The 72,089-nt window shown below is 39.6% G+C and overlaps 1 protein-coding gene across 2 annotated transcripts; it reads right to left on the reverse strand.

The window, feature by feature from the left end:
* Positions 1 to 22,408: 22,408 nt before the first annotated feature.
* On the reverse strand, positions 22,409 to 59,198 carry BTC (betacellulin). 2 transcript variants are annotated; one of them, XM_024754132.1, is made up of 6 exons: positions 59,135 to 59,198; positions 36,940 to 37,038; positions 30,274 to 30,391; positions 26,072 to 26,218; positions 24,194 to 24,304; positions 22,409 to 22,758 (listed from the first exon to the last, which is right to left on the reverse strand). In XM_024754132.1, the coding sequence occupies exons 1-5, from the start codon at positions 59,196 to 59,198 to the stop codon at positions 24,196 to 24,198; spliced, it is 537 nt and encodes a 178-aa protein (XP_024609900.1). In that variant the 3' UTR covers positions 22,409 to 22,758; positions 24,194 to 24,195. The 2 variants fall into 2 exon arrangements, with proteins under 2 accessions (XP_024609900.1, XP_024609901.1); XM_024754133.1 differs by lacking the exon at positions 59,135 to 59,198 and adding an exon at positions 43,655 to 43,715.
* Between the last annotated feature and the right edge of the window lie 12,891 nt (positions 59,199 to 72,089).

The following is a 72,089-nucleotide window of genomic DNA, read 5'->3' on the forward strand; positions in this document are numbered from 1 at the left end:
GCTCTTCCTCCAGTGAACCATCTTGACCTCAAGAAGCTTAAAAACTAGTAGAAAAAGATACGTACAGAAGGAACTACAAAGCAAGGGAGGCACTAGCGCCTCAGGGAAGGAAGGGAACACCATGTCCTAACAACCTCTCACACTGGCAACCCATGACACTTCCTGAGCACCCAAAAATGTGGAATGATAAGCCATTTTTCCAAAAAATAGGAACAGTGAAGCTTATTTTCACTCCTCTTTCCTGCCTGTTTCATATTCTTTCTTCCCGTACCAGCTACCGAGAATCTTTATGCTGCTACAAGCCTTCCTTGCAGAGGTACCCTATGTCCACATTCCCATCAAATTATGTGTGTCCAGTAACCTTGTTCCTCAGGTTCTTACTGCCTGGAAGACTTTAAAAAGTCAATTTGAGCCCAAGTGTTAAAGGGGTAGTGAGTTGCTTCTTCTCTAATAATAATAGCTAACATTTATTAAACATTTACTATGTACCAGGTACTATTTTAAGTTCTTTATATGTAATTCACTTAAGCTTCACTGCACTCCCATGAGGAAGGTACTGTTAGTAAGGAGACTGAGGCTCAGAAAGTTTCAGCAACTTACCTAAACGCACAGCAAATAAATGGTCAGTTATGAACCCAGGTAGTCTGATTCCTGAGCTTCTAGACCTCGAGCTCTTAACCACCACATTGCACAACTTTCAGCATTTTATCTGTCACCTTTGGAAAATAAGAGTTTTGAATGTTAACTGGTGCAATCACAGGAGTTAAAGATGCTTTGGCAGAACCATCAGGAAAGAGAATGTGGTGTAAAAAAGTCCCCATGTCAGACCCTGTAGCCAAGAACATATTGATTGTGTGTCAGATAAGCCCACTGTCCTCTTCATGAGGCTAAATGAAGACTCTGAAGGGAATGAAAGATAGCTTCTCTCATCTCAAGGGCTTACTACCTGAAAGACATCTGCAACATTTCTGTCTGTTCTGTGATGGTCTGGTCATTCTTTCAGGAATGAGTGGACTCCTATAAATAGGAAGAGAATCCATCTGGGTACTAAGCTATAGGATGGCAGTATTTCCCTAAGTGAGAAGTGTTGTGATCACCTCCTCTTCATTCCACCGGTGAGGGAAGTATCACCTCCCTAGGATTACGGGGATGGTTGGAAACACAACATCTAAGACTGGAGAGAAGAGATCACAGCAGTTTACTAGTCATATATTGTCAGCCTGGTGGAGGAGGATGAAGCTCGCCACTCTGGAGTGTTTCACTCGGGGACAGAAGGAACAAGCAGGGCTTGTGCAAGGCAGGCTCTGCGGTAGCAAGAGGGTAAGGTGACCCCTGGTTCCTACAGAAAATGTGATTGGCTTGTTTTAATAATCCTACAGGCACTGAAGCCTGCCAGTGAGGCATAAGCAGGCCCTGTGCCTGGCCACTGTAATTAGGAGGTCTGTTTGGCCAGTGGACTTCCTCCAGAGGAGGGGGCGGGGCTTGTGGTTAGACCATTCAATGCCCTCCCAGTTTCAGATGTCAAAGCAGCACAAACATGAAGTCTCAGTTTCAGACCTTAGACCAGGTCTGAAAGGGAAGGGAGTCACAGCAGGTAGTAAGGAAGGTTTGGGTCATTCAGATAATCACATTGAATCAGCTGGTAAGAAAGTTACTCCCTTTTCAGGTCTCATTCAATCTGCAGATTTTGTCAACAAGGAAGTCTGGGGTTAGTGCCAATGTACGTTTACCACCCCTGTAACACGTGCTAATCTCCCTTTCTAACAATAATGAGGCAAGCACCATACTGGTTCCTTGGGCAGCTAACACTGCCTGGCCAGGATTTAGAAATGTTTTCTTTTCATTGCATTAATATTTGTTGTTTACCTTCCACTTCTAGTAGGTGATACTGATTTTTCAATGATGTGATAGAGGTGCCTTTTAAAATAAATATAAATTTAAAATGCAAGTGTTAAAGAAGTATTGAATAAATGATACTATAGACAATAGTACAGATAGAAGTAGAATTATTAAACAAACAAATTATTAACATTTAGGAAATACTTCTGTGAGGCTTGTGAGTTTCCTGGTCCATCCACTCTGGGCACAGTGCTAATGACCCTAATATTTTTTTAAATTTTAAAAATTGAAGTAAAATGTCATGTTAGTTTCCAGTATACAACAAAGTGATTCAGTTATATATATATATTTTTTCATATTCTTTTCTATTATGGCTTATTACAAGATATTGAATATGTGCCCTGAGCTAAACAGGAGGACCTTGCTGTTTATCTATTTATATGTAGTAGTTTGTATCTGCTAATCCCAAACTCCTAATTTATCCTTCCCCCCCACTTTCCCCTTTGGTAACCATAAGTTTGTTTTCTACGTCTGTGAGTCTGTTTCTTTTGTAAATAATTTCATTTGTATCATATTTTAGATTCCACATATAATTGATATCATATGGTATTTGTCTTTGTCTGACTTACTACACTTAATATGATAATCTCTAGGTTCATTCATGTTGCTGCAAAGGCCATTATTTCATCCTTTTTTATGACTGAGTAATATTTCATCATGTATACATATCACATCTTCTTCATCCATTCATCTGTTGGTGGACATTTAGGTTGCTTCCATGTCTTGGATATTGTAAATAGTGCTGCAATGAATATTGGGGTGCATGGATCTTTTTGGATAATGGTTTTCTCCAGATACATGCCCAGGAGTGGGATTGCTGGATCCTATCGTAGCTCTATTTTTAGTTTTTTAAGGAACCTCCTTACTCTTCTCCATAGTGGCTCCAATTTACATTCCCACCAACAGTGTAGGAGGGTTCCTTTTTCTCCATACCCTCACCAGCATTGTTATTTGTAGACTTTTTAATGATGGCCATTTTGATCGGTGTGAGGTGATACTTCATTATAGTTTTGATTTTCATTTCTCTAATAATTTGTTATGTTGAGCATCTTTCATGAGTCTATTGGCCATCTGTATGTAATGACCCTTAATATTAACTGAATCCATCAATGATGGGTAGCAACACTATGTGAGGGAGCTATTTTTAATTCCAGACACTCAAAGACTAAAAACCACACAAAAGAAGTTTACTTGAAAAGGCTAGCACACCTACTATGTGATTAATTACAGCAAATAAACACATACGTGCATGCATGTGCGTGCACGCACACACACACACACACACACACACACACTTTTTCTATCTCCCTCTCACAACATGCAGAAGTAGTTCAAGTACATCCCAGAATAGAAATAAAGACTAATTTGGAGTAACAGAGGTCAAGTCTCTGTCCTGGTTCTAATCCTGTTGTCCTTAAGGCTACACTTTTTACTTCTTTGTCATGTGTTTTATGTACGCTTTTCTTTGTTTCTGAAATGCTACAGCACGGTACACAGAAAAGAAATAGAACCTTGCAGCTAGACAGACCTGGGTTCAAATTCTGGCTCTGCTAACCACTTGCCAGGTGACGTGGGCAAATAACCTCTCTGCACCTGAGCTCCTCATCTATAAAGATTATTTGAAGATATGCTAGAACTAATTCTTGACAAGGGCCTAGCAGGGGGTCTGGCAGCACAGTGAGTCCCTGAGAGCTGGCAAATGCAACCAATTGCTCAAAGTTTGGGCTTTAAAGTATATTGCTTCTCTGCCTGGACTTTACATGACAGCAAGTGTTTCACTTCCTGTATTTCTCTTATTTGCTGCTGCAGAAACATGACATCCAAGGGCCCTGTAGAAAGGCATCTCCTCCTTTGTCAATGCTTCCTAGCAAAATGCCTCCTAGAAAAATGGCTGTTCAAATTACAGTGGCAATGAGAGGAGTCCTGTCAACCAACCTGGCTATAGATAAGGAAAAGTCTCTCTCCTGAGCTTTTATCCAGGATGAGAAAAGTGCCCAGAGCTAGAAGTTTCTGAAGGGTCCACAAAAAGTTTGAGACTGGGGAAAATATATTGGTACCAACACACAGAAATAAAAAGCTCACTAAATCAAAATTTAGTTGAATAGCTACAAAATGTAATACTGTACATTAATGGGCTGAATGGCGGCCTCCAAAATATCAGATCCTAGTCTCTAGAAGTCTATAAATATTAGCGTATTTAGAAAAAGGATCTTTGCTGATATGATTAAATTAAGGATTTTGAGATGAGGAGATAATCCTGGGTTATCTGGGTGGGACTTAAATATCATCACTAGTGTCCTTAGAGAGATAGAAGAGTATACAACTAGAGATAGAAGAGTATACACCTAGAGATAGAAGAGTATACTCCTAGGGATAGAAGAGTATACACCAGAGATAGAAAGGTATACAATTAGAGATAGAAGAGTCTACACCTAGTGATAGAAGAGAATACACCTAGAGATAGAAGAGTATACACCTAGAGATAGAAGGGTGTACACCTATAGATAGAAGTGTATACTCCTAGAGAAAGAAGAGTATACACCTAGGGATAGAAGAGTACAAACCTAGAGTTTAAGGGTATACTTCTAGAGATAGAAGAGTATACTGCTGGGGATTCCCTGGTGGTGCAGTGGTTGAGAGTCTGCCTGCCGATGCAGGGGACACAGATTTGTGCCCCGGTCTGGGAAGATGCCACAGGCCGCTGAGCAGCTGGGCCCATGAGCCATGGCCGCTGAGCCTGCGTGTCTGGAGCCTGTTCTCCACAACGGGAGAGGCCACAGCAGTGAGAGGTCCGGGTACTGCCAAAAAAAACAAAAAGAAAAAGAAAAAAAACAAACAAAAAAGAAGAGTATACTCCTAGAGATAGAAGAGTATACAAATACATATAGAAGAGTATACACCTAGAGATAGAAGAGTATACTCCTAGAGATAGAAGAGTATACACCTAGAGATAGAAGAGTATACACCTAGAGATAGAAGAGTATACACACAGAGAGAGAAGAGTATACGCCTAGAGATAGAAGGGTATACACCTAGAGATAGAAGAGTATACACCTAGAGATAGAAGAGTATACACCTAGAGATAGAAGAGTATACACACAGAGAGAGAAGAGTATACGCCTAGAGATAGAAGGGTATACACCTAGAGATAGAAGAGTATACACCTAGAGATAGAATAGTATACTCCTAGATATATGAGTATACACGTAGAGATAGAAGAGTATACACCTAGAGATAGAAGAGTATACTCCTAGATATAGAAGAGTATACACCTAGTGATAGAAGAGGATACACCTAGAGATAGAAGAGTATACACCTAGAGATAGAAGAGTATACTCCTAGAGATAGAAGAGTATACACATAGAGAGAGAAGAGTATACTCCTAGAGATAGAAGGGTATACACATAGAGATAGAAGAGTATACTCCTAGAGATAGAAGAGTATACTCCTAGAGATAGAAGAGTATACTCCTAGGGATAGAAGAGTATACTCATAGAGATAGAAGAGTATACACCTAGAGATAGAAGAGTATTCTCATAGGTATATGAGTATACACTAGAGATAGGAGAGTATACTCATAGAGATAGAAGAGTATACTCCTAGAGATAGAAGAGTATACACCTAGAGATAGAAGTGTATACTCATAGAGATAGAAGAGTATACTTCTAGAGTTAGAAGAGTATACACCTAGAGATAGAGGAGTATACACCTAGAGATAGAAGAGTGTACACCTATAGATAGCAGAGTATACTTCTAGAGAAGAAACCAAAGTGAAAATTGGGACAACGATTAGAGTAATACAGCCACAAGCCAAGGAATGCTGGCAGCCTAGAGAAGCTGGACGAGTCCAGGAACGGATTCTTCCCTAGAGTTTCCAAAGTGAGCATGACCCTGCCAACACCTTGATTTTAACCCAGTGAAACACATTTTGGACTTTTGACGTTAGCAACTGTGAGATAATATATTTCTATTATATTAAGCCATCCAGTTTGCTAAGGCAGCTCTAGGAAACTCATATATATGCCAACTTGTCGTACACACCTCATTCTCTTATAAATAATAATAAAGTTTATATCATAAGACCATAAATTCTTAACAGTACTCAACTTTATAAAAATCCTTTTGAGAATTTTATAGCCCAGAACAATATGGCATTTGCAAAGTGGGTATATTTTAATATATTTTGTATGGTGAAGAACGGAGTCTCCTGGGGCTTCCCTGGTGGCGCAGTATTTGAGAGTCCGCCTGCCGGTGCAGGGGACACGGGTTCGTGCCCCGGTCCAGGAGGATCCCACATGCCATGGAGCGGCTGGGCCCGGGGGCCATGGCCGCTGGGCCTGTGCATCCGGAGCCTGTGCTCCGCGACGGGAGAGGACACAACAGTGAGAGGCCCGCGTACTGCAAAAAAAAAAAAAAGAATGGAGTCTCGAAAAATAAGAGTTCCTAAGAATGTGATCATCTGAAAATGCTCCTGGGTTTGTGGATCCTGAGTTGCTCCCTAATTACTCAGAGACACTCCAGTGGCATCTTCCAGGATAAGTAACCGGGATTAAAGTCTAATTTACTCTTCCTCCCTCTCAAATATGTAAATAGTGAGATCAAGCACATGACTAGAGAAAAAATAAAAGTACTTTTGATGAGAATAACTTTTTTGCCGAGGCCTACTGGGTTTTTTGTGTGTGTGTGGGTTTTGTTTTTGTTTTTATTTTGTTTTTTGCCACTCCGCGTGGCTTGTGGAATCTTAGTTCCATGACCAGGGATTGAACCTGGGCCCTCGGCAGTGAGAGCACAGAGTCCTAACCACTAGACCACCAGGGAATTACCAAGCCTAATATTAATTAGTATTTTTATAAAGACAGTCCAAGTCAGGTCCAGGTCATTCACATTGGAACAGTCCCGGCTTTGTCCAAGTCAGGTCCAGGTCATTAACATTGGAACAGTCCTGGCTTTGTCTGTAACACAGAATGTGTGCTTGCTTTCTGCAAGTTGTTGTTCTCTGAGAAATCTTGGCGATTGGAAGACTTAATGATTTCCCTGAAATAATTAGTAAACAAAATGAAATAACTGAACGCAGTAATGCTGGGCAGAACATCCTGCATGAGTAGTCTGTGATCTTGGGTTCACTTGGCTGTTTGGGCTCAGCACAGACTCACCTGCCTAAACACTGTCCTCGTCTGTAAACCAAGGGGCTGGCAACCTGACCTCTAAAGATACCTTTATCCTTCTTAAAGTCCGATTCTACTGCATCAGAAAAATGTCAAAATCAGTTTGACATCACCTCTGGCTGGTGATAATGGATGATTTTTCCCTGTCTTACACTTTTTTGTGCATCTTGAAATTTTCGACGATGAGCAATCTTCCCCTTCAAAATCAGAAAACCGTAAGAATAAAGGGGGTGACTTAAATTGCGCTCAATTTGTACTTATGTTCTAAAACGGAAATCTGGGCCCTGGTTTCTTCACTTCGGTGCTTACTTACCATCAAAGCCACCTCCTTTGCCTTGAGTGAGTCCCAGACCTGATCCAAGAGTCACTGGTGAAGAGCTTGACGGCACAAACTGAGTTCCCCTAACTCTGCAAGACTCCTCTCTGGAATCATTAGGTCTGCGAAGGGCATTTACATTATGGCTTATTAATGTCTCCATCACAGTGAAACCGAGCAAGCCAGCACTGCAAGACAGCTTCTAATATAACCTGCCATTTATACAGCAGCATCTTTTTTAGCTGAGATTAATTTAATTCTTAGTCTCTTTTGACTTGCGAGATGGCCCAAGGAAACTTGTTTTGACTCAGGATGAATTCTAAATAACTATAAATCTTTATTATCCTTACCAAGCCCTTGCATGTGGTCTCCTATTCAGGCAGAGACTAGGTTTGGAAGCTTACCTATGGAGAAATGGCATTTACCTTTATAAAGAGTTTCAGTTTTATCATCACAAGCACCATTAGGTTCACCCCTGAATATAATTAAGGTGAGGCTCACACAGTTGATAATTCAAAATCCACAGACTCAGCTCTGTGTCCTTTCTATTTCTTGTGAAACACAACCTAGCTAGTCGTGAAACACACCCCCCCTAAACATCTTCAAAAGCTGTCACAGGGCTTCCCTGGTGGCGCAGTGTTTGAGAGTCTGCCTGCCGATGCAAGGAACGCGGGTTTGTACCCCGGTCCGGGAAGATCCCACATGCCGCGGAGCAGCTGGGTCCGTGAGCCATGGCCGCTGAGCCTGCGCGTCCGGAGCCTGTGCTCTGCAACGGGAGAGGCCACAACAGTGAGAGGCCCGCGTACCGCAAAAAAAAAAAAAAAAAAAAAGCTGTCACAGATCATTGTCTTAAAAAGTACTCTGAAAAGTATTGTTGCCATGGGGATAGATTCCTATCATATCTGTCTTTTCAACTAAAGCCTAACTGGAATATTTTTAGCCGTGGAGAGCAAAGTCTGTTTATTAAAAGTTGTTAATAATTTGTGCAAACAAGTTTCTGTGGGTTTAAAGCAACTGTGAATCACACATATCCATGTTGGCTAGAATTTTTTTTCACATCTGAGCTTCTAGATCTTTTCACTACGTGAGTTACTTCCTTGCAGAGCTAATTACTAAAGGAAGCAAGACAGCGAGAGAAGAGAGAGTCAAGCCAAGTGAGAAAAAAAAGGAAAAAAAAAAAGACAGGTTAAGCACTTTTCTTGGGATCAGAGAAATTTCAATCCCTGTTTTTTTCCTCTTCTCTGAGAAAAACTAATTTCACTGACTTAGAGAGATGCTTAAGAAGAGAACTGGGTTTCTCAGCAAATCATGACTGGTACCCAGTCCTGCAGCTACAAAGGGGAACTTGGACCAGCTCGGTGGTTTCCATGATGCACCTGGAAGGGTTTGGAGGGCTCTGAGCACAGGCCTTAGGGGCAACCTGGGGTCTCCACCCCCCAGGTTTTATTTGTTATATGCATTAACCCACAAAAGATTTTGCTAGAAAGAAGTAGGATTTGGGGCAGGGCGTTATTGTTTAAGAAGAATTGAAAAACGGGACTGGTTAATGGTGACTCTAATAATAAGGTGTATTGTATTGATGTATTGCCCCATCAATACTTTGTATCAACATTCATCACTTCTAGTCCTCCCAACAGCTTTGCCGGGAAGACTATATTATTTCCTTCCTATAGAGGAGATCAACGACCACACACACAGTCCCTCTCCCTTCTCATCTTTTAGTCAAAATGTCACAAGCCATAGGTAAGTGAATTACAAGGAAGCCACTTCCATGGCCAGCACATCTACTCTCCCACATAGTTTCAATATTTTTCTCAATCCAAACTTCTTACGTATTTGCTGCTTCTCTCTCTCAGGAAACTTAGGATACAGAGAAACAGTCCCTAGATGAACTCCCCTCACTAAAGGTAAATCAGTGACCTGAGACAAACCCTGCATACACAGACTCTCCTATTTACTCAACATTCGTGCTTTCCAAAAAGCCTCCTGCAGAGCAGGAACTGGAGATACAGCAGCAATCAAAACCGAGGCAAGCCCTGTTCTCACGGGGTTTCTGATCTGTGCCCCTGGAGTACTAGCCCCAGTCTTTTCAACATCACATCAAGAGCCTTAATGCTGACTTCCAAGAGCAAAAATGGTCACTTCCAAAGGTCTCCACCATGCTCTCCTCAGCAGGCCCTTTTGTTCTCCTTGCAAAGGGTTGCAACTATTGTGACACTTATTGAGCCATTGTTTGTGTGCTTCAGTCACCAAACAGCCTTGCCCTCCAAAACAGAGTTCAGAAGCAAAACGGAGTTTTGAAGTCATTGGATTTGTCAAATCTTGGGAAGGGGACATATGAACCGTGACAGTGACAACATTTCCATCTCCCAGCCGCTTCTCTCACTTCCTGTCTGCCGCACTTCTCTTACCAACGCTCCCTGGAAAACTCCTTCCTCAGTTCAAAACTTCCCAACTCATCCCACTTCTCCTGTCCTATGTCCGCTGGATTCTTTATCACAAAAGCCCAAACTACCAGCTTAGCAAGGCAAGAACCTCCCCGGAGACAGGAGAGACAGGCAAGAGAGAGAGAAAGGTCAGGCACATCCATGAATTAATCACGTCACCACACCATGATTGTACAGAAGATTCCTGCCCATCTGCCCTAGTGGGACACATTCTGGAGAGAAGCATTTCCATCAGTCTCATCTATATTTTTTTCCTCCTGGGTAATAGACAGACAGATAGATATATAGATATCTATATCTATATCTATATGACATGTATGGATATAATATATATAGATATTTATCTATCTATATATTCCAGGAGGAGAAATATATGTTTATATTTAATATATTTTATCAAATATGTTAATAATAATAATAATATAATTATCTAGTTATATTTAAATACCCAAAATGTTTTTCTATATATCTACATCTAGGTCTATATTGCTCTGTATCTCTATATCTAGATCTCTCTCTCTCTATATATATAAATATAGATATATAAAAATTTATAAAATATGTAGAAATAGATATATAATATAGAAAGAGAGAGGAATATGTATCTATAAACATAGATATATGAAGAATCTGCTTCCAAACGTTATTCAAAGATCACTCCTTACACACACACACACACAGACACACAGCTCCGGTAAACCACCATGACATGAGATACCACCTCTTGAGATGCCATCTCTTTTCCAGCTTAAAGACATCATCTGCAGTGCTGAGCACTTCATTTATGAAATGGCCTCCGGTAGATCATAAAAAACAGTTAAAACGTGAATGGCCTGAAAACTCTTCCCCAGTTCTAACAACAAAGAACTCTGAAAGCCACGTCAAAGTTCCAGGATGGAAAGAAATTATTTTTTAAGATAAATTAATTCACTCTGGGCCCTATTTGTCAGAGGTGGTCCAGATATGACAGATCCATAGCTGTGGCACCTTTAAACCTGGAAGGGTTATTAACAATATTGAAACCAGTCCCCTCAACTTACAGATAAGGAAATGGAAGACAAGAGAAGTAAAGTGCCTTCCTCAAGGTCACACTACTAGTAAGGGGAAAGCCAAGACTCAAATCTAGTCCAGTGATCTTTAAACAACCATAAAATGCTACCTCGCAGCTCCAGGCTCATCTAGAATTAGTGTCACCTTTAGTGACAAGGTGGTCTTTCTTTGGCTAGTTGGTTGCATTTTATGAAGCATCCTAGAAAGGATATGAATAGTGTCTCATTTGGCATAATAGGCAATATTGCCTAAATTAATTGAACAAAGGTTTTCCCCAGTAACATGCCTATCATGAGACCTTGCCCACCCCCTTCACTTTCCACGTCTGGATCCTTCTATATCTAGGTGCCTGTATCATAGTAGAAGCCAACTTTACTGATTGTACTCAGATTCAGCTTGGCTAAGCCAAGAGCTGTCAGTTTTAATATTGGGAGGGAGGTCCAAGAGGGAGGGGATATATATATATACATACAGCTGATTCACTTCGTTGTACAGCAGAAACTAATCCAATATTGTAGAGCAATTATACTCCAACAACAAAAATTGTTTTTAATTTAAAAAAAATTTTTTAAATAAATAAACGTAGCTTAAGCAACAGACCTTCAAATGGGAAACATGTTATTGTATAGCATCTACTTTTGTAACTCACAAAAGCTATAATCCTGAAGTTCGAATGCAATTGTACCTTGATGTAAAAAATTGAAAACAGAAAGATTAGTCCAAAATTGTCTATTTCACTAAAATTTACTTAAACCAATTACTTTCAATTGTGTCTGTCTCAATGGAACATAGGAAAACAATTTTTAGACCTAGCTCCACCACCCATAATCGTGTGAATTGGGACAATCCAATCCTCTATGGTCCCACTTTCTTTTCTGTACATGAAGGGAAAAGAAGACTAGAGTTGATGATCTCTCAGTTCCCTTCTAGCCCTAAAATGCTATGTCTTGAGGTCCTCAACCCTCCATACTCTGCAGGCGGAAAAAAGTGAGACTTCGTATGTACTCAAACGCTTAAATGTAAAACCTAACTCTGAGCATACATCCTGAGGATATGAGTGTTTGTCCTATGATAAATGTGTTGTAAATTCCTGAAATCTATACCCCTCTTATCACAAACAGTAGGTAAGTTATATGTGTTCAAATAGTATAAGCCACCAGAAAAGAAGAAATAACGTGTGTAGTGGAACAGCTACCTGCCCTCAGGAAAGAGCATGGCAAACACTCTTCCTCCACTGCTAGGCTCGCTGATTCTCAAGGAAAAGCCCTCAGAGGCTCCATCAGCATCTCTGAAGTTCTCGTTAACATGCAGAATCCTTACATCCCCCGTCCTTCACCTAAAAATCAAAATGGTGGCTGTAGTGGGGAACAGGGGTGGTTGTGTTAGCTCAAGTTGCCATAATAAAATACCACATACCAGGTGGCTTAAACAACAGAAATCTATTTTCTCACAGTTCTGAAGGCTGGGAAGTCCAGGATCAAAGCACCAGCCAATTTGGTTTCTGGTGAGAGAGAGCTCTCTTCCCAGCTTGCAGATGGTTGCCTTCTCACTGTGTCCTCTCATGACCTTTCCTTGATTTGTGCATGTAGACAGAGATCTCTCTCTCTTTTCCTCTTCTTATAAAACTACCAATCCTATCAGACTAGGAACGCATCTTATGACTGCATTTATCCTTAATTAGTTACCTCCTGAAAGCCCTATCTCCAGATACAGTCTCGGTCGAAGTTAAGGCTTCAACATACGAATTTGTGGAGGACATAATTAAGTTCAGTTCACAGCGAGGAAGAGTCTGCAGTTTTAACAAATTCTCCAGATTTTTCTTTTGCACACTAATATTTGAGAACCACTGGCTAGGCTCCAAGAAGAACTATCTTACCTTCAAACAGCAAAATTTGAGATCACCTATCCTTTCTTATTTTCAGATCATGATGAATAAAGGAAGCGAAACGAGAAAGAAGAGAGACAGAGGCGAAGAGAGACAGAGGCAAAGGCAGGACAGAAATAGAAAGACAACACACCAAGTTAAAATGAGATTTAGCTAGAGCTTGTCATTCAAAAACTTATGAACAAGCTAAAGACCCCACAATGATGAGGATAGGTCAAACGGTCACAGGTGTCAAATGAAAGAGCTCCCACGGCCAAACCTAGAACAATTTAAGCAACAAAATAAGCAATAGTGTTAGATTATAACCCAAAGTATGAAATAAATATCCATGAATCCATCCTAATATAAATGATTAAATAATTTTTAAATGAATTAATTAGTAGGGGGAGAATAGACAAATATCTCATGTAGAAGAATTTCAAATAATTTATGTAGATACTCCACCCTCAAGTTAGTGGAGCATAACTTCTCAACCCTTACGTGTAGAATACACATAATGACTTCTTTCCAAAGACTATATTATGGAAAATGTGAAAAGAGGAGTAACCTAACATGAGGAAACCTGGGAAAACATTACCTCAGCCAGATGATCAAGGTCAACATCAGCAGTGATAAGTTATGCTGATGGTATGTACCATGGATACGATGTGATGAAAATGGTACTTTACTTCTGTGTTTCTCACCTGACAACACATGATCCCAGTCTAATCATGAGAAAAATATCAGACATATCCCAGCTGAGGGACATTGTACAAAATACCTTATTCCTCAAGACTTCCCAGTTCAAAAACAAGGAAAGGCTGAAAAACTGTCACAACCAAGAGAAGCCTAAGGAAACTTGATGATACAATATAATGTGATATCCTGGATGGGAACTTAGGACAAAGAAACGAAAAGAACACCAAGCAAAAGCTAAGGCAATCTGAATCAAACATGGATTTTAGTTTATAGTAATATATTAATATTGGTTCATTAATTATAACCGTCATACCATACTAATATAAGATGTTAATAATAGGAGAAACTGAATGTGGAGTAAATGAGAATTCTCTGTTCCATCTTCACAATTTCTCTGTGAATCTTTATTTCATTCTAAAAAATAAAGTTTATTTTTAAAAGTGACTTAAATGAATCAGACTCTAAATGTGAAGAAATTTTAAGAATATTTTAATTTATTAATTTTTACCTAATTCTTAAAGAACTCTTTCAATAAGAATAAAGTAAGAATTCTATATCAAAAGGGAAAATTAAAAAGCTTGAGTAACTGCAATGCCTTTTCAACCTCAAAAGCAGAAAAGGATAATAAACTGCAAAAATCAGATAAAAGTATTTCCTTTATAGTAGATGCCATATTGCAAGTGCATTTAAAATTAGCAAGGCATAACATTTATTTCCTTGACATTTGTCTTCCAAAGAGTTCACAGTGCTTGAGTGTCTATTAAAAAATGATTCATGTGAAATTTTTATCAAACCAAATTTGCTGTGAAATTATTGCCCAGATAAGACTTTATTTTGATCTTATTGAGTTATTTCCTTATTATTGAGCCCTTAGTTAGAGCTTCCAAATATAGCAAATGCCTGAGAAAGTAAATTTTTTAATTACAGTTACAATACACTAATGGAATTACATATTGTCTTCCTTTGCCCAGTTACGGCACACAATAGACATCTAGTAAAATATTGATTGAAAGAAAGAAATTACTTCTGATTGTTTCATTCAGTACACTAAGTTTGTCTCTTGACTATCTCATGGGTGTGATCATCAGTTGGTTTGTTAGCTTAGATTTCTTCTAAATGCATCATCTCACAGCATAATCCTCGCTGGAATACCTGATTATTATAGATAGAGATCTCTGTACATTCTGGATTAGCATAGTTTTGTGTGTGTGTGTGTGTGTGTGTTCGTTAAATCCAGAAGTTGGAGAGAAAAGCTGCTACAGCATGTAAATTTCCCTGCGTTGTCTCACAACTGCTACTCACTTAATGCTATATTATTAAAGATAGAAATGGAACTCCCTCCTCTCTACTGTCTATACGTGCAAATCCAACCAACATCAGTGAGCTTTTGCTGCATAGCAAACCAACTCAAAGCTTAATGATTTAATACAACAACCATTTCATTTAGCTCATGAATCTGTGGGTTATCGGAGCTCAGTGAGGACTTTCTTCACATCAAATTTTATCCTACAGGAAGTTAATCCAGGCTTTTTCACATGGAGGATTCCCAAACAAGAAAGAACAAATTTAATGAACAAGAATTTTTCAAGCCTCTGTTTTCTAGAGCCCCATTGGCCAAAGCAAGTCCCATAGGTAAATCTACATGTAAGGGTGGAGAACAGATTCCACCTCTTGACAGAAGGAACTGCTGAACAGTGTGGCCATTTTGTTTTCATCTATCACAGTCCATTCCCAATACAAAATACACTGAACTCCCCATAACTCTTCCCAAAGTCTGATCCAACACAGTATCAGTCTCAGGATCTAATACTTTGCAATTTGTATCCTGTTCAAATGTAGATGAAATTCTGGAGTGTGGCATCTTGGGTGCACATTTCCTTCATTCAGAGACCTTTAAACTTACAAGAAGATAACTGCTTTTGACACACCTAACATGCAATGAAAAAACAGGTACGAAATAACCATAACAGGACTCTCATTCACAAATGGAAAAAACAGGACAACACAGCAGTCACTTTTCCATAGCAATTCTGAAATCCAGCTGAGTATACATCGTCAGATATCCCTCCTGTGGGGAAAAGGAATGATCCCTGGTTAGAAGGCAACTCTGCTCCCAGGGAGTGGTTACTTTGTCCATTGTTTATGTCTCTTGTTTCCACTCCCTACACCCTTTCCTCCATCACTTGAGATGTCCTTCATTCTCCATATGAAATTACACATTTGCAACTAAGCAGATTTCTCAGACTGCTTCCTTCCTACTTATAAAAATTTGGAGACTGAGATAATTTTTTTATTTTGAACTATCTCTGTCCATTTTAGTCCAAATTTGCCTAGTATAGGGTTTCAGCAAAGACTACTAGAAGAAACAATGTTTACATTGAGACTTGAAGAATGATGAGAATTTTATCCAGCAAAGGAGAGGGTGAGCAGTAAAAGGAGAATATGATAAGCAAAAGAAATAATTTCTGCCTGTGAATCATAGGACCACAGGCAAGTTCCTTGAGCTCACATTCTGAACCTAATTCCTTCTCTGCACCTAGTTAATAGTGCCAAAACCATAGAGTTCTTATAGGTATAAGAACAAACAGGAACAAATTAGATTTTATTTGTAAAGTGCTTAATACTGTATCTAGGAAATTAGTAAGTACTAGTAAGTACTTCATAAATATTTTCTAGTGATGATAAAAGTCTGGAGCCAGACTTCCTGCATTAGATCCTGGATTTGCCACTTAACTAGGTGTGTGATCTTGGGCAAGACATTCACCTTGTGTCCTTCAGCTTCCTCTGCAGGAAGACATTAAGCACTTGTGCGTAAGGGTGTTGGGAGCATTCCATGAGTTCCTATGTGAAGCATTAGAAAAATTCCTGACACATAATATATACTATATGAATGTTGGCTTATATTAGGAATAAAGAAACCCTGCAGGAGTCCAATTAGGCATTTAGAAATTGTTCTATGACTTATAAGAAAACTGAGACTAGAAAAGCGTAAGTACCCGCCCGAGTTCATTTAGCTAACAAATTCCATGGTCTGAAACTCAAATATGCAATTTCTGGTTCCAGCCTCACCCCGCGATGCTTCCCTAAGCTCCAATAAAAATTGCCTTCATGGAACCTCAAGAAACAGCCCTTGGCTACTTGACATAGTAATATTACCATTGGTAATATTATCCCTTGGTCTTTTCAGCGAAGATGAATTTCCTGAGACGTTTCTGAGCTGTGGAGAAATAGGTAGGAATTCTCGTCACTCTGAATGACTTGCGTCAGAATATTTTAACCATAGCACTAAGCAAATTATGCTTATTAACAGGAAAGGAGTCTCAGATTTGAATATGAACGGTAAGATGTACAGAGAAAAATGCACTGGTCCTTGAAGCACTCTTCATCTTTTAAAAACAAAATGAGAGCATTTCAACTTAACAGAATAAATTGTCAAGATACCCTAGGTAATTAGAGTCTCCAGTGTCAAAATGCTGATGGGAAAATATCACCACAAAGCTGAGATGCACACCCAGGTCTCTCTGACTCCAAATCCCTTTTCCTGTCCACCACACCACTACCACCAACGCATGCTGCCACCAGAGGTCATTTGCAATTGCTCTTTTATGAGCTCCTGGGAAGGGGAAAAAGGAGGTAGAGGAAGGGCTGGTGGAAAAGCACTAAACTGAACAGAAACTAAAGGTTTAGGGATGGCTTTAGGATTCACCTGGTATATCTCTGAAAGGCAACAATGGTTCACACTTTCATACACCAAAGAATTTTGTTTTTTGAAAAACAATGGCACTGAGGCCAAACAAATCCTTAATATTCAACCTTATCTCTCTATTCTCTTTTGGTTTGGTTTCCATGGCAACCTATATTTATTGGGCAGTTCTGTGTGTATTTGCTGAAGGCAGGTGATTGCTTTTGCTCAACTTAGGGGGGGAACAGTCTAGAGAGAGGTCATTTAGAAGAATATTTTTATTTTGTGGGAACTCTTAGTCTTTAAAAATAACAGTTAATTTCTTAAACTTTGTGGTAGGCATTATCTGAAAGATGAGTGAAATTAAAATCGATTATAAGAAGCAGCGGAGAAGGAGGAAGAACGGGAGAGAGAGAAAAAGAGAGAGTAGATGAGAGGAGGATGTGAGGGAAGGAGGAAGGGAATAAACACAAGTGTGGTGTGGGGGTAGTCTCAGAGGACCTTGGCTAAATTCTAGCCATTTCCACTGCCTGCCTTCATACTCCGAGGGTGTCTTGTCTCCTCTCTCCATCTCTCTCATCCTTCTGCACCCTGCCTTCTACCCCTGTCACTACAGTGAAGCGGAAAGAGAGGCTGGCAGGCTTGCAGGAAGCCAGGTGCCAAAGCCACCACCACCACCTGGACGTCAGCTCCACAGATCTAGAAACACTACCTTCCCACATCACTTGCCTCCAATTCTGTTTCTCTGTCCAGAGGCTTTCTCCAACATAGCAGAGGATTTCTCTACCTGTGAGTAGGACAACCCAAATGTATAGGGCATTTAACCCTCAACCAACGAGGGGCAGATGTCTGTAAATAGAAAGTCCATCTTGACACAAGCCTTGGTGGGACACTTCTGAGGGGCATTCCACATGGTTCCTCAGTGGATCCAAGTGGGATTAATCCCACTGTCCACAGCAGTAATTCTCTCACTAACATGCCCTTCTGGAGCTTCTCATGCTTCTCTGCCTCATTTTCCCCTCTTGCTCTTACTTGTGTAGCCTGGAACTGTTTCCCAAATAAATAGCTGTTTCCATGTGCTCATCTCAAAGTCTGCTTTCAGGTGAAGGGAAAATAAAACACTCGGGTATCCCTGTCTTGACATTAGCTTTCTGTGAAATAGTATTAATAATTCAATTCAATTAATAGTAATAATTATAGTATTAATAATTAAAGCCAAAGAAAGTTGACGTTTTTGAGGGTTGCCACTGCCCTGATGCCTCATTCTGAGTTCCATCAGGGAAACGGAACCTCCCTGGGCTTCCATGTAGAAGAGTTCTTACTAAAATCCAGCATATGACAAATCGTCATCCAGCTTGGATCACAGAGCTTCAAAATATTTTATTATTCTGCATACACCTCACAAGAATAATTACACTTTCTGTAGCAAGCAACACTGAGTTCTGTGTTTGTGAAGAATTCTGTTTCCTTGACTTCTTTTAAATAAGCTGAAGAAAGAGATAAAGGAAAACACCTACTGAAGTACCTCTGTTGCGCTTTTTTTCTGGTAACTTAAACCTGAGTAAGTATAAGAAAAGAATGGAGGAAAAAGTCTTTAAAAATATGTTTGGCTAACATTTCTTTTATAATACAAGTATTGACTGTAATTGTTGCTTAAAGTTTCCTAGGTATCCACATTTTGAAATTTCCAATAGCATAAACATAATTTATCTCTTGGAATTCATTGCTGATACGGTTTTTGGAGTTGTATCATTTATTTAGTTTCCTAATGTAGAATTTCAGAGTACTTCAGACACCAACAGCCGACAGGTCCTGAGGACGAGTGAGCTTACAGAAGTGTCAACTAGATGTTTTTATAAGATACACATTCTCAGGGTCCAGTAACACTAACAGACAGACAAGAATAGACTATTCGCATGTTATGTTCTGGCATCAACGCTCAGCTGTCAAAGTTGATCACATGGGAACAGGTTTTCTTTGCAGAAAAAAATGCCTTGAAGCACAGAAAATTATTTGAAGAAAACAGATGCCCAAATATAGCACTCATATTCATCAACCATAACAAAAAAATGTAAAAACCAAGATTCCTACACCAAAGAAACATAGTTATACTCTTTTTTGCTGACAGTCATTATTAAAATATGTAAATCATTTGGTGGTCAAAAGAAATCTGCTCTTCCTACCATATACTGAGTTCTGTGAATGCTTATCTTGAGTTTCATGCTGCAAGACAGTAGTATAGGTTGAAAGTCTAATGACAATGTCCTCTGGATAACATGAATTCTTGGATAAGCCTTGTTTTAAATTCAATGCTATGAAAGAGTATATCCACTACAACATAAGCTGGTGACCATGAGGTCACTATTTGTTCACTGATGAGGTCCCAGAACTGAGGTACTTGGCACTTAGTAGGTACTTAATAAATATTTTTGAATGAATGAATGACAGCAATGCCCCAATATATTTAGGCTCTCATAATATAGTATTGCAAAATATACTAAAACGAAGGTCTCGTTAAGGCCATAGTTTGGTCTTAAAACCATGAGCGCTGAAATATGTCCTGGACTTCCTTCACAGAATTTTGCACAAACCAGGGCCTTATCCAAATAGCAAGTTATTTGACCCAGAACAATTTACTCTACTCTCTATGTAACCTGCCAAGTCCATGGGCAATAACACAGAGTGGAAAATCTAAAAGCCCAAATAATCCACTTCAGGAAAGAAAATAAAAGCTCTCCTCCATCTCAGCCCATCGCTTAATAATATAACAGTATTGGAATCGGGAACATCTCACCTCACATGTGAGATAAAATATTTTATCCTGTCATGCACAGGACATTCTGGAACAAGGTATGAAGAATCGATTCCATCCCTTCTCACATTCCCTTGTAGCAACACCCACTAGCCCTTCCACTGCTAGAGCTTTCCAAGAAATTCTGTAGAATTTGACAAGGATCCGAGAAATCCTCTGCCCAGGATTTGGGCAGAGACCTTTATTTCTCAGAGCCAGTCATCGGGTGTCATTTCCTTCAGGAGCCTTTCCTGATTCCTTCTGAGCTGGCTAAGTCACCCTCCTCTCTGGGATTTTAACATAATGTTTCATAAAGGATGTCATTTCTGCTTTAAGAAACTGTTGTCCACAACCTCATGTTGTACCAGAGCTGGTCGGGATCTTGGTTCCAGGTGACAGAAATCCAGATAGAATTAGCTTAAGCCAAATGAGGAATTTATTATAAAGATACCAGCAGGTCTCGTGGAGGCTGCACACGGGAATGGAACGAATCTAAACTTTGAGAATGCACGGGATACGAACTCAGACTATCGGGAAACTCACCTCTCGCCTCTGTTCTTCTCTCACCAGCTTCTTTTGCTTTTCTGGTCCACACGGAGCAAAATATGACTGCCAAAAGTGTCAAAATGCACGTCTGTATACCCCACGAACCCAAAGAAGAGTAACTTTATTTCAAGTTCCCAGTTTCCCTGGGAATGACTCCAATTGGCCCAATTTCATCAAGTGCCCGCCTTAGACCAACCAAACGCAACTGGAGGTGGGAGCTGAGGTTAAAAAATATGGCCAGGCTGTTGGGCAGACAATCTCATAGGTGTCTACCACACCTCCAAATTCTTTAGTTTCGAAGGAAAACACGTGGTCAGAGTAGACTATTTCAAACGTATTAATGATAGTTGCTATAATATATAAGGTTTTTTAAGGCAATAGTGTTCAAATTTATTTCTATTAATAATTCATGGTAACAATAGAAAATTCCTAAGTAAACATATTTGCTTTGTTTTAAAAATAAATTTATTTTATTACATGATAATACTGACAGTTTACATAAACAAGGTCATTTAACGTAGGCAAAACAATGATAAAATACATTTTGAAAAGATACGAAAATCTCTGAAGTACTTTCTTGGTAGTTCGATCTACCAAATCTCAAGAGACACCATTAATATTTTAGCATCAAAAGAAAATTCCCAAGCTTGAATTGTCTTGAGAGAATCCACTGGTCAACCAACCTTTGTTTGTTTGTTTCAAGCACTCTTACTATCAGTGAAGACTGAGAAAGAGAAAGAGCGTGAAGGAGCTCAGAGGAGGCTTTTGAAAATAAAGTGTATACAACATGGATTGGTTGAAACTGATCCTATTTCAAGAGTGGTCACTCTCAGGAGAAAAAATGGATTTAGAAAATTATCAGTTGTCTCCGTTAGCTCTCATGGATATTTGAGCTATTTCTGTGTTCTACATAAGCACAGCCTCAGTCTCACTTGAAACATGACATGTGATAAAAGGTAATAGACAACTTCACCTTTTCTCTGAATTCTCTGATTCACTTTGGGTGTGGAGTCTACACTGCAAAGTAAAATTTACAAAGATTCTGGAAAAGCTGCTTTTCTGACAGGCACAGCAGCCAAAGTGTAGCAATTTGAGGACATCTCACCATTTTTTATAAAAATGTAGGAAATTCCATATTCTATGGAATATTGGCTCAATGTGCATTCTGCTTTTTCAGGTTTAAAAAGAATCTTTATTAACCGTAATCTGGAGTTGAAGGAGCATTTGGCAAGATGATCCCAAGTGATAGATGACTATGGTCATAATTTGATTGCACCAAAATTCACCTGAGAGCAATCACGGGTACTGTTTTCTTAGAAGAACAAATGAGGGTATGGTCACAGCCAGTGTCTGCCTGGGCTCTGCTGTACTGTCACTGACCATTTACCCCGGGATACATAGCCTCTTCCAGTGCTATTATCTATCCTTTAGCGAGCATAGACACTTACCTGGGGCTTAAAGACTTCAGGCATTTACTTCCCATCTCTGCTCATTACCCTAGCTATGGGGCAAATCTGTTTGCTTTAGAAATGTAAGAATGTATGCATATCACTGAGAATTTATAAAGGAGCAAAGAAGCATAATGAAAGTCAAGACTACGGAAAGCATGATGGTAACAATAACATATATCCAGGACACTGCATTCTGAGTTTCTGCAGGAAAATGCACCAGTGTCTCAGAGTCATGGCAAAACACAGGTTAGTGTGAAGTCTTGGGTTATATTGTGAGTTAGGTTGCAACAACTCCAATGAAAAAAAATGATGGTTAAGAGCACAAACTTTGAACTTGGGTAAATCTTGGTTCCAGTTTCAGCTCTACTTATTCCTAACTCTGTAAAACTGGGTTAGATTATTTAACTTCTTAGGGCTTGTTTCTATACATGAGAAATGAGGATCATAGATCCTTAAAAGAATTAAGGAAATAATGTATTTCAAACTCTTAGCACATAGTAAGTTTTGGATAAATAGTAGCTTTATTATTAATTCAATTCCTCGGATCTAAACTCCTTCCTACTCTTCTTCTTTGTTTGACTAGTAATCCCGGTGACAAAACTTAAGTGGAAGTTTATTAAAATTTCCCTTCTTAACTGGGTGCTTTTCCCAAATACTATATAATAATAAAATTACTTATTATTATTATAAAAACAACAGTAAACAACACAAATTAACATTACAAACAAAAAGTAAATACATTATTTAAAATTCATTTTGCTAGCTGTTTTCCTGAGACACAGTCTGTCCATTTTCAAATGAGTAAGGTATTTTGTAGCTTGCCACCAGCCTGGAGGTACCTTCATAGACTGCAGGAAAAAGGAAAAAAAGAGCAAGCCATTGAAAAGAAATGTACTACGTAATTACAAAAAATATCTAGAGCCAGCATTTTTGTTTTCAATTCATTCGTGTCATTCTGGTAATAAGTTAGGAGAATATTATAATTTCTTGATAAGCATTTACTATACCCTATTAATCTGCTGGACGTTCCTGGGAAAGGAGATTCTTTGCACTGTGGGGCGAGCTATAGAAAGTCACCTTTCTCGCTTGCTGGATGGGAACAAGAAAGTATGTGGCCTTGATTGCTACCGGCCTCTTCCATGACCTAAGAGGAATTAGCCAAAGATGAAGCCAACTCTTCAACTGGTGAACAGAAGGACAGAAATAATTGTTCTCTGCATGGGAACTCTGGTACAAGCAAGTGTGAATGCTACCTTCCCTCTGGGCTGCCAGTGCGTGTGAGCCAATACACTTCCTTTATTTTAAACCAGTTTGGTTGTGCTTGATGCCTTACAGACAAAACTACCCTGTCTGACTGAGCTAGTTATGCTCCGTCTGCCCCCTTGAGTCTTCCTCCGTGCTGCTCCGCGCTCCGGGGTGGGGCTGACCTACAGATTGCATCACCAGGGCTCCCTTGTCCTCTGGATTCTCATTGAGTTTGGCTAGTGGGAGGCACCTGCCAAGGATCTGAAGGCAAGAGGAGAGAAGGTTTGGGGGCATTTTTCTCCACTTCCTGCCTCCTTCATTGTTTAGGTGCCGGCTGTGGCTATTTCCATCCACAGCTACAGCTCCTGCCTGGTGGGGTCTTCCAGCACAGCCAGATTCTCAATGCCAAGGTAACTCTTCCCCAGCATTACAGCCTCCTGCAATTGCTAGACTCTGGGAGCCTCAACGTTCCTATGGGTGCCCTCATCCCTGCACTCCCAGCCCCTTCATCGAAATGTCTTTTTTTGGATCATCCGAGAGGATTTGTGATTCCTGCTGAAATCCCAAATGATAGAATATTTAAAAGAGCTTAGAACAGTGCTTGGCATGTGGTAAATGCTCAATAAATGCAGTTATTAAAATATTGCTTTTGTTATTTCCATTCAGTGTGAGATGTCTAAACTAAAATTCTTCTTTCTTGTGATATATTGGAAAAATATATCAAGTATCTTATAGTATTTTATAAGAATATAAAATAACGACCACAGCCATGCAGAACTAGAAAGCAGACTGATCTCAGTACGTTAGAAAAAGTATATAAAAGTCCACATTCTATCTCTGTGGTAGAGTGACATCCAAAAGAAAGATATGAGAAAGTCTTTTATTTGTCTTCAGATTCTATGAAAAAAAAAGTCAATTTATTTTTAGATGTTTTTAAACATAATCAAATTCCAAACAATGATTTACTTGATGCAGTTAAGCCCTACTTCACCAGGTAAATGTCACCTGTTCCCCATCTACCAAGTTTATCACACTTACCATTAAGCAATACTAGTCTCTTGAATGTCATCATTTATAGGAGTTATATCTTTACCTAGAGTTTCCATTTCTTCTTCCTTCTTTATTCTTTCTTGATGTTTCCGAAGAGGACTTGGAAAACAAAGTGTTAGAAATTAGTGTGGCCCTATTAGTTAATGCAATCACAAAATTAATCAAGAGAGCCTATGATCTTATTTCTAGACTGTTAAAAATGTATAGGTTCCTTTTTTTAAAAAATAAAATTTAGGTTCTCTCTTTATCCATCCCTTTCTCTAGGCTCACATGATAGCTACAATAGCATCAGTGTGGATAGGGTGTAGTTATAGATACATAGGGAGAATATGGTACCTAATTGTTGATAGATCTTGGTGAGCACAAGAAACTTTTTCAGGCCAAGCCATTTTACAAAACAGACTGATAAGTATTATTTAATGTGTAAATAAGAAATAGTACAAAATGGAAACAGACATGAGAAAACCAAGAGAGTGAGGGTAGCCTCTGGATATGTTAATTAAGTTTCTAGATATACTAATTAAGAAGTGTGTTAGATATTCTGGGCTGCAGTCCAGTTTTCTTAAAGTAAAATTAATGTAATAAAATAGGGCATTTCCCAGCTCTGCCCCAAACTTGGCCTTATAAAAACTCCTTTTTGCCATAAAGTAGGTAAAATCTTAAAAAATACCTTTCAGTTTTATACCTAGGAGGAATCCTACAGATTATTTGGTTTAATCCTCTGTCTTACAGAAAATAAAATTAGAGTTTAAAGAGGTTAAGAAACTTGTCCAAGGTCTCAAAGATGTCTAATGACAGAGCTGGGACAAAAATCACTCTAGACTGCCGATAGCTATGCTAATGTCTTTCTACCCAGAACGTTGTAAAGAAAGGAATCAGGCAACACCCTCCTCTAATAAATACCACAGCCCGAGGGTAAATGGAACAATTTAGGAGGCTTCTCAAGACAAGAAGGTAGCATTTTAGAAAATGTCTTTTTAGCATGCTATGTGGGAGTCCTGGCCTGATAAAAAAATCGATGAGTTTCCAAAACTAACTTAAGAATTATACCAAGCCATTCTGTCTCAGAGAAAAAACAAGGTTTTTCTTAATTACCAAAGATGAGGTATATAATGAAAAGTAAAGGCAGGAGGAACAGTGCAGTCATCTTTCATAAATAAAATTCATTATTTTAATGTGACCAAGAGAAAAATATTTTTGTTTCCATCTTTCAAAGTTGTTGTGTCATGGTACAGTTTAAGAAAATAAAAGTATTGTTTAGCCTATTAATAAACCCACATAAAATATGATGGACTTTAGGACTAAATAATTGACTCAAATTGAGATATAACTGATATATAGCATTGTATTCATTTCAGGTATGACTTGATATTTGTTTATATTACAAAACGATCACCACAGTAAGTTTAGTTAACATCCATCACCACACATAGTTACAAAAGTTTTCTTTCTTGTGATGAGAATTTTAAGATCTCCTCTCTAAGCAACTCTCAAATATACAATACTGTATTATTAACTATAGTCACCATTAGTACATTACATCCCCATGACCTATTTATCTTACAACTAGGAGTCTGTACATTTAGGTCACCTTCATTCATTTTGCCCACCTCCTTTTTTTTTTTTAATTAGGAGATTTATATAAATTTTATTTTAAATTACAATAATTATGCTCAGAAAATGACAAAAAGTATATGTCCTGTGTTTATTGTAAATGCTTCTAAATAAATGATGGCAAAGTGTGAAAAGTGATTTAAATCAAAGCAAAAAGGAAAGAGAAAAGGTAGGAAGGAGGGAAGGAAGGAAAGAAGATAGGAAAGATAAGAGTTTTCAGAGTCCCTTAAAATTAAATTTAAAAGTACTTACTGACAGCACGTGCAGATGCCGACCACCAAAATGATAAAAAATACCATAACTGCTATCAAACAAATCACCAAAATCTGCCCTCTATCTCCTCTTAGGTAAAACAAGTCAACTCTCTCACATCTCGCCCCAGCGTAGCCTTCATCACAGCTACAAAAGTGAAACAAGAAGAGGGCAACAAGGTCAAAAGTGAAAGACTTTTAAGAATCTTTACTGTTTCCTTTTGGAAGAAACTAACATTGTATTCATTACTTGGAATTAAGAAAGGGTGTAGTTCCTTAAGAAATGTTAAGTTGTAAAACCACTGTGTTCCTGAGAAATTTCATTCTTTGCTGAAAACCTGTCATCCCTTGAACATTATTAATAATATGCCTAATATCAATAAACAGGGATGATAACAATTTACTAAAATCTGTCTTGAAAGGAAGGGGGTGATAAAATTCCCTACACGGCACTCCCAAGTGTTTAAATACCCCCAGAACAGGGAATTCAAAAAGTCCCAGGATTTCCCATTTCATCACAGGACAATACAAAGCGTTTCAGTGTGCCCAAATTCTCCTATTATGAATTACTTTTAAAGTATATGGTCTTATATGATCAAACATGGAACACATAGAAAGCTCCATAAATGTTATTCTACAGGATTTCTCTCCCCCCAACCCCTAGCCCCCTGGCCTCTCTTTTTAACTTCCATGCATCTGTTCTGGTTCTACTGCGTTCAGGAGTAACAGCTAGGTAACACTCTTCCCTTCACCACCTTCCCAACTGCATCCCCTCAAAATGCAATAGGTCTCGTCCTCTCCAGTTCCTTTATCTGACCCTCTGAGGCCACATATTCAGAACTGTACACCATGCCCTCCACTCTCCTCTAAATGCCCCTTTTTCCTATGGCCCAAGTAAAGTGCCGAGACCAGAAATCAACAGACTCTCCAAACGGCACTATTCCCCCTCGCATTCTTCCAACTCCGTCAACACAGTCCTGAATTCACCTCAACTTAGCATATGCCCCACTTCTGAAGGTGCAGATACGGAGCCATTTGACCAAGCCGAGATTTGTCCAAGCAACACTCAACCCCCTACAGCTCAGTGATTTAGGGACCATCCATAGTATTCTCTGAATTGTGTAAGATGCATAAAAGATGACTAAGAAGTTTGTCTGAGGCTACTTTAAAACCAAAATTATGTGTTGTAACATCAACACCTTTGCACTAACAAATATTCTCGCTTTTTCTTCTCCTCAGACTCATTCAAAACACAGAGACACTGGTCATATACATAATTATTGAAATCTCAGAAAGATGAAGCTCTACTTCTTACAAAGATGCCTGTGCAACCTCATTTTTGGTTGTGTTTGTTTCTTTTATGAAAGGATCTATTGCCAGGCCACTCGACAGTTTATGTTTGATAAGAGCTAAGGCAATTAATTCCCACAAAGCTTTATTTCTCAAGTGAGGAGATCCCTTACTAGCTGGCAATATTGTAGCTGATACAACGCTTAGAAAAAAAAACGCCTCGCTCAGTCACAACCATCAATTGAAAGGTGAGGCTCAATGCAAGCAAAGGAGCAAAAACACCTAATGCCATCTATTGCAAAATGACCCCAGGATGTATGAGGGAAAATTGCTTCCTGCAAGATAGCTAGGCTGTTCATTGCAAGGTCAAAATAACAGGAAGAGAGCTTAGAAATATCTTGAAATATCAAAAATCTTTTGCACATAGGACTGGAACTGGGGGGAAAAAATCACTTTTAATTGCATGTGTGGGAGGGAGGTCTTTAGAGTTTTGATTTTTTTTTTTCAGGTTATAATTAAAATCTACAAATAGAGTCTCTTGCAATTAGCAGAAATGTTTCTCTAACAAATTTACTAAATACAGCATTTTTAAACAAATAACTGTGCCCATAAAGTACATAGCAATTACTTGCTGCTTTCAGAATGTTTTTCTAATTATAAGTTCTGGGTTCAGTTGCTCACCCATGCTTTAAATGAATTTCTCAGTAAGCAGTCCTTCCTGTAAGTTATAACCCAATGAAGCCATGTAGCTGGTCAGACTCTTACACAGCCAGTTACAGTGGCTCTCACATTGTTTCACTGCTCATCAGATTAATAACATATCAGCTGATGGTCATTTCAATGGGAGAGGAAGAGGCAAAGGGTGAAAGATGCTAGGAGATGTTTAATAAATGCTGAGCAAATGAATAAATGAGTTTTTATTTAATAAACATCTTATAAATTAAAAATAACATTTAAAGATGCTATGACCCTTGAGGACTCTGAAAAATCAGGATTTGGGATCGCTATTCAGAAATAATCACCAGACACTGTTCTAATAGATGTATAAGTATTAACTCAATTGATCCTTATAACAACCTTTGAAGTAGGTGCTATTATGAATCCCATTTGACAGGTGGAGAAACTGAGGTAAAGAGAAAATAAGTGAGTGGGGTTGGATTCAAATACAGGAAGTCTGGCTCCCCAGTTCGTGCACCCACCCACATGTAACACTACCTAAATGAATTGTGCCATGTAAATAAATCAAAGTTATGTACCTGGAAACAAACCATCTCCATTCCACAAAAATACTGAGAAGACTAAGAAGGGACTTGAGTTATTTGAAACACACTTTGGTTTTTTATGTAAAGACAGGAGTCCACAAACTCCTATGATCCCAAGCAAAAGGAGATATTTATGGTTTCCCAAGATAGCGTAATCACCAATTACAAGACAGCTTTGCTTGACCTGTGCTACACCAAGTCACCTAAAAGGTCAGGCCTAAGATGTATACTTCCCATTCACTTGAATGGTACAATTTATGGAACATTTACTCTGTGCTGGGTATCACAATAAGTACTTTTGCCTGTTGTATTATTTTGCTTAATTTTCAACACTCGAAAGGAAGATGTTATCTTCTTTTATAGATGATAAAACACTCAGGGGCTTCCCTGGTGGCGCAGTGGTTAAGAATCCGCCTGCCAATGCAGGGGACACGGGTTCAAACGCTGGTCTGGGAAGATACCACATGCCGCGGGGTAACTAAGCCCTGCACCACAACTACTGGGCCTGGGCTCTACAGCTTTTGAGCCACAACTACTGAGCCTGTGCGCCTAGAGCCCGTGCTCTGCAACAAGAGAAGCCATGACAGTGAGGAGCCCGCGCACCACAATGAAGAGTAGCCCCTGCTCGCCACAACTAGACAAAGCCCGCACGCAGCAACAAAGACCCAACGCAGCCAAAGATAAATAAATACATTTATAAAAAAACAAAAATCAGCTCTACCTTTCCCAACACATTTTCCTTATTTCCTTACATTAGTCTTTTTTCTTATTCCCCTCTAAGTATTATCTGTGTATATTGATTTTTAAATTAAATTTAATTGTAATCAAACTTTGAAGAAGTCCATGACTCTTCAATGTTCCACTATATCAGGGCTTGGAATCACTGTTCTGAGATACTTGTGAAAAAAAAAAAAGAATACTAGGGCCACTACACAGAAGAACATCAGCTCTCTCTGACTTTAGGTCAAAAATATACTTAAGAAATCATCTTGCTCCTCTACGAGGTAGGGTCTCAGACAGCACTTTACAGAGACATCTTTAGAAGAAAATAAATATTTAAGATATGCAAAAAATTTGTTTGTGCCTGAGTAAAATTAAACTTGGACTCAATCTACCAAGAGTTGGAAAGAGAACTTTCCTCCCAGTTCCCTGCTGTACTAAACAGGCGTTGTGAATCTCTAAAAATAGGACTGATTTCCATGCACTTAATTGACACCTGCAAAAGTAGCTTGTAATTTGGCAGAAATTCTTTCATATTTACATTCCCCATGAACCACCTAACACACGCCAGAAGACTGTGTTTGCATTCGAGTGCAATAAACCCCTGGGAGTTCATTTGAGCTGAAAAGCATCCTTAACACTGGACAGAAACAGTTTTGCTTGCGCAAGGCAGCAGAAGACACAGCCCTGCCTGGAAGGCGATCTGGACTCTCACATGCTCATATTTCAGCAGGAAAGTGTGCGTCAGTTTCTCCATAAGTAGCTGTCCAACGGGGCCCCTAAACAAGTGGCGCAGGGAGGGGAGGGGGTAAGACCAGGGGGAACTGCATCCCAACAGATGGCTGGATTAGCTCAGACTTTCCAGTCCTGTCACCCCCCAAACCGGCACCAGTCTGTACCCCTTTGCTTGTCGGCTCAGCGCTTCACTTACACGCAGGAGGGCGTCTGCTCGGCCACCACGAAGCGACATCTCCCTTTAATGCAGTAATGCTTGTACTGTTTGGGGCACCGAGAGAAGTGGCCTCTTCGCTTTGGTTGTGTGGTCGTAGCTGAAGAATGAGAAATGATTCAATAAATCAACTCACTTTAAATATACATTTGTAAATAGAATCATATTCCTAACTGTGCTACCAGTTTTTCTGTGGAATATACTCCAATCTCTCATTTCTCCTTTTCCCCACACTGGCATATGTCGGACTTTTGTGACCCGAAACTAGCCCTAGAGATTGGCTAATGGGGATTGTGACAGGAACGTCTCATATTTTAACTAAGATTTCTGTCCAAACTACCTCTCAGAAACGTTAGTGTTGTTTAAAGCGTAAAGCATAATTGTGGTAAGAGAGAAGCCTCTTCTTTCCATGAAGGTTGTCAGAGACATGGGGCTGATGGCATTGAAAAGAGAGGAGGGTTTTTTCCTTTCTTTTTCTTTTTTTAACTTAAACACAGCTCTTAGTGCCAGATGCTGGTCTGTAGCTTTATAGAGAGAGTCATCCCTCGGTATCTGAGGGGGATTGGTTCCAGGACCGCAGGTGACACCAAGATCCGCAGATGCTCAAGTCCCTTGTATTAAATGGCATTTACAGTCGGCCCTCGGTATCCCCCAGCTGGAATCCGTGGTTGGTTGAATCTGCGGATGCAGAACCCGCAGATTCGGAGGGAGGGCTGTATTTACTCATTTCATACTCCAAAGAGGCTTGTGAGGGAAGTACTGTTCTAACTGCTATTTATGGGTGAGCAAAGCACAACTCAAAGAGGCTAAATCACTTTCCCAGATCATGCAGCTAATATGTGGCAGACCTGGGACTCAAACCCAGGCAGTCCTGTCCCAGAGTCCATGCTTCTGCCTGCTCCACTCTGGTGCTCCGTCAGGCAGGTAGCTGTCATCTGCTCTCAGCCTGCGGCACCCAGAAGTCCTGCTTCTCTGAATGGGAGATTATCCCTCTCATCTGACCCCTGGAGGGTTTCTCTTGCCCTGAAGGAGGAAAACACTGTAAGCTTCATATCCAGGATTTCACTCCTACACTGACTTCCTTGTCTTACCTTTCAGAATCTTAATTGCCTAATTTTTCAAAGTTAATTTTTCACCGGGGGGTGTAATATGGAGCGATTTCTCCATCGTTCACGTGTAGAAAGTTTCAAGACACAAGGATTGTCAAGAGAAACAGTAAAGAAATACTAACTAGCTGTTCCATGTGTTGCTTCACAACAGACACCCAGAGAAAACTGCTAACTAGCCAGCTCCAGCCCAGGGTCGGCCTTTCCATAGTCATGGTATGACCGACAGCTTGCAGGACTCAGACACCTGTGGACCCAGAAAGCCTACAGTGGTCACTTCAGAGGGCATTTCCCACTAGGTTTGGTATGGCACCTGGCACCCCAACGACATTACACAATCCCTTTATAAATAGCAGTGTCTACTAAACTTCTTAATTAACATTACGAAATGAGTGTATATACATACATATGCCTATATAAAAAAATTGCAAAGGACTCTGGATGATCTACACACAGCAAATTTCTGTGATGCCAGGTCACAGACTTTCGGAGGGTGACAGAATGTTGTTGAGGCACTGGCTGACCTGGTTTTGGTTGGTGACTTGATTACCAGCCATGCGGACTGCCTGTACGTGCCAGACGTTTGCTCCCACGCATGCCAATCAATGGGACTCTTAGTGAAATTTCTCGCAGAAAGAACTGCAAAATGTCTCAAAGGCAAAGATCTGTGCACTTTGGCAAATAAATTGATCAAATGAAGGTCAGCTTCCATCCATCAAGTACTTCCTCTTTCCATAGCCCTGTAGTAGGCATTGGAAAACATCAAAGGAATAAGGGATATCCTATCTAACTATCTACATTGGTACAATAGAACAAATTTAAGTCGATAAAAAGCAACAAACCAGTAAAAACAACCGTAGTAACCATGGAAACAGTGGAAAAAATACTGGCTTAGGAGGAAGGAAATTAGTATTTCATTTTCAGCTCTGCCTTTCATGAGCCCTATGGGTCCAGGCAAGCTAATTAAGCTGTCTGAGCCTCAGTTTCATCATCTGGAAATTGAAGATGATAACATCTACCTTAAAGGGCTGTTGAGAGGCTCAGATAAAAAATACATGTGGAAATTCCTAGCAAAGTACCTGGGACAATAAAGTCCTCGGTAAATGAGTTGATTCTAGAATCTTGAAAATCTTGACAATTCTAAGAGAAATCTTGTGCCAGTACAAAGAGGGCTTATCTAATTAAAGAAAATTTCTAGGAAATGTAGACTTTTTTAGGAGGAGGTGAGCAAGCAGTTGAGTTGTGGATAATGTCAAGAGCAAAAGCTCGGGGTTGGGAATATGCCAGCCTTATGCAGGAGGTGGGTGGTAGATGTAATGGATATGGAAGAGACCTGAAGGAGAGTAGCCAAGGATGGCTGTGAAAGGAAGTCAGAGTCCACAAATGTCAGTGGGCTGAAGTGTTTACCCTTGAAATACAAGGTGGGAGAGAGCTGAAGAAGGTTCTTATGGATTAAATTACATGAAATATGTAAAACCTAAACTGTGAAGTGTTTTATCAATGTATTAGACAGGAAAGTGCACAACGGATTAAAGTAGGAAGATGCCAAAGGGGAAAAGAGGAATCCGAGGCATATCCGAGCCATGCAGACACAATACATGATATAGGCCTGGGGCAGGGAAATGGAGGGCAAGGAGATGAATTTAAGAATAGATGATCAATAAGGACCTACTGTATAGCACAGGGAACTCTACTCAATACGTTGTAATAACCTGTATGGGAAAAGAATCTGAAAAAGAATATGTATAACGGAACCACTTTGCTGTACAACTGAAACTAACACAACACTGTAAATCAACTATACTCCCATAAAGAAGCAGTAAGACTTAACTGACTTACTTGCTCCAGAAAGGTCTTTTCTACTTTGCAAAGCACACCTGACTTTAAATATAAGCCATATGGCTCTGTATCCTGAACTTTACTAATTCCTCTGGCTGTCACGCGCCTTTAAACATAGCCAGTCTTTTAATAAACACCATACGGAGCAAGATACCAGAGAGCGCCTTAACCAGCAGCTGCTGGATGCGGTGACTTGATCAGCCATGGTTCATCCAAGCAACACAAATCCATGCCAGGGAAATGTTTGCCAGGCCCTGTTTTGATTGCTCACAGAGTTCTCTCCTTTGCAAATAAGCATGCCCTTAAATATTCCCAGCATTATTTGGATTTAAAAACCCTTCCATGCCACCAAGCAGAAAATGTCCTAAGATTTCTCTCTGGAACTTTAAAACCTGGAAGAGTCCCATGTATTGTGTTTCTCTTTTGAGAAGTATATGGTATGGTCTTGAAAATGTAACAGCCGTGAAGATTTCCCTGATACTGGGGGTGGTGGAACTTAACTGATCTTTTTCCCTCCCACCTTACTCTTTTCCAACCCACATTCCTCAAACCAGAACCTTCCTCTGGGAGTGAGTTTGTCCCACAAAATTGCTGGAGAAAATTACATGTACCAGAGGATCAGATCGCGACACAATCTTATAAGCAGATGGGCGCCGCAGGTAACATATCGTAAACTCTTCATGAGACACTGTATTTCAGAGATTCTACAACCAATTAAATAAGAAACCACCAGGGCTACTGCAGGTCAGTGATGTCAAAATTTGATTCTAAGAGTTAGTAAAAGGGATCAGGAAAAAGAATAGCTTTCACTGATAGTATGGGCAGATAGATAGGAAGTGGTCACCTTCTTAGGGTCATATGAATAATTAGATGACATGTGATGGATTCCCTTGGGCCAAACTAAAGTGGAGGAATACAGCAGACACCCAAATAACCTAGTTTAAATATGGAATTTTCCTCAATTTGATGGATGCTTTGATTAAACAGTGTGATTCCTTAGTCTTTCTGTACATGGTTCTTATCCTCAAGCCAAAACAGGCTTTGTGATGCCTTTGTGATTAAAACTCTTCACAATTGATACATTAGGTTTACTTTTCAGAAAACCTTCCCTTATTTATTCCAATAATGCTCATGAAAAATCTATTTAATGATTTTGCAAATGATACTAATATCAGCAACTCTTCTGAAATCAACTCGAAGGGTAATATACAATTACTATGACAATGCTTTTTTGGTAAATCTCATTACAATATTTATAACCTCTTGTATCTCTAAACTTTTAGTTAGATACATAGTTCAATCTCTGTGTAAGAGATTTAAAAAGGGATACTAAATTTTGAGATAGAAGTCCCACAAGTGTTATCAAGGAGAGAGAGGAAGGAAAACAAATACCTATAAATTCATCTTCTCACACAGATATCTGACCTAAAAAATAGGGGGAACAACCGGTGCACAGAAGAGTTCAAGCGGTCACAGCAGAGTCTGGAGAAACATTTCCTCCTATTCTATGAAGTACAGCCTGAGGCTTTAATGTTCTAAGCATCTTCCCAATAAGGGTTTCTTCATTTTACAACCTTCTTAAGCCAGGAGGGGAGGAAGAAAGTTTTATACTTTTTAAGTTAATTTTCCTTCTTATCTTGCCAACCATCTCTGTGGGACAGGGGAATGTAAATTAATGATGCTCTTGAAAAAGTGCAAAATTGGAAAATTTTTTGTAATTGAGGATTCCCATTTGTCTTCCATTCAATGCAGTTTCCTGTAAAACTGTGAATTGGTCTGTTTCTCCAGGAAAAGAAAAATAAATCTCACAGATGTACTTATTACCTTCCTGGTTTACTAGGATATGCTTACACGGGGGGCCAATCAGGTCTGATCAGCATGTCTTTTAAGCAGAAGGACTGTGCCAACCATTTCTGAGCTTACAGGAGTGAACCTTCACTTAGAGCTGCCCTTTTCATTCCAGCCCTTTAAAGGAAGAAAAAAGAATCCAGTATTGAGATTTGAGTGTATTTCATGTATCTAAAATTATTCATGGCTAGGAGACAAAGAAGAATCGACAGGGAAAAAATTGTATTTCCTTTTGTTTTTCAAGAGTGCGTGTGGAAAAAACAAACAAAAAAAAGAATGCATGTGATACCTCCTTTGCTCATTCTCCCCTGCTGGTTTGACCTCAGCTCCCCTAACCTCTAAATTCTGCAATGCATTGAGGCTCAATGCTTTCTCATCTCTCCTCTTCTCTCCTCTTAAAGTTTCAGTTCTGTAAAATAAATAATTTCTAGAGATCTACTATACAACATCAGTTGCCATAATTAATAATATTGTACTGTACACTTAAAATTTTGTTAAAAGGGCGGATCCCATGTTAAATGTTTTTACTACAATAAAAAATATAAAAATACATTTAGGAGGATGATGAGGAAGATTTTTTTTAACACGGTCAATCCTCAGATTATGGAATAATCTCCCAAAGGAAATGTGAAAATGCTGTCATTTAAGACGTTTGAAACCAGACTGAAGAAAAGCACACAGACACATAAAGTTGACTTTGTCCTTCTCACTACATGGGTGACAAGACCCACACAAGCATGACCTAACACAGCGATGGACTCCACAGACTCTGGGCGCTCTCCAGACCACCCACTAGTGGGAGGGAAAGAAAGATGAAGGTTGGGCTGGAACTGATGACTCACATCAGGATGACTTGCTCAGCGTGTTCCTGGCTCAGTTACAACATTCCCAGGGTGCTAGGAAAGGAGCACTTAACACCACGTCACCATACTCCCAGCTCAGAGAAGTTTCCAGGGAATACAGGAGGCTCTTCTCCACTCTGCCCTACTTTCGGAATTGGCCTGTGTTGTGTTTTGCTTTGTTTTAAAATAAGCAACAACTCCTGTAGAACACCAGACCATGCAATTTATAAAGGACAGACAGACCTTAGACCAGGAGGTAGCCAACTATGGCCCCAAAGCCAAATCTGGCCCACGGCCTGTTTCTCTAAATAAAGGTTTATTGGAAGACATCCAAGGCCATTCATTTGCATAGGTCTACGGCTGCTTTCATAGTTCAATGGCAGAGAAGAATAGTTGCAACAAAGACCGCATGACCCACAAAACCTAAATTCTTACTATCTGACTCTTTACGAAGGCTGATCCCTGCCTCAGACTACTAAATTTGAGAATACTAATTCAGGAATCTTCAAGGTAAAATATGTTTTAAAATTGTTGCCTTCTTCCCTTCTTCTAAGTTATAAAATAGAAAAAAATAATTTTTTAATTTGAATAGAATATGCCAGCTTTCTATGAATCTAGTCCAAGACATCACATGCTAGAGGCTGAAGCACACACACATCTACGATGCCCAAAATAGTATAATGATGAAGAATGGAAGCACTAGAATGAGACAGACCTGAGCGCGAATCCTAGATTTGTGATATATCAGCTGTGTGACCTTTGGCAAGTTACGTATTCTTTCTAGCTTCACCTTGAAATAAAGTAAAAAATATTATCCAGCTCATAGGGTTCTTGCAAGGAGTGAATGAATTACTGTATGTAAAGCCCAGAGCCTGGTACATTAACATGTGCTCAAAAAACTACCTAGTTTTATGATTATTATATTATCAACAACTTACAATTTAGGGGGGGTCAAGTTTCTGAGGTTGAATATAAAGCTGATAAAAACAAATGCATCGCTTGTTATGCGTTACCTGGGCAATTTTCTCCACGATCTCCACAGAGAAGGCCATCACTTTCAGGACTCCTGGTTGAATTCCCATCTGCCACAACACAGTGGAGGATCACTAGACCTTCAATTTTAAAACAGAACCAAAACAAACATGAAAACTTGTTCAATGAAAATGTGCTCAATGTGAAAGGTTCTATCAAAGTCATGACGATTTATGAAAATAACAAGCCTGTGGCTCCCATTTCCAAGTCATTCTCCCGCAGCAAGGGAGGGCTACACAGGCCAGTGTGTCTCATTTTTTAAGCTCAGGGCTCAAGACAGAATTTTCAAGCCAGCATCACTTACATCTGACAAGCCCTGGCCCCTTAAATGAGGAGACTTGACCGTACTTGTGATGGAGCCTTATCCTACAAGCAGAAGAACAGAGGGAGTTCTCAGCTAGCGGATGAGTACACCGATGAATTTCCAGGGAGAAGGGATGATGAACCTGTGTAGCAATGTATTTTCTCCATGCCACACGGACCCAGTGTTTTTCAGGTATAAACTGTTGAGTGTGCTTCTTTCTGGGGACAGGCGAACTAGATATTCAATTCATAGGAATTATTTAAAAATTTCAAATTCCTCCAGCTAAGTACCTCTGTCTCTGACAAGGACAGGCTTCATAGAAAGGCATGGGGAAGAGAGGAACACCGTGTCGAGGTTAGGACAGCTTAGAATACAAAGTGTAGTCCTTGGGAGGGTCCTGATTCAAACAAAGCAACAGTAAAAATCACTTATGAGATAATTAAGGAAATCTGACATTGTCTGGACATTAGAGAATATGAAGAAATTGTTACAGTTTCAAGTGTGATAATGATATTGTGGTTTGGATACAAAAAAACAGAATCCATATCTCTTAGAGATATGTATTTAAATACTTATTAAGGAAATTAATGAATCTCCGATTTGCTTTAAAATAATCCAACCAGGGAAGAGGGCTGTGCGGTAGTGAGGGAAAGGCATAGATGAAACAAGATTGGCCACATATTGGTAACTGTTGAAGCCGGGTGGTAGGTATATCAAGGGTCACTCTGCTGTTCTCTCTTTTATATATATTTGTATATATATTTATATATATATATATATATATATATATATATATATAAATTTTTTTTTTAAATAGTATTACTTTTCTGGAGGACAATTTAGCACTATGTGTGCTAGAAGCTAAAAGCTTAAAATTGTACATGCACTTAAATCCAGTAATTTCATTTCTAGTAAGTGTGCCTAAGGAAATAATTTAACATACATAAAAAGACTTCGCTACAAAATTTCTCCACGTGACATTGGTTATAAAAAATTAGAAATTACTTAAATATCTAACAATAGAGAATTGATTAAATATAGGGAATACTTCCACGCAATAAAATGCTATTCAGCCATAAAAAATGATTTTCAAACATTTCAAAATATTCCTCAGTAAGAGAAGCAGGCTACAGAATAGTGATGTAGTGGGATCTGAGTGTTTGCGTCTGTTTGTGATAAGTATAAAAATATCCATACAGATAAATAGTCAAAGAAGTTGGGTAAGTAAGTAGGTAGAGAGTTGCCCACAATGGTTAGAAGAAGACTTTTTCCTTAATTTTCTTTATTTGCACATTCTTATTTTTCTATCTGAATATTCTGTTGATTGCAACAAGAAAAAAGGAATAGCTCAAAATTTTAAAAAAAACAACAAAAATTTGGCAACCAAATTTCCAGATTTTTCCTATCTTTTATCCCAATACCTGGCTCCCTCCTTTCACACTTAGAAGAAACCAGAAACAATCATTTATGACTTCTCAAGCACAGGAATTGTATATTAATCAGTTTGGTAATCCTGGAATCTAACACAGAATACAATGGATATTCAACAAATGTTGAAAGATTGACCAATCTTAGGTCAACCTATAAACAAACAAACTAACTAAACAATCAATTTCTAGTGGAAAATTTTAACCATCTTCTTTTTTACTATAAAAACAGATTTAAATCATTTTTAAAATCCCATACATGGGCTTTCTTCATGGGCAGATTCAAGAGGCATTAATTCTGCAGTTGATCTGTTCTGATGATGGAAATTGAAAAATAAACTAAATCTCATAGAGATTCAACATCTGCAAACTGAAGATGACAATACCTCTGCCTCAGGGCTATTGTAAAAACTAAGTTGAGTAACATAAGAAAAGGCACACACAGGGCTTGGCACATAGTATACAATTTTTACTCTTCTTCTGCTCCTTCCCACTATCACTTATGATTTAACACATCATTCTTTATTTCCACATAACAGAGGAAGTCCTGATTCCATTGAAACCCTGCCTGGCCCTCCTAACCTTCTGGCAGGCTGAGCCCAGGCTCTCTTCTGCTAGGGCTCACTCCACATGCTGGCATCAGCTGGCAAAGGAATTCCACTGGGTAGAGCCCCTGTGGAGGACCCCTTGCGGTAGAGACATTCTCAGGCCAACCAGACGCCAAGCTCAAGGCTCTGGGACAGGGTCCACAGTCCCTCTTACTCCCACCTAATAATCTTCATCAGCTGGTGCTCATGAACCAAATCGAGCTTGAGCCTGAAGAACCATTTACTTAGTCTGCATAGTTTTAAAAAATTGAATCATGACAGTTCATATCAAGCCTGGATTTTCCTGTTTCTATTTAGAAAGCAGGAGGTCTGGCAACACAGATCTGAAACACCTTCGTGGCAACAGCTGGCTAGAGTCTAGTAGCACGTGACCACTTTAAATGCCACAGACCCCATCAGGCTTGCTGCGTTCATCTATTTTAACTGCGTAGACCCTGACAGGCGTTTGAGTGAGTGATCTGTATGGAGCGACTCAGAAATCAGAGAAATGCTCACAAAACCATCCAACCAATATTGAAGGCTGCTTCAAAGACAAAGGCCACTCCTGTTCCATCCATAATTCAACAGATATTTATTAAACATTTTGTGTTTGGCACTGGTGCACAAAACTGAAGGTTCAAAGATAACATATTATCACTAACCTCAAGGAGCTCACATTTTGACAAGGAAGATAGACACACAAATCTCTAAGGTATAGTGTGATGAGTACGAAAGAGGTAATACAGGAATAACACACAGCAGAGAATCAACTCTGCCTGCCAGCAAAGACTCACTGAGAAGGTGGGAATTATGGTGAGTTTCTAATGAGTAATAAATGATTTTTTAAAACATCAATTAATAACTTCTAGAAAATGAAAATTGTGTAAGCAAGTAATTATGTTATAATGTACTGTGACATAATTATAGTACATTATTTGTTTCAGCAGTGGACAATATTTATATGGTAATAATAATGTAAATACTGATAATTTAACAAAATGTATTGTAAAATCAGGACAGTAATTAGCCAACACAGACCATGTGGGGAAAGTGGTTGTGATTAATCATAATCTGTGCTGTGCTAGTTCTTAAGTGCTTTGAGTATCACCCCTATAGTAACTATACTAGAAGTAGAAGAGAATCTCAATAGGTCAAAGTCTAAACTTGACAAGTCAAGAAACAACATTATAAGCATACTGTTTAGCAATACAGAGATAAACACAGAAGAGGCACCTGAAGGAGTCAAAAGTGGTTGATTCTAGGGCGGTGAAGAGGCAGGAAGGCAGGTACAAAGATCTGCTATTCATCATTATAAACTTTTTAGTACTATTCGATTTTTTAAAATTTGTGTATATTTATTACTTTATTAAAAACAATTAATTTTTAAGAAAAGGATAAATAAAATTGTAATGAACCAGGTCATTCTAAATAAAAGGGACAACTTATAAAAAGACATGGCATGAATAACTTGTCTAGTTCGCTTGGAGGGTGATTGGGGCTTGTGATGGAAGAGGAGACTGGAGGGCTGGTAGGTCACAAATGGCCTAAGAGCCACGTTAGTTACTTTGAGTTCTGTTATGTCGCTAAAATGGGGTCATTGAAAAGTTTTAAGTGAGAAGCAACATGATCATCTTCTTTTCTTTCAGTTTGAAAAGTTTGCTTTAATACAAATACAGGTGATTTCAGACATACCTAAATGAGGCGGTAGCACACAAATCCGTATGGAGAAGAAGAAATGAATGCGAGAGATATTCACAAAGTGAAATACAAAAAAAGACTTGGTGACTAATGGGCTAGAGTGGGAGATAAGGAAAAGGGAGTCTAGGATGACTCCGGAGTTTGTAACTAGAGTGAATGTCTGGATTGTGGTACCAATCACAAATATAAGGTATACAAGAAGACAAACAGGTTGAGGATTACCGTAGACTGAATTTCTTGTTGAAACCTAATCCCTAATGGGATATGACGGGCCTTTGGGAGGTGATTAGGCTGTGAGGGTGGAGACCTCGTGTATGGGATCAGGACCCTTGTAAAAGACACCTCACAGAGCTCCCTTGCCCCTTCTGCCATGTGAGGACACAGCAGAAAGATGGCTGTCTATGAACCAGGAAGCAGGCTCTCACTAGACATTGAATCTACTAGACCCTTCATCTGGAACTTATCAGCCTCCAGCACTGTGAAAAATAAATGTTTGTTGTTTACAAGCCAATGTTGTTACAAGTCTATGTTATTTTATTAAAGCAGCCCAAACTGACTAAGACAGGCATGGAAAAAAAATCAGTTTTAGACACTCTGAATTTGAGATGACTGTGTCTCATTTAGAGACAGTAAATGGATATTAGATCTGGAGCTGTGGAGTGAAGTCATAGCTACGAGTTCTACATTTCGGAGTTATGAGAAATAAACTGGTACTTAACGCCACACATATTGATCTGTTAGAAAGAGCCATGTGAAAAGAGAAAGCTGATTATGGATAGAATACTGAAAAAAATCAATGTAATAGAGGGGCAGAAAGAGAAGAGTCCTCAAAGGATCAAGAAGAGCCACAGGGCTTCCCTGGTGGCGCAGTGGTTGAGAGTCCGCCTGCCGATGCAGGGGACACGGGTTTGTGTCCTGGTCTGGGAAGATCCCACATGCCGCGGAGCGGCTGGGCCCGTGAGCCATGGCCGCTGAGCCTGCGCGTCCGGAGCCTGTGCTCCGCAACGGGAGAGGCCACAACACTGAGAGGCCTGCATACCGCAAAAAAAAAAAGAGCCACAGAACTAAGAAGAGAGGTTTTCTAGAAGCATTTGGTCAACTGTATAAAAACTGATGGAGAATTAAAGATAAGAACTGAAATATATGCAGTAGATTTGACAACCAAAAAGCACTAGCAATTTCTTGCTAAAGAAATAGTAATGGTATGAAAGCTGTGCAAATAATTGGAGATTACTCTTCACAGATGTTGAACTGAGAAAGGGAGGGGGGTTAAGATTAGTCAATATGTACAGAAAAAAAAGAGAGTTATTTTGCTTTTTTTTTATTATGAAAGATCATTGACAGGAAGATGCCAAAGGTACAGGAGAGAGGCAAAGGATGAATTAATGACAGAGCGGAGAGGTTGGACAGTTTAGCCCAAAAGGCAGGGCCACTTCTGCAAGTGCGATGTAGTTCTTTGCAGTCAGAGTTAGTAATTCTGGCAAGTATGACTCTATTTTGAGTGAATGGAAAGTCTTTGGAAAATAAGAGCTTAAATGTATTTTATATTCAATACATCTGACCTCATTGCTCAAGGAAATCCAAGTTCTGGTTAAAACGAGTGGGAAACATCTAACGTGTTTCTCAGCTTCCACATTGCTGGCATTTGGACTGGATAAATCTTTGCTGTGGGATGCTGTGCATTGTACTATGACTAGCAGTATCCCTGGTTTTTACCCACAAAATGCCAGTAGCATCCCCCTCCCTTCCTCCACCTACCACTGAGATGTTACAATCAAAACTGTCCCCAGACCTTGCCAAGTGCTTCCTTGGGGGAGAAATTACATTGGTTGAGAACCATTGCAATTCTCTCCAAACTTAGATACGGAAAACATAAGATCTTCATTCAAAAGAGTCACAAATTATATTAAATTTCAGAATTAGTAAGAACCTTAGAGGTATTCAAATCTCCTACCAACCCTCAGCTCCCCTAAAAACATCCCCTGGGAGAGTTCACCTTTAAAATTTCAGCAGAGACTTCACTCCCTTCTGAGGCATCACATTTCAATGAGACCATTCATCCATTCTTTCACTCACAATCATTCATTCATTCAAAAAAAATTAAGCACCTATTTCTAAAGCTCTATAAATGCTTCTTTATGTTGAACTGGTTTTTGCCTTCCCATAATTTTACTCTGCTCATTGGAATCACCTAGAATAAGTCTAATCTCTCTTTCTCGTGACTGATCCTCGTATATTTGAAGCCAGAGATCAAGTCTTCCTGAAAAGATTTCTCCTCCTCAGGCTAAACATCCTGGTTCCTCCAACCGTATTTTACCTGACATCATCAGGACCTCTCATAAGCCTTGACATCCTCCTTAAAAACAAGGTTAAAATACAGGGCCATTTTACATGGTTTGGCAAAGACAGAATAGGGTGGGGCTCTCAGCTCTCATATTGCGGGCACCATATTCCTGATAATGCAGCTCCATAGCATATCAGCCCTTTTTAACTATTCCATTAAATACAGGGGTTTTATTCTGCTTAGAATACATAGAAGCTCTTAAACCACTTATACTGTCGGAAAGCAGTGTATTAGTGGCTTTTTTGTTCTTTTTGGTTTTGCTCTGTTTTGTTTCATTTTAATCTGAGAAATGATTTTGTACTTGTCCATTTTAAATGTTATTGTGTTAAATTTTACCTGTCATCCAAATATTTCACAATCTCTTTGTTTTCTTATTCTTTCATTCCGCCTATTATCCATGCCTCCCTGCTGCACATGACCTGCAGAATTCTCAGGTGCATTCAAGGAATAAAAACAAAATAAAACAAAATAATGTTAGATTAGCTGCATTTGCTAAGTGACTGGATATTGAGTTCCTATTTCTGGGGTTGGTTTTTTTTTTCTTTTTTTTTTTTAGTGGAACATTTTATTTTATTTTATTTTATTATTTTGTAATAGATCTTTATTGGAATATAATTGCTTCACAATACTGTGTTAGTTTCTGTTGTACAACAAAGCAGCCATATGCATACACATGTCCCCATGTTCTCTGGGGTTGGTTTTTAAATACCAACTCCACTCATAAAATTAAAGACAAAAAGGAAAAGAAACCCAATTCTACTTTAGTGAGTCAAAGCTCCATTTACTTTTATGCACTTTGAGATTCTCAAATTAAAAATTACAGAATGTATTAAAAGTATTATCCCCATCAGCCATCACGGAGAATGAAGTCATTGGGAACAATACAAGCATTCAAAGAGACACAGCTTGACAAGGAGCATGACCCACTGTCTCAAAGTTACTGCTAACGCTGAGGTAAGTCATACACCAGCTGGATCAACTACTTAAAAAGATCAAATGTGACCAACCTAAACAGTCATATATGTTGTATTTGCCTCATCTCTGAGCTGAACTTTCCATTTTTAGAGCCAAGTACATTTTATATTTTTTAAATAAACATAACATTATCACAAAATGTCCATACATTATATTCTGATAACTTAGGATATCTTCTTAGATACCCTAACTTCTACTTGTGTTTACTAAATCCAGTGATTTCCTATGACATCACATCAATCTTATTTTAGGAATCAAACCACACTCCATGTCCCATTAGACAATTCAACTGTAAATCAACAGAGAATGTCAATTTATGAATATAAGCAGAAATTAGAAGAATATTTCACAGTCAGATCTCTGCTATTTCATTTATATTAGAGGGAAGCAGTATAGGTTAATAGGAAAAAGATATTTGAAGTCAAATGGAGCTGTACTTGAATCCTGAATGTACCTTTTAATCACCAGCTTTGTGATAAGATTAAGTTACTCAGCATTGAACTTCAGGGTCCCCATCTGTAAACTGAGGCCCATAATATATAACTTACATGGTAACGATTTAACTATCTGTTTAAAGAAAGTGCAAAAAGTAAATTATGAATTATTAACCCCAGTAATGCCTGGCACAAGATAGGCACTCAACAGAATAGCAGCTCTAAGAGAACAGAAGTAAAAAAGAATTCTTATTACTCATTTAGATTCTCAACTCTCATTAATGAATATTGACAAATTTCTACATTTATGATGTGATTTGACTTGTGTATAAAATATGCTTATGAAACAAACTACAAAAGATAAATACACATACATACTATACTTCTATAGTACACTTATACATATGTGTTCAATGAGGAAAATCTGTATGATGGCCTTTCCACATGCTGCTTTTTTCCAGTGTTTTTAAAAAGATATTTGACATTAATGCACCTCAACTGCTTAATAGAAATATGTCATCTTCTGCATGTATGGTTCTTTGTATTTTCAGCACAGTTCTGCCAGTACTCAGCATGGTGTTTATGTCAGTTGGGAGTTACTGATTCAGTTGGTTAGTGAAGTGATTCAGTGATACAAATATAACAGATAAAGTCAGATCTTAGATGATACTATTTAACAGTCAAACGGATTATATTTGATTAGAAATCTAATTTTAATTTCTGGAAAATAAAGTTAACAAAATTTTAAAATTTAAATCAACGTTAGGAGTAAAAACTATAAGCATCTGGGGAATTTCCCAATGTATCTTTATTGTCAAAAAGAAAATCAGAATCTTGAGTGTACATACTATACACAAAAAGTATTTTCTATGTCCAAAAAGAGGACATGTCTAAAATGGAGTTGAAAAAATATATTAAGTGGTGGAAATGCTGTTTAACATTGAGCTTATGGGTGGCTGAGTAAAAAAGTGTGAAATAGATTAAGTTTGACGTTGATGTTCTCCTTCATCTTTTTTTAACTCCTTTTCTGTCTTTTTTGTTGTTGTCTTTTCCCCTCCTATAAACCAGTATCCTCCTACTGCTTTAACATTTCCCCTAATAGAACATAATTTCTTCATAGGTTTCCCTTTCTAAATGTATTTACTTTCAAAGCAGACCTGCAAGGAGAGAAATTGCTTAACTCAACAGAAATACTCTAGAATCAAGTGCCTCAACCTGGGTCTTCTGGAAAGCAGAGCCTGAGACACAGATTAAGGGGTTATCACTTTATTGGGGAGGTACGAGCTCTGGGCCATGAGAATGAGAAAAAGGGAAGCAAGCAGAGAAGGAGGCAAAGCAATGCAATGTGTGTACCCATCACGCTGGGTGCAGCTCCAGAGTGAGCCACAAAGACACCGAAATGAGTGACACATTCACTCATCCAAGGGCCATGTAAAAGGTTCAGAAAGGAACTGCGTCTTGAAGCTGCTCACAGAAGAAAGAATGAAGGAGGAATTTCCCTGCCCCAGTCACTTCCATCACCCATTTTCTTTTGGACAAAATTTTCCCCACTGGGTGCTGCCTCCCCCAATCTCCGGCCCCTTGGTGAGTGAGAGACCAGAACACATGCCCTGGGACACGGCCTCGAAGTCCCAAAAGAGGGGCAAGCTGGTATGAGTGGAGAGCTGATCAAGGGACAGGGGAGGTAGTTGAAAGGCCCTTAAGAAGTGCACGATTCTGTGTCCCAGTACAGTGAGGATTTGGGGCATCAGGACACCTTGGGGGAGCCTTGTTCCAGGACAAGGAGGGATTTTTCTAAGGCCTCTCAAATCACACCACCTGGAGGACTGCCTATTGTACAAAACTGAAAGACACGTTTCCAGATTTTCAGAGCCAGGAGGGGAGGCCAAGACAAGGGTGGAGAAAAAATAAGAGAGTCTTCACAAATAGTTTATGTCCATTCAAAATCAGGAGAGTAGAATATGACCTCCTTCCGCCGCCTCCAAAAAGAATTCTATTCCAAATGGTATAAACAATATCTTGGTGTTTAAGAAGGGCTTAGAATGATGGATAACATTTTTTTAACTCATAAAAGAACTCCACATTCTTATATTTTTAAAGCCCAGAGAGGGAAGTAATTTAACAACCTGTCATACATAAATTAACTCATATATCTGAAAGTTGTCAACAGCACGATAATGCCTTTGCCAGTAAATCCACCATTTTATTTTTGCCATGACCGTTATTAAATCTGTGACAACAATGACTAAATTGAATGGGAACCCTATAGCAACCTAGAGCTAGTTTCTTAGAAACCATCAGTTGTCAAAACTTGACGTTTTGAATTCTATCCCTTTATGATAAGGCCGGACCAGACAGTCAGACATTGTAGCGCTTTAAATGAAAAGCTCTGGGATCACTGAATTTCCATAATAGTTCAAAGAGAGGAGGCAAAAGGAACCATGGAAAAAGAACAATTTGTTATCAAGGAGGATTATCTGAGTGCAAAGTGAGGAGGAATAGTGGAGTTGGCTTCTGGATCCAGCGATAACACAGCCTCTGACCCATGAGGAAACACTCATCAAACTTTAATAATGGTAAAGAAAAGAACATAGGGTGTCAGAGTAGATGCTCTCCCAACCTGAAAAAGCCCCAGAATTTAAGCCCTTAAAATGAGTTAGGATAACTCAAGCCAACTTAACTTTAACCCATTATTATCTTTATTGATCAAACCATTTGCAGAGACCAGAAACATCAATCAATCAATATCAGACAGTATAATTGCCAGGTATAAAGAAAATAAATTCTAATAGAATTCCAAAAAGAGGCAATGTTAAGCTGAAGAAATTATAGGGAAAACTTTCACAAAAGAAGTTGGAAACTAAACTGGACCGAAGGCAATGACGTAGAAATGAGTTGAGTGTGTTTTGGGGGACAAAGTAAAGATGTCCAGCTGGAGTGAAGAATTATACAGAGAAGTATCAAGAAACAAGGACCTGGGAGATCAGCTCGGTGCTTTGTGACCACCTAGAGGGGTGGATTAGGGAGGGTGGGAGGGAGGGAGACGCAAGAGGGAAGAGATATGGGAACATATGTATATGTATAACTGATTCATTTTGTTGTAAAGCAGAAACTAGCACACCATTGTAAAGCAATTATACTCCAATAAAGATTTTTAAAAAAGAAAAGAAACAAGGGCCTTCTTGATGTGTGTGGTGTGACTGTGAAATAATTCAATTGATTTTTCTTGTGTGACCTATGAACATGACTCATTAAGAAATAGTCACACCACGTTTCCAGTTGAAATTTCAGTGTCTGTTCACCACATCCTGAATAAAGCAGCTGACTAATCTAGAAATCAAGAAGTATTTAATAGTGGTGAATGCTGTTGGGTAGAAATCGTTAAGAAAGAACGGGGTGCATTTCTTTTGCTACCCTTCTGCGAAGGCAAATGAAAAGTGTATCGTTTCACCTGGCATCTAAATCACATTTTGTTCTTCTTACCCTCTATTACAGGATAACTATCATTTATCTAAAAACAAGTAGAGAATCTTCTCACAGAAGTTTCCTATCATAGGATGTTAGAAATTTGCAATGTTAGAAATTTGTCTCCTGAAATAATAGCATTTGAAAATTTTGCAAAATAATCAATTATAGTTATGCTAGGGTTTTTCCCCATCACAGCAGGATCCCAGGTCATAACTATTATCTTAATAGTTGGTAAAATATAAAGAGTGCAGCGTCTTTAAGGCAAAAACTGAGCCTGGGGCAAGGGATTGATACTGCGTCCCAAGATGTCCTCTCATCACATCGTATGAGGGGTACATGATATCTACATGGCATTATTGGTGATGTTAACCTTGATATTTCTATTCAGGAAAAGACATGGTGGAATACACTTTGGGCCGGGTGGGAGTGAAGTCACTCAAGTGATTTTCTTTTTCAAAATTCTTTACCATTAGCTCCCCAGGTCTCCATCTGTCCTGCGTCTTCTCCTTGCAGAGAAGTCAGCTGACAGTACCAACCTCCAAAGAACCCCGAAAGTGAAGTAACTTTATAGTAGCGTCTATAATTCATGGAGTCATAAGAACCTTTGGTGGTCATTTGGTCCAACTCCTACCTCACCTAGGAATCACCTCTACACAGCCTCCTGTGAATGCAATCCAGACCACAGACATGCCCAGGCATGGGAAGATCACCGCATCCCAAGGCAGCTGATTCCATTTTTTCAGAGCTCTACTTGGGAGAAAATTTCCTAAATTAATGTGAGAGCTGTCTTCCAGGAATGTTAGTTCATTAATCCAAGTTGTACACTCTGAACTACACAGAGGAAACCTTTGCTGGGTCACCTTTTCAACGATTTGAAATTGACTCTCATAACCAAAACTTTCTCTTTTCTACCCACCACCCTGACCTCTATCCTTCTATCCTTTCAGTTATGTGTGTGTGTGTGTGTGTATGCGTGTGTGTGTGTGTCTTTGGCTTCCCCATCAATCTCCTGTCTCTTGTCTTTCCAGAGCATCAATGATTTCTTCAGAGCTCACTCACCAGTGACCTCCTCCTGAGCCTCAGCCTCGTCCATCTCCACAGTATTTGATATGGTTGATCTTCCCAAATCTTCCATCTAAAAATCACCCTCTCTTGGCTTCTTGACTTATCCTTTCCTTTCTTTTCACTCAGCTCTGCCAGTTACTTTTCTGACACCTACACCATATATGGGTGCCATCAACACCCTACTTTCAGTCCTCTTTTTCTTCTGATCATTTTTATTGTGGTAAAATATATATAACATAAAACTTACTATCTTAACCATTTATAAATATACCGTTCAATGATATTAAGTACATTTATACTGTTGTACAACCATAACCACCTGATCTCCAGAATTCTTTTTATCTCACAAAATTGAGACTCCATACCCACTAACTCCCCATTTCCCGCTCCCCCAATCCCTGGCAACCACCATTCTACTTTCTATCTATGATGTTGCCTTGGTCTTCTTTTTTATAATGCCATTTGATCTCACGAAATACCCATAGACTTAGTGTTGGAACAAATATGTACTGAGGGTTTACTGTGTGCTAGGCACTGTGCTAGAGCCTGAAATTATAATCGGCTAAATGATTCATTTATATTTTCAGCCCTATTTTCTAACCAGATGATTGTCCAAACTGGGTGGCCATTAAAATTTCCTGTAAGAGTCTTTTTTGTAATTTTTTTTTGTAATAATTTTAGATTTACAGAAAAGTTGCAAAGTACACAGCATTCCTGTACACCCCTCACCCACTTTCATTTCCTCTAATATTATCATCTTTCACTACTGTGGTACATTTATCAAAATTAAGAACCAGCATTGGTAGATTACTATTGACTAAACTCAAGACTACATTCTGACTTCATCAATTTTCCATTAATGTCTTTTTTATGTGTCAAAACTCTTAGGAATTTGGCATCTTTGATGACATTTACCCTGACCACTTGGTTAAGGTAGTGTTCACCAGATTTTTACACTGTAAGGTTATTTATTTTTTTTCCTTTTCATATTCTATTCTCTGGAAGCGAGTCACCAAATCCAGCCTACACTCAACGAGGTCAAGGAATTAAGCTCTACCTCTTAGAGGGGGGAGTATCCACCTCTATTATTTGTAGTTATTCCATAAGGAAAATTTGTTTCTTCTCCTGAAAAGTCTTTAAAAATTTAGATTCATAGGGACATGTCAACCAGACTTTAGTAGGTCTGCAGAGAGGCCTAATAATCTGTACTTTTTGCTTTTCTTGGAAGAACAATCAGGCCTGGGGTCCACTGCTCTAATTTGAAGTCAACATCCATATTTCCAAATGCTCATAAGACTTTTGAATGTCTCAAAAGCAGTTCACATCCTTACCAGAAAAAGGAAGTTCTCTTTCACATATGGCACCATAAATTCTTGTTCTCTCCCAGGTTAACAGTGTTGGAAACAGCTTTAATACTTTTTTTGTTACTTAGACAAGTCATTCATATAAATTGTTGCTTAGAAATATTTATTCCTTTCTCTCCATTGCCTGGTCCAGGCTTTCTGGGCTAGGTAAAACCAATCTTAAAACCACTGTACTCCCTGTATAATTCCCCTATTGAAAATATCACAGTAGCTACCCATTAACCATTATTATTGCACTCCCGAGAAGGAGTCCTTCCAACATGAGTTAGGGACAAAATGATGCCCTTAATGGTAGAGAATGGAGCTGTCATAGAATAAAGTGAGGTCTTCTGTGAGAAAAATAAAGTTCATTCCCATTTAGTTTCCTCTCTCTCTAAGTGTTATGTGGTCATGAGCCAGTTCCCTGAATCTGTCCTCTTGGATTAAGTCTCTTTCTCCAGGTGACACTGCTACTCTAAGATGGGTGTGGGGCTACCCCCTGGTTATGAGCCACCTCCAGCCTTAGAAAACCTAGCAGTACATGGTTAGGAACCTTGAAGCAAACCACTCAGGTCAGCCTCTGATCTGTACTTAGCTCTTCACCAAGCTATAGGGCCTCCAGTAAAAATGGAGTCTAGACATTTCCACAGAATTAAAACAGGCTCCTCAGGTAGGAGACCATATAATATTTTAAAATAAGGTCTTGACATATAATTAAAAGCATAAATGTATGTAAATTAGAAAACCTCCTAGCTCCAATTCCTAGGAAATCCTGCAAAGACGTCACTGCATTAAGAATTCAGGATCCTGGGGGAGGGTGTAGGTTACACTGCCTGTGGGATAGGGGTGTTGGTGGCCAGGGATGAGTTGTTTTCTCCAGCAAACGCTTCAGGACCGAAGAGCCAAAGGCATGACAACCAGGACACTCATCGGCAAAAAAAATTAAAAAATTCAAAATTTCAGGATCCTGCCTAATGTCCTCATCCTGAAAAACGAGTCCTTATCCAGTCAATATTTCCCTCAATACCACACAAAATCAACTCTTTGTTCTATGCTTTGAGTCTGCTCACTCTCTGCTTCACCAAAAAAAGAAAAATAATTAGTTTATCCACCTTCTAATTTTTCTCCCATTTTTTTTCCTCTACCACCATCGTGGAAAAGCTAACTCAATTCCCTGTTTCCTTGGTGATATTTTTTTCACAATCACTTCAGCCCATAATAAATTCTCCTTCTCTGAGATGTTTAGTCTGTACTAGGTAATTTAAACTCCGTTAAGTATTGAACTACTTACTATACGGTGTTTCATTTCTAATGAACATTTATACCCAATATAATACAAACTCTTTTTGGAAAGACAGTGACTTGGACAGCTCTCCTTAATGCTAAACACAGTATTAGACACACTTTATAATAGTATCAGACACACTTTAAAATAGTACAAATACTTAGCTATGTCTTCCTCATTATTACCTGTTTTAGAAATAAAGACTGTACTTCCCAACAACCGACCCAACACTATGCCACAGTGGTTCGGGATAAATTCTTGCTTTTGGATAAGTTGCCGTTTTGCCGATGGTGGTAGTCAATAGCTCAATGCCATGAGCAAATCTCATTCTATCAGGTCAGCCTACTCCGGAATAGGAGGTACAGCCGCCATCTCAGTGAGGAGCTGTCTAAAATAAGTCATTGTTAGCAAATTCAAAGACATTAAAGATGGAATATAAACAGATGCTGGAAAACAGTTCTAGTTTCTGATTGGGGCAGCTAGGAAAGCATGCGCATGGGCACATGCTGGAATTACAAGGTTTACGTCAAGACTTCTAGCGGTGAATATTACAGCAATTTCCTTTGATCAAAGTACAGACACACTCCAGCTGGCTTAAATGACCACAATGATTCTATTTCTCCTTTTTAGACACACCTATGAAATACTTAGAAGTTATCTACATATTCACAAAGTTAAGAATAGTCATAAATATTGAGCATTTTCTAGCCAACTATTCTACTAAAATCTTTTCCTGCATTATCCCATTTTATCCTCAAAACACTCCTGTGTCCCTAGATGATAGGTACTATTATCACTATTATCATTCTATACATAAGAAAATGCAGCACAGGGAGAGTAAGTAACTTTCTCAATGTTACAAGACAATTATCACGGAAAAACTGAATATTTATGCATGGCTGTCTGCTCCTTAAAATCTAAAAAGATATATTTTGTCATTAGACAACTTTTCTAAACAACTTGTTTATTTTCCATTTGTCTGACATTTAGAAATGAACTTTGACATTGCATCATCATTCATTCTTCCAAAATGACAGTTTATTTCTTTTTGGTTAAGGCAATTATTTGCATAACCCCAATAAATGAGACAACCCCATTTTGATGAGATTAAAAGTATTAAAATTATCTTGTAAATATTTCATTTGTCTCTGCTAGCGAAGGCTCACTTTTTATCTGATTCACCTTAAGATGTTGGGTTTTGGTATCCATGTCAGGAAAGTGCTGGAAAGCTTTTCACTGCATAAAACTAGGATCAAAATTGGCAGTTGAAGAAGAATCTATAGACTTTTTTTTTAGAAACAGATAAGCACTTTGCTTTCGCAGTGGCATTTCTTACATTTGTTCCTTCCTGTCAAAGCCAGCCAAAAGAGAACTCTTGAGAATTTTTATCTATTGCCTATTTCATAACTAGTGGGACATGGAATTTGAGAAATAAAGGCAAGGGGAAGTTTTTCCACCAGTTGGTAGACCCTGATTACATTTCAGAAGTACCCAGAATTTAAAAATCCAAATTTTTTAAATAAATGATTTCTTCTGTGCTTTCCGATTATCCATTATAACAGCTCATGTTAATCCAGAACTTAACTATGCTCCAGACACAGTTTAAGTGCTTTATGTAGTAACTCACTTAGTCCACATAATAGTCTTGGTTCTATTGCTGTCAGCTTTTACAGATGAAGAAACTGAGGCCAAGAGGGTTTAAGAGATTTGTCCAAGATTGAGGAGTTGGTAAATCACAGGAACCGGGGAGTCATGCCTAGATGGTCTGGCTCAGAGTCTACACTCTTGACTACAACATCACGTTGATGCAGGATATGCTCTTTTTACTCCTCAGGAATAGGCCTACAGGTCCAATCAGGGGGAATGTAAAGCAAGGTCACCTCTCTCCATTTGCCCTAAGGAGTGTGCCCTAAGTGTCATAGTGTTGCAAGCAGTCCAGGAAAGTGCAGGAGTCACCCACAGGTTCAGGTTCATTTAAGGATAGGGTCAGAGTAGGATGGCCAAAGTGATTCTAGGCACAGACCAAAGGAAAACACCTGGTCTGATCAATGCCAACTGTTCACTACCAGCTGGGATGGCCTGGGCCTGGGTTATGAGTAGGCAGGTTTACTGGCTGGAATGAAGAGCCAAGAGTCCAAGAACGTGAGGTATAGCCAGTGCCTGGGGTGCCACAGATGTATGGGTAGGCAGCAGAGAAAGCAAAGACGGTAGGAGACTGCTAGAATGAACTTAAATGCTTTTAAAATAAGTCAGGAGAACTGGGTTCCCCTTAAATACAGTGATATGTCATTGTACTATACTTTAGTGTCCTATCTCCCACTGTCTCCCCCATTCAAATATGGGGGAGAACCAAATATATGAACCAAATATATGAGAGATAGGTAGCATTACCGAACATGAGAAACAGAAGTAGACTTACTACTTGCCAAACAAAAGTCCGTCTGTGAAAGGATCTCTATCGAGATGGGAAGCAAGTCCCAAGTAAGAAGAGATGAAGAAACACATCCTTCTACATCATCTCTGAGTAGTGGGCATGTTTTGCCAACAAGAAATAGAACTGTTTTCTTTACTGAACCTGCTGTCCCTTTAATGCCTGGGCATTGTCACAAACAGTCACTTGCATTCACTCATTCAATTAACTAATATGTTTTCAGCTCCCACTATGTGCCAGGAACTCTTTATACATCTCAGCATCTCAAACATAAGGCTAATGGAATGAGTAAATCCATGGTGTTGCAAAGAGAGAAATGCTATATTAGTAACTCATCCGGTTATACAACCAACGGAGACACTTTGAAATAAGAAGGCTGAACACAAACATTGTTATACATTTTGTCACTGTTTCGGAATCAGTGCTTCTGGTCTACAGGTCAGGTAAATAATATACTACATATCCTCAAAAAATGTAAAGAATGAATAAAAGTACTTCTTTGCTATTTGACTTGATCTTGCTGATAATCGAAGTAGGTTACTACCTAACTGATGTAAATTAAGATTAAATACCCAATCTCTCTCCAACCATCTAAAAAATCTCCTATGTAAAAGTATGAGATTAGATCACTCCCTAACACCATACACAAAAATAAGCTCAAAATGGATTAAAGACCTAAATGTAAGGCCAGAAACTATCAAACTCTTAATTGGGCTACCAAGATTCCTCTTTTAAGACACAGATATGGCTGGGCAAACTGCAGTCATTAGCAGTACAAAGCATAGTCGTTTTAATCAGATGACTTTCCTCTTAAATTTTACTTTGGCGGACTCTTGACCAACTGGAATATGGATTCTTTGTGGATCCAGGGGTTCGTCTGCAGTTTTAGAAGTGTATCAGGATCGTGGCTTAAGCCTAAACTGCATGCAGTCCAGATTCTGGCTTATCTGGACCCTCCTGGGAAGAAACTAATTCTAGAAGAGAAGTTGACAAGCATGGTTCATGGATTAGAAGAGTGACCCGGACAACAGTTTGGTGCTGTTTCTCTGACTGTCCCCTCAGCCTCCTAGTGACATTCATGAGTTGATTACTATTAGAGGGTGAGAAAAAAACAAGATGAGGCTTTCCCACTGGGCTCTCCATGGATTTCAGGAGCACAGGGTACTGGGGTGAGCAGTCTCAACAGAGATGGGGCAGTGCCAGGGGTGTGGACAGACACATGGACTCTCTGTCCTGGGCACCTTTGACCTCAGCACAGATATTTGCAGGCCAAGCCTCAGCAGGGCCACCTTCAGTGGGCACTACAAAGCTTGTCTGCATTATTGGGATCTTTCTTCCAGAATTATTTGGGAATTTCCACACAACAACTGAGAATGGTGCAATAGCAAAATGTGATTTGTAACACTTGGTAATATGCAAGTGTGGCCTGCGAAACCTGGGGTTTTTGAAGAGGAAAACAACTCCTAATGCTCTTCTAAGCCCAAAAGCATATCTGAAGAGGCACATTCTAAAATCTTCACTGTGTGGGGCTTCAGCTACTTCCTTTGTACAATGAGAATTTTACCTGCTGCCGCCTACTTGCTTTACAACTTGAAACCTAGATATTACATCATGAATACATTCATATTCTCAAGAAGAACTTAAAAAAACAACTTACATATATTACTGCTTTAGATTTTAATAAGGAGGGGAAGATATTTTTGACCTTAAAACTCACTCATTTTTTTAAAAAGAAACGTTTTTTTCCCTTTTTCACTAGTTATGATTTTAGCTTTAGTTTGTTATAGCAATTGGATGAGAGGGAGAAATTTAAAAACAGAATAAATAGGGAGTCCAATTTCTTCAAGATTTAAAAAAAAAACTTTAAACAAAGTTATTGCCCCTTTACCATATTTATCAAACAAGCAAGCATCCATGGTTCTCTTTGTTAAGGTAAAGTTTATAGGAAACAAAGACCCATTACAAGTAAATGGAAGTTAAATATTACTGTAAAAAAATTTTCTCTTAAATTCCCAGTAGAAATGTTCATTAAAGATCAGCAGAATGTCAAGTTGGTAAGCACCTTAGTCTCATCTAAAGCAACTCGTTTATTTTATAAATGAGAAAAACAATGCCCAGAGAATTGTAACTTAGAGACATCTCAAGTCACAGAATGGCAGAAGCTGGAACCAGGCCTCAACGTCTGCTCAGTACCAGCTCTCAAGGCACTTTCACTGTGACATAGATACACACGCACGTGCACACACACCTAGAACATCACACAGCCGTTGCTCACATTCTTTTCAAGAAGTAAATAAGATAACATGTGACTTAAATTAGGAATGAGACTTAAAAGTAAGTAGGACCATTTAATGGAAACACTGAGGTCAACAAATTACATCCTTTGGCATTTTGCAAGGAGTGGAGCCTCTTAGGGAGTCTAGAGACTGAATTCAATTCCCTAAACCAAACATTCAACAAGGCAGTTGCACACTTAGGTTACCCTGAGTTACAACAGCGCTGGATTAGAATTCTGTTTTGTTTTTTTTTCATTTCTGCCTTTTGACAAGTTTTGAGAAAAAAAATAAAGTACCGTGTGATGGTAAATAGGGAAGAACGTCCATCAACCTGAAATAGTCACTTCTACCATAACACTTCTGCTGGCACATCACCCTAATCTTGTCCTGTATTAGCTTGTGCCTGGATTATACCTGAGACAATCAGGTCCTCTGGCCCTCCCCCCTCCTCCCACACTGCACCCCACTGCCAGCTTTATCTCCTTAAATCATTGCTTGTGTTATATCACTCTGTATTCAAGGCCTATGATGGTGTGTGATTAACTGTTTATTGATTTATATCAAAATATTTTAACCTGGCTTTTTTGGCTCTTCATAATTTGTCTGCCTCTCATCAGTTCTACTTTCTGGCAGGCTGACTGTCTGTCTCCCCAGGAAATTAATCTCATTCCCATCACCAACGCTTTACTAAATGCTTTTACCGTCTTTCGTCCCCCTCTCTCCCCTACTACTGATATTTCAAATCCTGCCAAGTTTCAATCCTACCCACTCAGGTTCTCCATGCAGTCTCCCCACTGCTCCATCCCTCCCTGTTGAGCTCTCCTTTCGCCGGTTTCATGACTTTTTCTCCTATTGTTTCATATCTGTTAGTCCTGCATTCCCAACTTCAACATAACATCTTTTAGGGCAAGAAGCATGTCTTAGGACTCTCTTGAGCCCTCCTCCCACCCCCATTCCCATATACTCTAGCATCTTGCTGACTGTAGCAGATTTTCAGTAAACTCTTTGACAGTAGGACAGACCAGATAAAAAGGAGGAAGAGAATGGCAGCTTCATCCTAGTGATGCTGGCAAAGCATAGTCTCTAGGCCTAACTCTCAGGCCCATTGCCCTTCTTCAGGCTCCACTTCACTCCAAATTGTTTCTGACCTCTTCCTCTGCGGGGTTTGTAAATCAGTCCTTTCTCTCTAACCATGATCTAAGTCTGATCCACTTCTGACCAAGGTCGTGACACCTTTAAGGCACCTCTCTTATTCCAAGGACACAGCCAAATGGAGGTTTCCATTTAGATCCCACCTCTTTTCCTCCATAAGAGAAAGTCTGGTCCTTTCCAGGCTGGAAGGTAGTGTCCTCATCACATAGACACTTCAGCTGTGGAGACGTCCCTCCTCTCGCATTGATGCCCCAAGCCCAGATGTCCCTACCCCTCATCCCAGCTAGGACTACAAAATATTGCCAGTTTCCCGTCCCTCTGCCTGCACCCTGCACAAATGATCATGATGCAGAGGGGATGCCCTGCAGTAGTAGGATTTTCCCACTTAAGTATCTACCTGCTACCTTCCCATACTAGAGAGTGAGGGGAACACTGCTTCCAGCAGTATAAACTTGCCCCAGCATCCGAAGTTCCAGCTCTTTCTCTGCCAGCACTGACTCCCAAGGAGGTGAGGAGAGCCTCCGGGAGGGCCAGGCATCCTATCACTTCTCCCACTAGCCACTGTCCCCTCACACCAGGTGACTGACCACACCCAGTAGTCCTTAACCTAACCACCCAAGTTTCACCTTCGAAGTGAAGAAAAGTTTTCTCTCTGCAACTTCTCCTTAAAACAGGAAATAATATACTCCAAGTAAAGCAGCTATGTGTTTCATCAATACTGCCCTCAGTAAAAAATATGTCATCTCCCTTTCCTTTTGTTTCCCTATCAGGAACAGGAGATCCAGGTCTCAAAAGTTGAATCTTTCCTCCCTCCTCCTGCCCCTCCCAACTTCGCCAGCAAGAAAGGGATGGAATAATTCATTTTCGGGCCTTCCTCAGCTCTCCTCTCTCCGGGGTCGTCCCCTTCCTCCCTCTGGCACGCGCCCAGGCAAACTGCTCTCCACCCTGCTCCGCACTCCCGGAGGCCTGCATCTCAAGCCAAGGAGTTCCCTTTCCTCTTCTTCCCAGGGGATGTCTTTTCGGTCTAGTCTCCCAGGCTCCCACTTTGGTGGATTTCCCAAAATCCTCCACCTGCCACACCTCCTCGCTCGCGGGCACCGCGCCGCAACGCCCAAGAACACCGGCGCCCAGGCCCTCCGCTCTGCGCCCGCCCACGGGATCCCTTCCGCCCTCGGACCGCCCCCTGCGCCCAGGGCCGCCGCAACAGGTGCAGCCCCAGGTGCCCAAGTGCCGGATTCTTAACCTCGTGCTACCCCAGTCTTCCAAGTTCTTCGACCCGCCCCTGCCAACCCCAGGGCCCCCTCGGGTCCAAATGCCAGCGCGGAAGGCTCGCCCTCCCTGCGACTCCACCCTAGACTTTCCTCCTGGGTCTCCAGCGACCACTTACCCAGGGCGAGGGCCAGGAGCAGTGGCAGGGAGCTGGCGCCGCTGCCCGGGACGGCCCGGGCCATCAACCCTGCTGCCGGGCCTAGCAGCCCCGAGACGAGTCTCCCGCCTCCTCCTGCGCCCCCTTCCCGGGCCACGGGCGCCCGACGGGGTGCCTGGAAACGAATCCCGGAGCTAGTAGGAAGCAAAACTACTGCCCAGGCTGGCACCCGGCTACCGGGCGGGCGGACACCCCGGGCGGGCGGGCGGCCGACCGGCTACGCGAGTGTCGCCGGGAAGAGGGAGCCTCCTATTTATCCGCGCTCTTTCTGCACACACCCCATCGACGAGGCGCAAGACTTCGTCGTGGTGGCCTCCACGCCGTTCCCACCCAAGTTACCCCACACCCACACAACGGGACACTTGCGGGCTGCCCTCGGGTCAGCTCACCCACGCCCCCTGCTGGGTCGCACCTGAAGGTTCATTTCCCTCCCCTTGGGGAGTCGAGGAGGTGGGGAGGGAGCGGAGAGAGAGCACATGGAGGCGCCCGAGGTGCGGGGCCTGCGGGCCGCCGTGGAGCAAGCCGGCTCTAAACTCCCTCCCCGAGCCCACTGAGCGAGAACGGCAGACCCGGACTGCTCTGGAATTCCAGCTCCCCTTATTTCAGCCAATTGCTGGTGTCCTGCAGGGACCAGAGCCAACACTCACTGTGGTTAACCTCAGGCATTTGACAATTTCCAAGCTTCTCTTTTCCATACGTAATTTGTTGAATATCTGGGAGTGTGGGCTCACCAAGAGCTACTTTAAGGATGTCACTTATATTTTTTATTTCTCCATTTACTCGTCTATCCATTGTATTTTCATTTATTTATTTAATTCATCAACTCTGTTGGAGCTATAAGAATAAGGAGAATCCTTTTTGCCTGGGGCTTCCCAAGCACTATCTCTACCTCAACACATCTCTTCTTTGAGGAGACGTGGAATCTGATGGTTCTGCACCAAGCATTTGCTGGAACACAAAGGCATCCGCACAGCTTTCAAAGACAGAAAGCAGCATCCAGTTTTACCTTACATGATTTGTCTCCAAAATAACTAAAGGGTACAGCAGTTTTCTTACTGATCTATACTCCTCTTGCGTGATCAATATGTGTAATCATGCCTCCTCAGTACAGAAGTTGTATTTCTATAGCATCCGAGAGTCCAATAAACATTCATTTACACAAGAAATGCAGTTCAGATGTCTTCCCCTTCCTCCCCATTGTTTAAATTAAACAAATTATTATGTGCTTTTCTTCAACAAGTGACATTTCATTTCAAAACCAATTCACATTATTTTAGCGCACCAGGCAACCAATATACCCAGAGGAATAAAAATCAGTTGGTAATTTCCAGAATCCCATTCTAGCACCCACATGACAGCTCAGAAAGCATCTATGAGAAGACAGACATGGGGTTTAGAGAATTCAAGGTTGTGAGATAGGCAGTTACTGCACCCCAGATAAAAAGGGCAAGAGCACACGAAGCCAAGGGGATTTGACATCATCTCCCTCCTTTCCATCTCCATCCTACCCTTTTCCTTTCTGATATTGTCTCCTTCCCTCAGGATCAGGGCCCTAGGTGAAGGCATCTTTCACTCTGAGACGGCACCCTAGCCAACAACTGTCCTGGTATCCTCAACAGAACATTATTATTTTTATTTTCCTTCTCCATAAATATTAATAAAAACTAAAGCAAGCCTAAGCAAAAAATACCAGATGTTTGTCACATATTGTAAAGTGCCAAGACTTGGTGTAAATGTTCACCATTCATGCCATTCAAAGGGTAAATTAACTGTTTCAGGCCACTGGAGTATGAAATAGGGTACTTGAATATATTAAATAAGCCGGATAAATTAATAACCTTCCCTAAGGGCTTTATTTACTGCCAGAAGTAAAATAAATACTCCAGAGAATATGTCTTCCAAATTTCCTGGCCCCGAAGGTTCAATCTTCAGCAAGAAAGAGGTGGAATAATTCATTTTCGGGCCTTCCTCAGCTCTCGTCTCTCCGGGGTCGTCCCCTTCCTCTCTCTAGCACTCGCCCAGGCAAACTGCTCTTCAAGATCAAGCAACGTTCTCTTTCCTTTCTTTCTTCCTACCCTCCTTACTGCCTGCATTTCTTCCTTCTTTCTCTCCCTTCTTCTCTTCCTCCTCCTTCTTTTTTCTCACTCTCAATTCATTCACTAAGGGGGAAAGCCAATCTGGGTTCCAACCACTAACTTTGGAAGAGTAGGAGGCAAGAATTGACTTTCATGAGGCCTCATTCATGTAACTGAGGTGTGTCTCAGTGCTTTAGATTATAAACTGAGCTGTTACTAAGAGATGAATGGGTCAAATCTGTAACAGAGTCACAAGGTAGAACTTATATTCCCAGAATCCCCAAGCCAAGGATTGCTTGGATCGTGTCTTTCCTGTGCCAGCTTTAAGCCGATATAACCAGCCCTCCTGAATCTGGTATGAGGCTTAAGTGGATGCCTTTGGAGGCCTTTAAGCATCAATGTTTTCTCTTCTCACACAGAGCAGCCTCCAGCAGGGACACTCCTCCCCCTCCACTGGACAGGACAAAACAAGCTTGTGGTTATTTGTGGGGCACAACACCTAAACAGACGCACATGTGGTGGTAGAAAGGAAAATTCTAGAATGTATCCATTCAAGGTCAGCATGTAATCTCCAAATTATGACTTTAAGGTATTCAGTAGCATAGGAAGATTTCCTAGTAGTCAGTAACATTATTTAATTCAATAAGAGTAGATGAATAAAAAGAAATATGAATGGTGAATATAATGTTTTTATAGTAATGATATGCATTGTAGATTACTAAAAATTAGTAGTATATATAGAGGGTTTTCAAAGGTTCTTAAAACTATTGAATTAGCCTCTATGGAAAACCAGTGAAAAATCAATGCTCAAAAGCTGTATTCAGGTGATTTTGCTTTACACCCTAGTTTTTCTGGGGAAAGGGGATTATTAGTGACTTTTTTTTTCTTACATATTTTATCATACCTTCTTCTTCAGTCCTTCAGGTATCCATTTTTTATACGTAAGCCTCAATCTGTTTGACTTGCTATCTTTTTTCAACGGCAGCTTAATATTGATACAAGTTTAGTAAATCTCAAATATAATCATCTATGTGATATCTATCAGTTTCAGCTCTCTGTTATGACCTTTTCCTGTGACCATATTCATACATACCTGATAAAGATACTTCTGATTTTTTAAAAAATCTGGGCTTTTGTGCAGGCCCTGGTTGTAGAGTAAGTAGGCAAGCACTTAAGTGGCATCATTTTAATGTTGTAGTACAGCCAGGCCCTAGACATCCCTCCCTAACACACCTGGCACAGTGGCTTCATCCTTTCCCACATGGTCATAGTTTCCCATCAGTGTCAACACTCCTCCATGTGGGACCACAGAGTAGTATACTATGTACAGTTGGTTCTGGAGTTTTTTTAGTCTGTTCAAATTGGACTTTGTCACTGAATGCCTGGATCACAAATTACTCATCTCCCTGAGCCTCAGTTTTCTCATCTATAAAATGTGATGGTAATGATTGGCACCGTTTTTATGATTCACAATGATATATATCTCTAAGGCAAAAATCTGGCATATTAGAAATTATTCAGTGTATTATGGTTATTATATTATTTTACAATCTATTTATAGGTTACATAAGGGAAAAGAGTAGGGACTAGCTTCCTTCATTAACCCTCTCTTACTAATATTCCTAGTGGAGGGAAGGAAAGAGCACAGAGCAAATCTCTGATGGGAGGGCTTCCCCAGCGGCGCATTGGTTAAGAATCCGACTACCAATGCAGGCGACACGGGTTCGAGCCCTGGTCCGGGAAGATCCCACATGCTGTAGAGCAACTAAGCCCATGCGCCACAACTACTGAGCCTGCGCTCTAGAGCCTGCAAGCCACAACTACTGAGCCCTCGTGCCACCACTCCTGAAGCCCACGCGCCTAGAGCCTGTGCTCCACAGCAAGAGAAGCCACCACAATGAGAAGCCTATGCACCACAACGAAGAGTAGCCCCCGCTCGCCGCAACTAGAGAAAGGCCGCGCGCAGCAACAAAGACCTAACGCACCCAAAAATCAATCAATAAAATAATAAATTTTTTTTTTTTTAATCTCTGATGAGAAAGTAACAGTGAGCCTAAAATTCCATGAATTTGGGCACTGTCTATGCCTCTGGCAATCCCTTAGACCCCTCTGACCTTCTTTCATCTGGTGGCTTCAAACTTATCCCAGGATTTGGTGCAACTGTAGCAATCATTTTAACAGAACATCAGAAAGAAGCAGAGTTGTTGGAAGAGGAGGTGGCAACACCTCTGAGGGAATCTCAGGTCCTGAGGGCAGACTTTAGGAAACATAGTAGAAAGCATTAGGGGTAAAAAAAAAGGAAGGGAGATAGGGAAATAGAAGTAATGTTATTACAGGAAAACTTGCAAACAACTTGTCAGATAGAGAATATTCTCCTAACCCATACAATGGCAAAACTGTCACCCCCGCAATTTTTTTCTGCTCTTGTCCCTGTATTCTAGTTCATCAAACATACTGAATACCTACCTTGCACCATGCATTGTATTAGGAGGTGCTGGTATTACCCAAATGAACACATCTGAGATGAGAACATTTTGCCTGTAGCATCTTTCACCCCACTGTGGACACACTTATTGTGGACGAAGTGAGCGTTCCTGTCCCCTCTCCACTATCCCATAAGTCCCCCTCACAGGTAGGGGAGGAAGTTTTTCAGTTACGTTTACATGAGTTCCTCAACCCACTGCCAGAATAATAATAACAATGAACACATTGATGCTTACTGTGTAGCAGGCACCATTCTCAGCACTTACGTACACTAACTTTTTAAATGCTCACCAAATATAATGTGAATTATGTATCATTGTTATTCTCATTTCACAGTGAGGACATTGAAACACGGAAGTTGAATAAGTTGCCCAAAGTCACGTAGCTGATATATGGCGGAGCTATGCTGTGTGTGCTCAAGCTCTGAATCCTGGACACACTCTTCAAATCCAATGACCTAGTAGTAAATCGTTGCCATTGACTTTGTGCAGCTCAAGTAGTCATAGCGAGTGTAGTCAATCCTCTGGCCACCTGCTGGAAGTCTCATTTGAGAACAACAGTGTATCTAATGAGTTCTTCACTTGACTTCCTGAAAAATTGCTTCCCTTCACAATATAGAGGAAGAGATGAGGGGATTGCTGCATTGGACTGTAATTCTAACTCACAAGGTGAGATTGGCTGTAAAGTTAAAAACAAAATAAAACATAGGACATAAATGACTATGCAACCCTAGAATTAGTTCTGGCCATGTAGGAATCGGCTACGCAGCGTCAGCTGAAAGAAGGCGTCACAGAGAAAAACAGGCATGCTAAGAGGGCTTGAGAAGCTAAAAGGGGTGAATTTTCAACAGAGTTTAAAACTCTCAAAAAAGACGTGATTCCTATTATGTAATTATTAACAATTTCAGTTAAAAATTATCTAAAATCTGGAGAGGAAATCACATATTCGTATGCAGACAAGAGTGACTATCACAGACCTGTGAAAAAAGTCTCTGAGGAGGTTGAGATGTCCGAAAATGACTTGGGACCACAGAGCTCTAATTATGTTCATAATGAAAATATCAAAATGGGGCGTGGCCAATTGCTCTGTGCCAATGGTGCAAGAAACACGAATCACACACACACATGCACACGTTTTTCACTTTTATTGTGATTTAATTTTTTCTTCCAAGCAGAACAAACGAGAAAAAAAAGAGCATCTGAGGAGGTATCGAAACCCAAGATGAGTGCAGAATTTCCTTATTTTTTAAGGCTGACCAGTATTCCATTGTATATACACACCACATCTTCTTTTTTTTTTTTTTTTTTGCGGTACACGGGCCTCTCACTGTTGTGGCCTCTCCCGTTGCGGAGCACAGGCTCCTGACGCGCAGGCTCAGCGGCCATGGCTCACGGGCCCAGCCGCTCCGCGGCACGTGGGATCTTCCCGGACCGGGGCACGAACCCATGTCCCCTGCATCGGCAGGCGGACTCTCAACCACTGGCGCCACCAGGGAAGCCCCACATCTTCTTTATCCACCCATTTGTCTATGGATATTTAGGTTGCTTCCATATCTCGGCTCTTGTGAATAGTTACACAGTAGGAGTGCTAATATCTCTTCAAGCTCCTGATTTCAATTCTTTGGAATAAATACCTAGAAGCGGGATTGCTGGATCCTATGGTAGGTCCATTTTTAACTCTTTGAAGAAACTTTGCACTGTTTCCCATAGTAGCAGCACCATTTTACATTCCCATCGCCAGTGTGCAGGGGTTCTAACTTCTTCTCATCCTCACTAACAACCGTTGTCTTTGTTTTATCATAACCACCTAGCAAGTGAATTCTGCAATATGTGACAACATGGATGAATCTTGAGGACATTATAATAAATGAAATAAGCCAGTCCCAGAAAGAAAAATATTGCATGATTCCATTTATATGAGGTATCTAAAATAGATTCATAGACTCAAAGAGTGAAGCATTGGTTTCCAGGGGCTGGGCAGACAGAGAAAACAGAAATTACTAATCAACTGGCATAAAGTTTCAGTTAAGCAAGATGAATAAGCTCTAGAGATCTGCTGTCCATTGCACCCATAGTCAACAACAATGTCATGAACACTAACAATTTTGTTAGGAGGGTAGAGCTCACGTGTTTTACTCTTACCACAATAAAACAAAATGTAAACATAAAAAACCCAAGATGAGTATAGACATCTTACGAGAGTTTGCAAATCCTCTGATGAATTCAAGTGTTTTGATTCATATGAGTTATATTCCAAGACACTGGGGAGGAGGTGGAGCTACTAGTAATCTATGTGAAATCAATCCCAAAAGACTGAAGATAAGGAAATATATTTTTAGTGTTCCCCAAAGGGAAGAACGTATAGCTCCTAAATGATAAGTTGCTAAACTTAACCAGACTGGTAAGGGTTCTTGCCTCTGTTTCACAAATAACAGTTCTTTCTGGGTTGTTTAGCCTTAAGCAGAGAGGACAGAGGCAAGGAGCGGGGGAAGGAAGGTGGCTTGCATGATAGATTTCTTCAAATATTTGAAGAATTGTCACATGGAAAATTAATTATATTCATACCGCTCAGTCCCAGTGGGTGCAACAAGGACCTAAGGGTTAGAGGCAGATGCATTTGGATTCAATATAAAGATCCATCTAAAATTCTAATGAGAAAATAGATTCCCTGGGGAAATAATACATTCCCTGGCACTGGAAATGCACATGCTATGTACTGTAAAGGCAATTCCAATAATTTCATCTCATTCCTAACATGGAGATGCTGAGATTCCAAGGCTAGATGACTTTAAACAGCCTTTTCAACCATAAAATGCTAATACAACACTGCAAGTTTTCTTCCTTCAATACTGTTTTAAAGTAACCAGAAGATCACTGAGAAAACATTTATCCTCAAATCTGCCATGAAACTACACATTTAAAAAATAATTTTGAAAACGTATTAACATACAAATGGCTAAGAATTCTCCATATTCTAAACTATCTTCAAATTACAACTTAAGTTAAAATTTAATTTAAAACCAGTACTTTTAGTTTATGGTCCATAATATGTAGGTGCTCACCGGTTCCCATAGAAATGAAAAATAAGTAATAAAATATATTTATTACAAATCATGGTCTATTGGTCTCACAAATGATACAGTTTAACAATTTCTGCATTTTTGGTCTGTCAACAAGTTCAAGGTTATGTCAATTATCAAATTATTTAAATGTGAGTTGCATAAGGTTAAATTTTGACACAGCTCAAATCTCAATCTTTAAGCTATATAGATTATATTTTTTAATGTATTCCTGAGGGCATAAAATGGAGATTTAACTTAGGGGTATGGACATAAATTGCTTTTAAACAGAGTAAATATTCCCATGAACAAAGAAATCTAAAGGAAGGATTCTTTTTAACTACAGTTGATGCCCCGAAAGATGAAGGCTGAGACTTGCAATGTAGTCTAGACTGAAAAGCTGTTATTGAGACTTCCAGCTGTGATGACAAATGGCGTTTGTAAATCTTAATGACTTCTAACTGCTGTATCCCTTTCTTTGGGCAAACTGTCAAAATGGTAAATTCAACAGAAAAATTCCCTAGAGTGAGTAAGTAACCTTAACCTTCTCCCTTTAAATGTTCATAATTTGAGATTTTAGTTTTTCATGATGTTCTTTTCATTTGTACTTTCTTCATCCTTAAAAAGCCTTGGAGCATCCATTCTTATGGCTATCTCCTATTGTCTTTGTTTTAATAAATAGGCATAAACAAGTTTTATAACACAAGTCTCAGCATTAGAACTAGAATCAAGGACTTTTACAACTGAATCCAATACATAATCTAGCACACTATATCCTTCTGCCACCCTAGTGCGGACAACTTCATTAATAAAACGCATTTCGGGTCATTCCAGACTTGCAAATTGTCATTGCCTGTCATCCCACAGGTAAGATCGAAATTATGCCCCTCCTTTAGAAATTTACTTAGCAGAAGATGGTGTGCTAAAGAAATTAAAACATTTATTATACAAACCTTCCCTCAATCCTCTCAATTTTTATATTTCCACCATTCCCCTCCGTTTAAGGATAGATTTACACCGCAGTTATTTTCAACTATCTCCTTTATTATCATCTGAAATACTTTTCCCCATGAATCAAAATGATAGCTCAGCAAACAATCAATGGTTGTGGAAAATAAATGATTGGATACATAGAAAATGTTCAGACTAGTATCTGGCACACAGTAAGCACTGAATAAACGTTAAGTAAAATTTTACCCTTTACACTGCAAGACTGGTAATTCCTCAATGAAAATCTGACTATATCCAGAATCTACCCTTTCTTAGCTCTTCCACTGCTATCATCTTGGTTAAAGCCACCATCAGTTCTTGCCTAGATTATTATAAGAGCCTCCTTACCGGCCTTTCTGCTTCTGCTCTGGACTGTCTGTGCTTAGCTCAGTAGCTGAATGATCGTTTTGATTTTTTTTTTTAACATCTTTATTAGAGTATAATTGCTTTACAATGGTGTGTCAGTTTCTGCTTTATAACAAAGTGAATCAGTTATGCATATACATATGTTCCCATATCTCTTCCCTTTTGCATGTTCCTCCTTCCCACCCTCCCTATCCCACCCCTCTAGGTGGTCACAAAGCACCCAGCTGATCTCCCTGTGCCATGCGGCTGCTTCCCACTACCAATCTATTTTACGTTTGGTAGTGTATTTATGTCCATGCCACTCTCTCACTTTGTCGCAGCTTACCCTTCCCCCTGCCCGTATCCTCAAGTCCATCCTCTAGTAGGTCTGCATCTTTATTCCCGTCTTGCCCTTAGGTTCTCTGACCATTTTCTTTTTTTTTTTTTAATTCCATATATATGTGTTAGCATACAGTATTTGTTTTTCTCTTTCTGACTTACTTCACTCTGTACAACAGTCTCTAGGTCCATCCACCTCACTACAAATAACTCAGTTTCCTTCCTTTTTATGGCTGAGTAATATTCCATTGTATATATGTGACACATCTTCTTTATCCATGCATCTCTTCATGGACAATTAGGTTGCTTCCATGTCCTGGCTATTTTAAAAAGAGCTGCAATTAACATTTTGGTACATGACTCTTATTGAATTATAATTTTCTCAGGATATATACCAAGTAGTGGGATTGCTGTGTCATATGGTAGTTCTATTTTTAGTTTTTTAAGAAACCTCCATACTGTTCTCCATAGTGGCTGTATCAATTTACATTCCCATCAACAGTGCAAGAGGGTTCCCTTTTCTCCACACCCTCTCCAGCATTTATTGTTTGTAGATTTTTTGATGATGCCCATTCTGACTGGTGTGAGATTTGCATTTCTCTAATGATTAATGATGTTGAGCATTCTTTCATGTGTTTGTTGGCAATCTGTATATCTTCTTTGGAGAAATGTCTATTTAGGTATTCTGCCCATTTTTGGATTCAGTTGCTTTTTTGATATTGAGCTGCATGAGTTGCTTGTATGTTTTGGAGATTAATCCTTTGTCAGTTGATTCATTTGCAAATATTTTCACCCATTCTGAGGGTTGTCTTTTGGTCTTGTTTATGGTTTCCTTTGCTGCGCAAAAGCTTTCAAGTTTCATTAAGTCCCATTTGTTTATTTTTGCTTATATTTCCATTTCTCTAGGAGGTGGGTCAAAAAGGATCTTGGGGTGATTTATGTCATAGAGTGTTCTGCCTATGTTTTCCTCTAAGAGTTTGATAATTTCTGGCCTTACATTTAGGTCTTTAATCTATTTTGAGTTTATTTTTGTGTATGGAGTTAGGGAGTGTTCTAATTTCATTCTTTTACATGTAGCTGTCCAGTTTTCCCAGCACCACTTATTGAAGAGGCTGTCTTTCTTCCACTGTATACTTTTGCCTGCTTTATCAAAGATAAGGTGACCATATGTGCGGGGGTTTATCTCTGGGCTTTCTCTCCTGTTCCATTGATCTATATTTCTGTTTTTGTGCCAGTATCATACTGTCTTGATTACTGTAGCTTTGTAGTATAGTCTGAAGTCAGGGAGCCTGATTCCTCCAGCTCCGTTTTTCTCTCTCCAGATTGCTTTGGCTATTCAGGGTCTTTTGTGCTGCCATACAAATTGTGAAATTTTTTGTTTGAGTTCTGTGAAAAATGCCAGTGGTGGTTTGAAAAGGATTGCATTGAATCCATAGATAGCTTTGGGTTGTAAAGTCATTTTCACAATGTTGATTCTTCCAATCCAAGAACATGGTATATCTCTCCATCTATTTGTATCATCTTTAATTTCTTTCATCAGTGTCTTATAATTTTCTGCATACAGGTCTTTAGTCTCCTTAGGTAGGTTTATTCCTAGATATTTTACTCTTTTTGTTGCAGTGGTAAATGGGAGTGTTTTCTTAATTCCCCGTTCAGATTTTTCACCATTAGTGTATAGGAATGCAAGAGATTTCTGTGCATTAATTTTGTATCCTGCTACTTTACCAAATTCATTGATTAGCTCTTGTAGTTTTCTGGTGGCATCTTTAGGATTCTCTATGTATAGTATCATGTCATCTGCAAACAGTGACAGCTTTACTTCCTCTTTTCCCATTTGTATTCCTTTTATTTCCTTTTCTTCTCTGATTGCTGTGGCTAAAACTTCCAAAACTATGTTGAATAATAGTGGTCAGAGTGGGAAACCTTGTCTTGTTCCTGATCTTAGTGGAAATGGCTTCAATTTTTCACCATTGAGGATGATGTTGGCTGTGGGTTTGTCATATATGGCCTTTATTATGTAGAGGAAATTTCCCTCTGTGCCTACTTTCTGGAGGGTTTTTATCATAAATGGGTGTTGAATTTTGTCGAAAGCCTTCTCTGCATGTATTGAGATAATCAAGTTTTTTCTCTTTCAATTTGTTAATATGGTGTATCACGTTGATTGATTTGCGTATATTGAAGAATCCTTACATTCCTGGGATAAACTCCACTTGATCATAGTGTATGATCCTTTTAAGGTGCTGTTGGATTCTCTTTGCTTTTGTTGAGGTTTTTTGCATCTATGTTCATCAGTGAAATTGGCCTGTAGTTTTCTTTCTTTTTGACAACTTTGTCTGGTTTTGGTATCAGAGTGATGGTGGCCTCGTAGAATGAGTTTGGGAGTGTTCCTCCCTCTGCTATATGTTGGAAGAGTTTGAGAAGGAGAGGTGTTAGTTTTTCTCTAAATGTTTGATAGAATTCGTCTGGGAAGCCATCTGGTCCTGGGCTTGTTAGTTGGAAGATTTTAAATCACAGTTTCAATTTCAGTGCTTGTGATTGGTCTGTTCATATTTTCTATTTCTTCCTGATTCAGTCTTGGCAGGTTGTGCATTTCTAAGAATTTGTCCATCTTTGATTTCTTCAGTGATCAGGTTATTTAGTAGTGTATTGTTCAGTCTCCATAGCGTTGTGGTCAGAAAAATACTTGATACGATTTCAATGTTCTTAAATTTACCAAGGCTTGATTTGTGACCCAAGATACAATCTATACTGGAGAATGTTCCATGATGTTTCCTGCCTAGGGAAGTTCCTTTAGCATTTGTTGTAAAGCTGGTTTGGTGGTGCTCAATTCTCTTGGCTTTTGCTTGTCTGCAAAGCTTTTAATTTCTCCATCAAATCTGAGTGAGATCCTTGCTGAGTAGAGTAATTTTGATTGTAGGTTTTTCTCTTTCATCCCCTTAAATATGTTCTGCCACTCCCTTCTGGCTTGCAGAGTTTCTGTTGAAAGATCAGCTGTTAACCTTATGGGGATTTCCTTATGTGTTACTTGTTATTTTTCCCTTGATGCTTTTAATACTTGTTCTTTGTGTTTAATATTTGATAGTTTGATTGATATGTGTCTTGGTATGTTTCTCCTTGGATTTATCCTGCATGGGACTCTGTGCGCTTCCTGGACTTGATTAACTATTTCCTTTCGCATATTAGGGAAGTTTTCAACTATAATCTCTTCAAATATGTTCTCAGTCCCTTTCTTTTTCTATTGTTTGTTTGCTCTTTAGTTCTTCTAGATCCTCGTTAAATGTTTCTTGTATTTCCTCCATTCTATTTCTAAGATTTTAGATCATCTTTACTATTATTATTCTGAATTCGTTTTCAGGTAGACTGCCTATTTCCTCTTCATTTGTTAGGTCTGGTGGGTTTTTATCTTGCTCCTTCATCTGCTGTGTGTTTCTCTGTCTTCTCATTTTGCTAAACTTACTGTGTTTGGGGTCTCCTTTTTGTAGGCTGCATGTTCATAGTTTCTATTGTTTTTGGTGTCTGTCCCCAGTGGGTAAGGTTGGTTCAGTGGGTTGTGTAGGCTTCCTGGAGGAGGGGACTAGTGCCTGTGTTCTGGTGGATGAACCTGACGCCTGGCTGGAGCACCAAG

This window comes from Neophocaena asiaeorientalis, unplaced genomic scaffold (genome assembly GCF_003031525.2).
Source record: "Neophocaena asiaeorientalis asiaeorientalis breed wild unplaced genomic scaffold, Neophocaena_asiaeorientalis_V1.1 scaffold148, whole genome shotgun sequence".
NCBI classification, from domain to species: Eukaryota; Metazoa; Chordata; class Mammalia; order Artiodactyla; family Phocoenidae; genus Neophocaena; species Neophocaena asiaeorientalis.

What these genes read in the sequence shown, in the direction of transcription:
- BTC (XM_024754132.1), bottom strand. Translation starts at nt 59,198, where the DNA reads ATGGCCCGGGCCGTCCCGGGCAGCGGCGCCAGCTCCCTGCCACTGCTC. An exon ending in GCTCCTGGCCCTCGCCCTGG is followed by an intron (nt 37,039 to 59,134) that starts GTAAGTGGTCGC and finishes TTAAAATTGAAG; the next exon opens with GTCTAGTGATCCTCCACTGT. An exon ending in GAGCAGACGCCCTCCTGCGT is followed by an intron (nt 26,219 to 30,273) that starts GTAAGTGAAGCG and finishes TCACTTTTGTAG; the next exon opens with CTGTGATGAAGGCTACGCTG.